Source organism: Hypanus sabinus, chromosome 16 (genome assembly GCF_030144855.1).
Source record: "Hypanus sabinus isolate sHypSab1 chromosome 16, sHypSab1.hap1, whole genome shotgun sequence".
Classification (NCBI taxonomy): domain Eukaryota; kingdom Metazoa; phylum Chordata; class Chondrichthyes; order Myliobatiformes; family Dasyatidae; genus Hypanus; species Hypanus sabinus.
In genome coordinates this window covers 38,054,046-38,117,131 of record NC_082721.1, presented here as the reverse complement: position 1 = coordinate 38,117,131, position 63,086 = coordinate 38,054,046, and the positions used below count along the sequence as shown (strand labels likewise).

The 63,086-nt window shown below is 41.2% G+C and overlaps 1 protein-coding gene across 2 annotated transcripts; it reads right to left on the bottom strand.

Moving 5' to 3' along the window:
* Positions 1 to 3,415: 3,415 nt before the first annotated feature.
* LOC132406238 (signal-transducing adaptor protein 1-like) lies at positions 3,416 to 45,170 on the bottom strand. Of its 2 annotated transcripts, XM_059991604.1 has the most exons (12): positions 41,995 to 45,170; positions 32,088 to 32,159; positions 26,192 to 26,308; positions 25,075 to 25,131; positions 20,653 to 20,840; positions 19,853 to 19,984; positions 18,293 to 18,362; positions 15,997 to 16,099; positions 14,361 to 14,453; positions 13,922 to 13,996; positions 8,495 to 8,584; positions 3,416 to 5,393 (listed from the first exon to the last, which is right to left on the bottom strand). In XM_059991604.1, the coding sequence occupies exons 1-12, from the start codon at positions 42,082 to 42,084 to the stop codon at positions 5,335 to 5,337; spliced, it is 1,146 nt and encodes a 381-aa protein (XP_059847587.1). In that variant the 5' UTR covers positions 42,085 to 45,170; the 3' UTR covers positions 3,416 to 5,334. The 2 variants fall into 2 exon arrangements, with proteins under 2 accessions (XP_059847587.1, XP_059847588.1); XM_059991605.1 differs by lacking the exon at positions 13,922 to 13,996 and having other exon boundaries at positions 41,995 to 45,160.
* Between the last annotated feature and the right edge of the window lie 17,916 nt (positions 45,171 to 63,086).

Below are 63,086 nucleotides of genomic sequence, written 5' to 3'. Positions count from 1 at the left end.
TCCATAGATGTTGCCTGGCCTGCTGAGTCCCTCTAGCATTTTGTGTGTGTGTTGCTTGGATTTCCTGCATCTGCTTAAGGAGAGAGAATGTCTGGGATGGTTAGGGCCTTTGATTATGTTGTTGCAATGTTATGATATAAAAATCACACAAGGTGAATTGGGAGAAGGCAGGTTACAGAACAGACTGAGAAGGGATTAGTGAGACAATAATTACACCAAATGATGTTTGAGTAAAGCGTAACACATGCGGTGTACTTCTCTCCAGTGATATACTGTTGAGGTACTGCCTCAGGCATGCATCCTGGCAAGAGTTGCCCTTTTGTTTCCCCAACTTTTACTCTCCCAAAGGTTTGACTATGAGTAAGGACAGGCTGAAAGCATTTCTAATTACCTGTTTGACCATGAACCTATGCTGAGCTAACAGAACATAGAACAGTACAGCACAGGAAAAGGTTTTTCGGCCCAGAGTGTTGTGCCAAACCAATTAAATTAGCAATCAAATGGCTAACTTATCTCTTCCACTGACATAATGCCAATATCCTTCCATTTTCCTCACGTTCATGTTCCTATCTAAACATCTCTTAGAAGTCCCTAATTATTTATCTACTACAAACCCAGGCACCCAAAAACTTGCCCCTCATCTCTTTTGCAATTATGTTCTCTCACCTTAAATGTAGTACTAGACATTTCAACTCCTGGAAAAAGTCTGTCTACTCCAGGAGTTCCTAACCTGGGGTCCACAGACCCCACAACTAAAAGTAGGGGTCCATGGGATAAAAAAGGCTGGGAACCCCAGTCTGCTCTATCTATGCCTATTATAATTTTATCTATCTCAATCGGATCTCCCTCAGCCTCCACCACTCTGGATGCAAAAAGACAACCTCTTGTTATAGCACATATCCTCTAATCCTGGCTAAACCTCTTTTTCACCCTCTCCAAAGCCTCAATATTATTCCCATAATGGGGCAGCCAGAAGTGGCGTAACTGAAGTTTTATAAAGCTGCAACATCCTGACTTGAATTCAATGCCTCAACTAATAAAGGCAAGCATGCCATATACCTTTTTGACCACCCTATCAACCTGTGTTCCCACTTTCAGAGACCCCAGTATCCCTTCGCTCATCACTGTTAAGAATCTTGCCTTTAGCATTTTTGCATTTGACCTTCCAAGGTCCAACACCACACTCGCCCAGGTTAAACTCCATTTGCTATTTCCCCATCCAGACCTGCAACTGATCTATATCCATTGTGTCCTTTGCCAGTCTTCTGTGCCATCCACAGCACCACCAATCTTGGTATCATCCGCAAACTTTCTAACCCACTCATCTAAATTTTCATCCAGGTCACTTATATGGATCACAAACAGCAGAGTTCTCAGCACAGATCCCTGTGGAACACCACTAACTACAGACCTCCAGCTTGAATAAGTTCCCTCAGCCACTACTGTCATTATGTGCAAGCCAGTACTGAATCCAAACGGACAATTCATCATGATCTCATAAATCTTAATCTTCTAGATGAGCCTCTCTTATGGACCTTGTCAAATGCATTACTAAAATCCATGTAGACAACATCCACAGCTTTAACTTCATCAATCACCCTTGTCAAAAAACTCAATCATGGCATGATTTGTCCCACACAAAGCTATGCTGGCTTTCCCTAATTAGACAATGGTTTTCCAAATGTTCATAAATCTTATCTCTAAGAATTCTCTTAAGTAACTTCCCTACCACTGATATGAAACTCACCAGAATATAGTTTCCAGGATTATTCCTGTTTCTCTTCTTGAATAATGGAACAACATCAGCCATTCTCCAGACCTCCAAGAACTCACCTGTGGCTAGAGAGGACATGATGATATTGATCAAGGCCCCAGCAATCTCTTCTTTTGATTCTCTCAATAACCTGGGGTATATCCAGTTCAATGCTCTTTAAGAGAGCCAACACTACTTCCTCCTTTACCTCAGTGCCCAGGGTATCAACACTGATCTCCCTGTCCTCCAGGTCCTTCTCCTTGGTAAATAGCAATGCAAAGTATTCATTAAGGATCTCACCCCGATCTTCCACATCCAAGTAAGTGTTCCGTCCTTTATCCAGGAGTGGTCCTACCCTCTCCCTAGTTATCCCCCTTCTCTTGAATGCCTTGGGATTTTTCTTTAATCCTCCTTGTCAAAGACTTCAGGTTCCAGAAATTGGAACTAGATGGGAGAATAGTTTAGCTCATGGTAGAGTCATGGCAGACTCGATGGGCCGAATGGCCTACTTCTGCTCCTTTGTCTTGTGATCTTGTGACTTTTCATGGCATTACTAAATACCTTGAGTTCTTTTCTGGCTTTTTAAAAAAATATAATCCTCAAGGTCTCTAATGAGTCTAAGTTCCTAAACTTCATATATTTTTTTCTTCTTGAATAAATTTGCCTCTTTTGACATCCAAGGTCCTTTTACCTCACCATTCTTGTCCTTTCTTCTGACTGAAACATACCTGTTTTATACTCTGTGCGTCCTACACATGTCGGATGTTGACTTGTCCAAAAACAACTGTTCCCAATTAACTCTCCCTACTTCCTGCCTAATGCTCTTGTAATTTGCCCTGCTCCAATGCAGTACTCTCCCAAAGTTCAGATTTATCCTTATCAATAACTATTTTAAAGCTTCAAGTTGTGGTTACTGTTCCCCATCTGTTCACCCACTGAAAGGTTGGTCACCTGGCCAGGTTCATTACCCAACAACAGATCCAGTACAGTCCCTCCTCTTGTTGGACTATCAATGTATTGATTTAAAGAAACCCTCTTGGGTGTACTTAACAGATTCTGCCCCATCTAAACCACTTGAACTAAGGTCCCAGTTTATATTAGGGAAGCTGAAGTCCTCAATGACAACAACCCGATTCCTTTTAAACCTTTCCTTAATCTGCCTGCATACCTGTTCCTCGATGTCCTGGTATATGTGTCTGAAGTACACACTATCACAGAGTGATTCCAGCCTTGCTGCTTTTGAGTTCTACCCAGAGACCCAATGGATGAGCCCTCTATTACGTTTGCTTTGAATGCATTACTTAATTAATGGGACACCTGCCTCACTTTTACCTCCCACTCTATCTTTTCTAAAATATTGAAATCCTGGGATACTAATCACCTATTCCTGTCACTCTCTCAAGCAAGTCTCTGTGATGGCCACAACATCATAGTTGCATGGACTGATCTGTGCTCTAAGTTCATCACCTTTATCTATAATACTCCAAGCAATAAAATACACACACTTCAAACTATCCGCCCCACCATAGCTATTACTTTGTTCCTGGCTGTTTTTCCTGACCCCGACATCTGTCTTCCTCTCTTCCCCTCCACTTTCTGACTTGGTGCTCTGGTTCCTATCCCCCCGTTAACCAATAAAGATACATATACATCAAATTATAATATATTTTTTAAAATTCTGTATTATTTCAGAAGACTTTATTTTCTTACAAAACAAATAATATGCTTGCAATTAAATAATTACATTAATTGGTATAACCAATACATTTCCAGTAATTGCTTTAATAGCATTACTATTGTTGTTTTTAAAAGAACATCTGAAGTAGAATCATGCCACAGCAGCCGGAAGTTCTGTCTTTTGGCCAGTATTACTTAGCCGTATGACTCAATCCCTCTCCCCCCCTCCCCCCATATTTGACAGGAATGCAAGGGAACTTCTCTCCCTTTGATTAAACTCTGACCATGTGGAGACTATTCATAGAAATAATTCAGTTACAAACAGATTATTTCAAAGTATATTAATAGGTGAATAAATCACTAATATTCTAATATCAAAGTTATACAAGAGCATAATGTTTACCCAGTCCCTTCAGATCTATTACACAGCATTGCTGATTACTCTGCACAGCTTTCTTGTAAAGCTCACGTTACCTGAAATATGTTTAGACGACTGATTCAAACAGGGTACCACAGTATTTAAAAAGAGAAGGCTGCACTCTAGTGGTGGAGCTCAATCTTTTAAGACTTGCCCATTTTTAAATCTGATCTTTTCTCCTCTATACAACTTGTATTTTGAGTTGCCAATACATTATACAAAAGGAATTCAAAAAAAATTTGATCTATGAAGAATACTGAAAGCAGCTTACAAAGAACATTTGATTCTCATGTATTCTTAATTCACTTTACTCTCCTAAGGGAATGGTCTTCAAATTTCCTTCCAGTTGCACTAACCTTTCACATTCTCCTCAGCCATGCAAAAAACCTATTGAGCAAGACTTCAGAATACCAATTTTGACATTTTTTGTGCCAAAGCTAGATTTCCTTCCTCCACATTCCAGGACCCACATATTTCTTGAATAGATGTGATCCATGCAAGGATTATTTACCTATTTTAATGGCAATTCAATTCCATTCATGAGGGAATAGATCTATATTAAACTAATAGGAAGTAAAAAAAAAAATAATTTAGAGATCTGGTCATGTGTGGAGTAATATTTTTTTTGAAGAAAATAAACTTGATTTCTTAATTTAAGATCTTCCTCTCCTCCTTTTTACAGTCCAGGTTGAATAGTTCAATATTGAGTCCTGCTGTTTCAAGAAAAGCAGTCAAATGCCTATGTCTTCATCCCCAGTTCTAACTATGCTCCCAATATTCAATTACATTGGAAATTGCTTTTCACTTTTAAAAACTCAACGTTTGTAGCATATTTTTGTTCCTTTGTTCAAAATACCAAAGGCTAGTCAACATCACTTGTAACACTATGGTATATTAAAGTACATTAAATTGATAGGCACTTTTCAAACAAAAGATTCCGTCAGGTTATTGTAGACCATTAATTGATTAATAGAAAAGTTAGTAGATTTTTACCAATTTCCTTGATTGTTTCCAATATTTTGTATCAGTGCAGTCCCAACCACCAACTAATACAATCTGGATGTTTTAGATATTGGAGTAAGGCTGGGATTTCAACGATGGAGTTGACAGCTCATGGGATCACAAGTCCCATTCTTCATTTGGCAAGTCTTAGAATTTCTCTATTTAACTGAGCACCCCCCCTAGAGTAATTTCACTGCACTTCACAATTTTTGCTTTAATATGTAATGGTTCTCATCTAAATTAATATTCATAGCCATCTTTGAACTAGAAGTGCAATGAAAATAACAATCAAACCATGTACATAATCAGGATCAAGATTTAAAATGTAGCTTTTGTGAAGAGGCTTAGCGTTGTTGAGTGAGAAGGACAGTTTTTGAAAGTCAAATGCAACATGCTCAGGCATGTCACAAGTATCACTCCAATTCCAGTCTTCACTGATGTTCCACAGGTTGACAAATGAACATGGATCTCAGCAGGAAGTCTTTCAGTCGTACATTGCTGCCCTTCTCTGCATCAACTTTAAATTCAGCTCTGCATTAACAGCTAATGGGGAAAATGGTTAAAAATAGTTAGTCCTGTAATTTTCTCTCTTAAAAGATCATGCACAACAATGAAACATATTGATATAGTATTAAGGAATGGACACTGTTTAAGACTACTTAGTAAATATGCTCTTTGAAATATGAATGCATTACATTTTAAAAATCTTTTTTTAAATTCTTTTTGGCATCCAGGCATTGTAGGCAAGGCCAGTGTTTATTGAAAAATCTAATTGTCCTCAGAAAGATGCTGGTGAGTGAGCAGTGTGAACTGCAACACTCTTCCCACAATGCTGTTGGGTAGAGAGTGCTGACATTTTAGCTCTTCACTGAATAAGGGCCAACAAGCACCTCCAAGCCAGAATGGCATGCAAATTGAAGGGAACCCTGTAGGTGGCAGTTCATTTCCCTTGTTCATTTTGGTTTGAGAGTTTTGAATTAATCTGGGCAAATAATAGCACTGTATTTTATGGAAGGCACATCTGATGTATCAAGCGGTGCAGGAAAAGCAGGCTGTATTATCTGGATGGTGACAAACTTCTTGAGAGTTGTTGGCATTGTCAAGTAGAGAATATTTCAATACACCTAAATTGAGCCTTGTGGATGATGGAAGGAGTGTGTGAAGGCAAGTTTCTTATAGTCTCTAAGCTGCTCATAGCTTCAATATTTACATGGCTAGTCCAGTTGAATTTCTAGTCCATGGTTACCCTCAGGATATTGATTGTATTGGTTACAGGCAATTATGCCATGTTATGTCAAGGTCATGATTATCTCAGTTGCTGGAGAAGGTAATTTTCTAGCAGTTTTGTGATGTGAATGGGACTTGCCATTTGTCAGCCCATGCCTAAGTATTGTCTAGGTCTCACAGCTTACAAGCACGGACTGCTTCCATTGTTGATGATTTAAAATTTCTCAATTGTCAGCATTTGTCCCCACTTCTGACTGTGTGTGAGGAAGGTAATTGTTGAAGCAGCTGAAGATGGCTGGGCCAGGAAAGTGCTGCAGTGATATCCTGGGGTAGGGGTAATTGGCCTCCAACAGCACAACCCGCACCTTTTGGGGAAGGGATGACTCCAACCTTTGAGGGAGTTTTCCATGTGGCTTCAGTTACAGTATACTAAGGTGCCTTGATGCCACACTTGGTCAAATGCTGCCTCGATGTCAAGGGCAGTCACTTTCACCTCATCTCTAACTAGTCAGTTATTCAATTAAGGTCCAACAAAACACACTTCAGTTGTCAGGAGTGGAAGCCTTGGATATTCTGTTTATTTGCTGTAGCCTATTGACATACATAGTACACAAGAGGCCATTTAATTCATTACATCTTTGCCAAATACAGCCACTTAATTTATTTCTACCACTCAGCTCCAAGTCCACAGCCTTGTAATGTAACAGCTTTAAGTGCTAATCCAGGTGTTATTTAAATAGGATGGTATGGAATTCTGGCTCAGTCACCCTTTCAGGCATTAAATTCCAGAACGCACTCCAATATTATTTCCTCAACTTTCCTCTAAAATTTTTGTCAGTTCGTTTGCACTCACTTGTGGCACGCCGGTGTTTTTACCTTCTCAGAAGGTTGGGGAGGAACAGCCCATCACCAAACATAATAACAAACTTCTATGGATCTACTATTGGGAGCATCCTGACTGGTTACATCGTGGTCTGCAGTGGCAACCCAAACATGCAAGAATGCAACACGCTGCAGAGAGTAGTGGACTCGGCCCAATACGTCACGGCACATCCCTCCTCAACGTCAGAAATACCTTCACAAGGCTCTGCCTCAAGAAGGCAACACTTATCAAAGATCACTGTCTTGCAGCTATCATTCAAGCAGGATAGAGCTCACACCACCAGATTGAATTCTTGAACCAATCTGAACAACTTGAATCGCTGCTTTAGTATAGCAACACTGAATACTCTGCACTGCTATGAACTTTTTTTTGCTGTTCTATTTCCATTCTTTCCTGTATGGTTTAATTTATGTTTCTTGTGAATGTTGCATCTCTAATGGACTGCGATGCTACTGCAAGTAAACTTTTCATTGTACCTGAGCACCTGTGTACTTAGAGCACTGCACAGCATAGAAACAGGCCCTTTGGCCCATCTATCTCATACTGAATGTTTTTCTACCTAGTCCCATCTATCCACACCTGGACCATACCCCTCTATTCCATGTACCTACCCAACCATCTCTTGAATGATCTCATTGTACCTGCATCCACCAATGGCAATAAACTTGACTTTCAAATGTATGCAAATTACAACCTGTTCAGAGAAAATCAGATTGCTACCAAGGGCCTCTGATATATATTAAAAAAATAGTAAAAATAATTTCAGTCTTCTAGTCTCAACATCACAAGAGACAATGCACAAACTGCTGGATGGCAGGATGTCATGTGGTACAAGTGGTAAAAATGATGACTTCCAAGGATGTTGGAGGTGTGCACTGCAATATCTGCAAACTCGCTGGATCTTACTGCACCAAAGCTGATCCTTTGACCCACCAAGTCTATGGTAGCAAGCCCACATTTACAACAATTACATGAGTTCTTCACATTCTACCACTGCACTTATTTGGCCATCTACAGTGGTCACTATGCCAGCTAACACATCTTGTGGTGTTGTATTAAACCAGTGCACCTGGAAGAACCCCACGTAGTCTCAGGGAGAACTTTTCACACTCCATATAGACAGCACTCTGCCTTGGGACTGAACCTGGCTCGCTGGAGATGCAAGGCAACCACTCTACCACCTGTGCAATTGTGCCATCTATAACGATAGCACAATTGATTTGTGTTTCTATAACTACCATCCAAACAAAGTCTACAATGCCTGTGCAGCAGGAAAATTGACTTTTGTAAATTTAATCATCTTTGTCAGGTGAAATGGGAGGTCAATAGTCTTCCAGACACTGTCATCAATTTAACTTATTGGACAGAATGTCTTGAGGGATCTATTAACTTCATGCTCAGATTCAGCAGCATATATCCCCAGCAGGAAAAAACCTGCACACTTGCCACATTAGTAGATCTTGGTCAGATGTCAGCAGTCTGATAATAAATATTGTTTTCCAGTATCTTCAAGTTACCCAGCCTTTCTACTTACCCCGTGATAGTGCTGGAAGAGTGCTAGACTGAGAGGGGGTTGCTAGTTGTTGAGTTTTTGATTGTGCTGGCGGTGATTCTTTGGGTATTCCTTCAAAGAAACAAAATGAAAGTTTTAGGAAAATGGCACCTCAAAGCAGTCAGTGACTCTTTTCATTTCATGTAGTATCTACAAGTGACTCTGAATATTTTTTTTAATTTTTCCTTTGTTGTTACTTGCTCCACTGCTCCTGAAATTTTAATAAGATTTTAGGATAAGAACGGAGTTGCACTATTTGACCTATCAAGTCTATTCTGCCAACCCATCATGGCTGTTATTTTCCCTTGTTACCTCATTCTCCTGCTTTCTCTCTGTAAACTCTGATGCCCTTATTAAGCAAGAGCCTACCAATCTCTACTTTAAATGGACCCACTGACTTGACCTCCACAGCCGAAAGTGACAATGAATTTCACAAGATTCACCATCCTCTAATTAAAGAAATTAATCCTCTCTGTTCAAAAGTGATGTCCTTCTATTCTAAGGCTGTGCACTCTGGCCCTAGACTCCCAGTACAGGAAACATCCTCTCCACGTCCTAGGCCTTTCAGTAGTCAATAGATTTCAATAAGATCCCCTCTCATTTTTTTAAAACTCCAGCAAGTACAAGCCCAAAGCCATCAACATGCTCCTAAATGGCATAGATCACAACTAATCCCATTTAGGTACAGGATGAAAAGATGAAAGTCAAGTTCAGTGTTTCCAGTTTGCCCAAACACACAATGAAACTCCAATAATCCATTATACCTATTGTTCAGAAATGCCGGTGGTTTGCCACTTGGCTCATCTTGAAATCCAATAGTCTGAAAAATTACTTCAGGTTTAGCACAACAGAAATGCTGAGTACCAGAGTTTTATTTTATTCCCAGTTTTAGCTATCATGGACTAACCCATCCTCAGAGTAGTGTGACACAGTGGAAAGGCTGTCAGAACTGCTGCGTTGCGGTGTCAGAGACCTAGGTTTCACTCACGACACCAGTTCTGTATGGCGTTTGTATGACTGCTTTCCCTCCGCATCTCAAAGACAAGTGGGTTGCTACATTAATTGGCTGTTATAAATTGTCCCCATGTGTAGTGGCAAAAGTCTCTCAAAACCTTTCCTATCCACGTACCTGTCCAAGTGACTTAATTTTTTTTTATATATTACCTGCTTCAACAACTTCTTCTAGAAGCTCATTCTATATACACAGTGTCCTCTGCATGAAATTGTTGCCATTCACAAAGATCAGGAGTCCCATGAAGGTCATGAGCCTGCCAGCCTTGCCCCACAACTCAGACTGGAATTCTTTTATACTTCTAGAAACATAGAAAACCTACAGCATAATACAGGTCCTTTGGCCCACAAAGCCGTGCTGAACATGTCCTTACCTACTTTCCCACTCATTCCAGTTTAATGACATCAGCCCTAATAAGTGTAACCAGACAATATTCCAGGTGCAACTTCACTAACATCCTCCATCCTCTCAAAACAATCTAGTTCATAAGTAAAATGTCTCCCGAAAGCACTTTCGTTTAAGCCTTAAATCTCCCCTCTAATTATCAACTTTTTTTGCAGTCCAAAGTTTCATGCATCTCATTTCTGTTTACAGAGATAAGAATTCTATCTGCACTTTTACCAGCCTTGTCAGACCACATTAAAGGAACCCTTAGTCTCCATATACCAGCATCGAAAACTGAATTATTTAAGTTAATGGGCAGATCCCAAAATTCAGGCCCATCTAAATCCCATTGCAAACGAAAAGCAAATCAAAAAGGTAATATTGTTAGTCCTCTGCTAATTGAATAGCTAAATCCAGCTCATCATCTAATATAGGAGGATCAAAAACTAAAGTACATCTCACAGAAAATCAGTTGAAGAGGAGTCATTTTCAATAAGTTTACCATCATGTTGCCTAGACATAAATGTTTTCAGCTTTAGGGAGAGGTTAGACAAACTTGGGCTGTAGTTTCCTCCAGAGCATCTGAGCTGAGGGTGACCCAATAGAAGTTTGTGCAATTATGAGGGATAGATAGGTTTTAAATGTCAAAAACTAGAGGCCATAGGTTTAAGGCAAGAGGATGCAAGTTTAAAGAAGTGTGAGGAAAGTTTGTTGCTTCTCGTTTACAGAGTATGTGCCTAGAATACAGTGCCAGAGGATGCAGTAGAAACAGATCCAAAAGCAACATTTTAAAAGGCATTTAGACACAACCAGGCAGGGAATGGAGGAATCAGACTGTGTGCATTCAATGTGATTAATCAGTTTGGCAATATAGTTGCAGAGATATGGTGGGTTGAAGGCTGTGTTCCTGTGTTGTGTGTTTTACGTGCTAGAGCTTGACCCTAGTCTCTTTGGTCTACGTGGGATAAATCAATGCTTAATCCATTCTCAAGTTATTTTCCACAGAGTTCAAAGAGCAATAATCAAAAGGAGAAATCCTGGCTGAAGCCAAATAATGCAAACCTTAAGTGCTCCTACAGTCCCTGGGCATTTATTTCACTGTATGGTTGCCACCCACACTGTTTTTTTGCACTTTATGCAGTCCAGTGTAGGTCTGTAGCCTAGTATAGCTTTCTCTGTTTTTTTTTTATTATGTAGTTCAGTCTAGTATTTGTACTGTGTCATGTAAACCATGGTCCTGAAAAATGTTGTTTCATTTTTACTATGCCCTGTACCAGCAGTTATGGTTGAAATGACAATAAAATTTGTCTTGACTTGGCTTGACCCACTCCCAAGCTGTTATCCCTAGGCCAAAATTAATAAAAAGTCTCCAAGAAGATTCCTGACTAGCAGAAAAACAACCATTTTCCCACCTCCAATGTGTTATATAATTTACATATTAATTGATTCATCTCTAATGTTATTTTCAGCAGCATCGCCGGCACACAAATTTTGATTGCACCTGTGCACATGACAAACTTGACTGTTTTTATCTAAAGCATTGATTATATGTATTTGTTAATATTTCTATGATTCTCCACCCCCCCCCCCCCCCCGCCAGTTACAGCATGCTCCTGAAAGTTAAATTTCAATTGCTGAAGACACTTGGACAAATCTCGTGGCTTTGCAATGATAATTATAGTGTTAATAAGAATTCAAGACCACCTTTGACTACACTAAAGATCCTCTTTGTGTTGCATTTTCCAGAGCAAACATATTAGCCGCTATAATAACCAGTCCTTTGCAAAGAAATCTATGAACCAAGCTCCAAATTCGAAGACCATTGTCATTAAACAGAAGAAAGAGATGTCCCCAATCACAGCAGAACTGCATGGGATGCAAAATCTCAGAATCTCTTTTAGTTAGAAGATGGAACAAGAAAGCACAGGATCAGGCTCTTCGACCCATGATGCCAAAAGAAACTAATCTGATCCATTTCTCTCCATTCCCTTTGTGTTCACATGTCTGTCTAAATGCCATATACTGCTATCATAGTACGCAACTACAAGAACTTTGGACATTGTCATAAACCATTGCAAGCAAAATGGTTCGAAGTATGTATCTTAATGATTAGTGAAGCCATTAATCAGGGACTAATTGCAGGAACAAGGAGCCAAGAATTTCCCTTGGCAATCCTGCATTGTAGTGCAGTACATCATAAAAATGTGATTGCATTGTTTATAACCATAGACTTTAAACTATGCACCTATATTTAGAATTAACAGGGGAATTCTACTATATTCATCAATCCTCTCTAATTTACTTAGGAGCATTGATGCCTGTCCCACCAGCTGGCCAACAGGAAAATATCTGTTCCTATCTGGTTCTAGCCCAATGAGTTGTAGAACATATTCATCTGCAGGTGATATTGTTCCTGATTCTATAAGCATTATAGAAGCATTTAACCAGGTATAAAGTGCTATTTTGTTACTCTGGGTATGCCAATGTACAATTGCAGCACTAGTATGAAAGTTTTGTTTGAACAAACAGAACAAATGGACTAGAGCTATGGACAGATCACCCCATGCAAAGAACGTTCTATGTGGCATTCAAGAGAGTAATTTAATTAGAAATGTACCCCATCCCACCTCCCCCTGTAGGTTAGAACTTGTTATGTGCATTCCCAAATAGGGTTTGTCCCCATCAAGCAATGTGTTCTTGCCAAATTGCTGTGGTTAAAATGTAACCAATTACAGTTGCTGATAATCTGATAACCGCATGTTAATTAGTTTTAAAGTTCCAAGCAATTCTACACAATATCCGGTTTCTCCTGTAATATAATTCTAAACCACCCACAAAGTTCCTTCTGTCCACCTTAAGGATAGCGTTATTATTATGCCATATAGTACTCCCTTCACTATTTAACTGTTAAGAAAGGTGAATTGCAGTTTCAGGTACACTAAACTTACTCCTTGGGTTGTACTGAAAGAACTGGATCACATAAAATCAACATCCTGGCACTCAAGAACATCCTATTTTTGATCCTTGCCAGGTTAACTCTACCAAGCCAAGGCTGAGTGAGATTCAGAAGCAACAAACAATCCACTGAGAGAATTCAATGGGTCGAGAAGCAAAGAGAGGAAAAGTATTGTCAATTTTTTAGCTCAAAACAGAGTCCTGCTGAGGGGTCTCAGCTCTTTTCCATAGATGCTGCCTGGCCTGCTGAGTTCCTCCACCATTTTGTGTGTGTTGCTCAGATTTCCAGCGTCTGCAGATTTTCTCTTGTTTGTCAAAAAGTTGCATCCTTCTTTCAGAAGAACTTTCATTGTTCCAGACTCCACTAATCACACAGTCTCATGTCTCTCAAGTGAGAAAAGTAGTAATTACTACAGCATACAAAGAAGCCTATCGGTCCATCAAGCCAATGCCAGCTCTTAGGAGACAATCTCCAAATCTTGCCCAGCCTTCCACTTCCCTGCAGTCCCACAATACACTCTCAGGTGCTTCCCATCAACTCCCCCTTGATTCTTTTACCACTTACAGGACCTTCATTGGAGGGAATTTATATTAGCCAGTCAACCTATTAACACATATTTGTGATGCAAAGGGAAACTGAAAAGTTTGGAGGAAGTTGAAGTGGAATGGTCATGGGTTCAACATGATGTAAACTTCACACTGTCAGCACCTGAACTCAGGATCAAACCCAGGTCCCTAGAACTACAAGCAGGCAGCACTGGCTGCTTCACCATTGCACTGCCTATGCCATGTGGTTGCAGCTTCTAAACTGTATCGCCAGATAATAAGTACAATACATCAAATGCCATGTAGTCCAAGCTATGGCACCCATGGCTAGATCTAGATGGGAATGAGTCTTGAGGACGAGGAACGAGATTAATGCTTTGTCCCAGTGAGAGGCAAAAGATGGGAGAAGACTGGAAAATTAAAATACAAATAGTGCCGGAAAAATCCCTTAATGTGGTAAATAATAATTAACATGTGATAGTGCACTTTTGAAACTAGGAGAAAAATCCTACCATCATCATCATCAAGGTGCCCTACTTCTAGTTCGATAATTTTTGGAATCTTTGGCCTCTGTTTCATTTGCTTAACTGGAAAAAAAATGTGAAATGCAATCACTGAAAGAGCCACATCTTTCCTTGATAAGGATAGAGAAGAGTTCATGAGGGGACATTAAAATAAAAAGGGAGAAAGTTACCTGGAGTCTGTCAGCCTGAGAAAAAGCAGATGGGAAAACCACTTCAAGTGACATCTTTTCTCCATGCCTTCCCCACACACACTGCATCATTACCTCTTCTACTCTGGAATCACTCAGCTCAAATTTAGTATCCTTGCCAATTATCTGAGTTCCTTTACAATTAGAATTACATTTCTTGTTTCTCTTCTACTTTCTCAAATGCAAAGATGACCCTAGTCCTATTAACAAAATACAGATTACAAACCCATAATGCTAACCTGGTTCAATTGTTGTCTTGGCTGGTGATAGATTCAATGTATGCAAATTCCTATGAATCAGTTCTCCACTTTCAGCATCTTCTTGCACATAACCTAAATATAGGAGTGACAGACAAACAAAAAGAACTTTTAGATGTTGTTGTAAGGTGAGTACAGTGACGTTGACGAGCAGATCCCAAACTCGGATGCCCCCTTTACAGCAAGTTCAGAAAAGATCAGGGAAGTAGGTAATTAAAATCTAAATCAACACACACAAAATGCTGGGTTAATTATTAAAATCTAACCCTTTTAATGGAAAACTTATGGGACTGTGTACAGTCAACTGAAAGTAATGCCGCTTGTATCGATGAATGGTTCATTTGATCACCTTTCTGTCAGGCAGGCTGGGTTTAAAATTTACTTCTCTTTGATATTAAAATACAAAACTGCAAAAAAATACAGTAAAAATATAACAGTGTAAGCAGAACACATCTGTGAAACTCCATGGTTTGTAACAGCAATGTGAATGCCCCTAAACATTGCCCAATTGAAAGTAAAATTATGCTGTTTGTAAAATCAATGGTCAATCTGATCATCGTTCTAGCAGTCCAAGTCAACTGATGTGGTTAGCATGTTGTTTCATATTATTATGCTGATTGGGCCAAATAACTCCACATATTATTGCTGTGTGTATTTACATGTAGTGGAATAAAGATGATTCATTTCAACCAAGTGTTTATAAAGGTACAGTAGATCCCATTGTTAACACTATCCTGCTAACAATTAGCTAAAAATTGGATTATACAGGCATCCTTGTTCAACGACTCAAAGGAATGCCTGGAAATCAGATGTCCCAAGAGATATCTATGACAGGACTCAAAACTCTGTGGCAACAATTTCTGGTTATATGAACAAGGAGCAGGACTGAAGCAAACTCAATGGCCTGAGTAATCCACACAGACCCTCAAATCCAGTCACCATTTAAGAGCATAGATGATATGATTCCAGCCTTAAGTCTGTATTACCACCTATCCTCAATCACCTTTCATGATCCCTTGCTTACCAGAGGTTAATCCACTTTTACTCAATGATTCATGAATAGCTTTTCCCCTCTGCCCTCAGATTTCTCAAGGAACATTGAACCCATGAACGCTACCTCACTACTTTTTCTTTTTTGCACTACTTATTTAACTTAACTTTTTATATATATACACTTCTTACTGTAATTTATAGTTTCTATATTATGTATTGCAATGTACAGCTGCCACATAACAAATTTCATGACATATGCCAGTCATATTAAACTGAAGTCTAATTTTTTAAGAAATACTCATAGACTCTGCCTCCACAGACCTTTGAGGAGGAGACTCGCAAGACTCTTAGCCCTCTGATAGAGGAAAAATAATAGATAACCTCCATCTTAAATGGGCAAAACTTTTATTATTAAAAAAAAGGGAGGTTTTGACCCCTCATTCTAGATTCTCATAAAAGATTTCTTCCTTACATCCTTCTGAGGCGTCCAAGGATTGAATAGTGAGAAAATAGTTCAAACAGAAAAACAAGACTCCCCTTCATGGATGTGAGTGTTGAACCCAGATCAATCAAATATATTGTTTTAAACATAACACATCTGCCAAGAATAAAAGGACAAACATACTCAGATTCATTTCATAATCTTTTGGTATTTCTAAAGGCTTCAGCACTCCTTTGGTTTGTTGAACAAAAAGGTTGATGACATCTTGTTTACTGTTGCACAAGATCTGGAAAACAAAAATAATTTGCATGATTGTACTGTAAATAGCAATTGTACATCAGAACGGTCATAGGCAGATTTTAATTGAAGAGTCTTTAACCCCATTGAGTAATTTTATTTTTCCCTCAAGTTGGGATTGGGGTCAATACCAGAGGCTCCTTGTTCAGTAAACCCCCAGGTTTTAAAAGTTTTCTGTGTTTTCAAATCCTCCACAGGATACTATAATCTAACCTGGCCCTACAAACCTTCCAGATGGCCCGAGTTTTCACAATGCTGGTATCTTGATCATTTTCAAATGTTCCCTACATTTAAGGTCTATGCCTTCAGCCAGGCAATCCACGAGCTCCATAATTCTTTCCCAAGTCAGTCAGTCAGTCAGTCTCTCTCTCTCTCTCGCTCGCTCTCTCTCTCGCTTTCTCGCTCTCTCTCTCGCTCTCTCGCTCTCTCTCTCTCTCTCTCTCTCCTCTTCAGCCTACACCTGCAACTAAGATTTTGGCCATCTGCCCAAATACAGTGGGCAGATTAATTGTCCCATTTAATTAATTGTCCCACATAATTAATGTGTCCCATTTAATTGGGACACATCGGGTCCATTGCATTTTGGTCCAATTAAGTGGTTACCCCAATTAGCCAAAATTTCATGGAAATAGTTAAAAGAGTAATTAAGAGAAGCTACTGTTTAACTGAGTAGCAAATTATGCACTTAGAGTTACAGAACAAATTAGAACACTACTAGAATACTATAAGACTGTATTAGTTCCTAATAGTTATCGACTGAAGAATTTATCCAGTGTACACTGCTGTGTGCTTTTGATTGGCTGTGAAATGAAAAGAATCAGTGCAGACACCTAATGCACAAATTGAATTCCCTTTATTGCCTTCTTGCATATAGTCAAAATTAAAAAACAACAATATTGTATTTTTTAAAAACACTGCTTTTTGAATTGGTGTCCTTTGGGCCTAATTAACAACATAACAAGCACACACAACTAACACTACTTAAAAAAAAGCTGCTCGCTCTAAGCACGTAGTGTCTAATGGCCACACAAGGGCACTCAATTGATGCTAGTTAGAAACTGTTCAACAGCGGTCTCCAGTCCCAACTAAGCAAAGGAAATCCTGGCTCCCCCCCACCCCCCCATTAGTTTTTGTTAAGAGCTGTCGTGAATAACCAACATCCCAATTAACCAGAATTCATTGTATATCCTCATGTGGCTCAGAACCAAAAGTTTGACGTGATACTCAAAATTACCTTGGAATGCTTGCAGCGAAGTAGATTATAGAGAAGTTGCCGTGCACCGACTTAAAATTAAAGCAATGACCAAATCACTTTACAAAATACATACTCATACTCTATTGTGTTAAATTCAATAATCAGAACTGGGAAAAGATGAGGCTCTCTGTTGGCCAGCCATGGATATTGCGTTTGAGCTGTCTATGTAATATGCTAGCTAGGCCAGTACAATAAGAAGAGCAAGCCATTGCCCAGGAAGCAGGCTTCCCTTCTCCACATAGCTGATGATTCCAAAAGAACAGCAGCATCACAGGAGTTGCCAATCTGCATTTAACTCAATGTAGGATTGCCTTAGGGACTCCAGCTCCGGATTTTTTCTTCTGGGTTTACTCCCAAAGTTTTCCCTGTGAGTGGGTACAGCCGCTAGGCAGAGCTGGAGATTTCTGTCTCCTAGATAAGCTGCCAACCATGACTGACGAGCCTCATCTGCACAAAATGACTGGTTTTAAGGCTGCAATAACCCGCCTTTGGGCAAAGACAATGTTGTAAAAATTGTAGTGATTAAGAAAACTAAGTTAATTTAGCCAAGGTGTCTGCTTTATGGATGGGGATCCTTCCTGAGTATTGTTCCATAAATCATTCTTTCCCAATACCTCATTGCTTATTCTTAGAGCAAGATCTGATGTGCCATATTGGAAGTTAGTTCAGCCAAAGGCTGTATTATCCTCAAACCTAAAATTTCAGATTTGAAAATCACTTATCAAGATGCTCACTCCTTGTCATTGTGCTGCCAAGTGATAACTTCTTCCTTTATACCTCAAATATTTCAAGACCAATTGAGATATTGCTACTGCTGCCCCATCTGTAGACTCAGACTTATTTCTACTCATTGATTCAAAGACACATTGGAAGTTACACCACCAATTGAATGAATTTAAGAAGACAATTATTTGGAAGCTTACTTACCCCATCGTCAATTTCAATGACGTAGCCATTGTCCACACAGCTTATCCGGTAGTGCTTTATGACTGACTTGCTGAAATGTAACACATATTTATTGTTGTAATATTTCTAACATTCTTTGACCATTTTCCTGTGCTCTTATCACATCAATGCAATTCTGAATTTATATTGACTCATCTCCTCAACTCCCTCTGGTTTTCCTTCCCACTGCAATGATCATAGTCAGGCCCTCCAGCCAACTCATCTATGCCAATTCTGTTCCCTATTGCCATCTACCATAGCCCTTTAAATCTCTTGCCTCTGATCTAAATCTCTCCCCTCTTGTTTCCACAAGCCAGAAAGCCCAGGTTTGACATTATGCAATCATGTGCTTCTGCCTTTGACGGATGCACTATCACAATGACAATGTTCCTGGCTATGGTGAGTTTCACATTGAAAAGTTAGGGAAAGGGTTCAGTTACAGTCTTTCAGATGCTTTACGTATTTATTCACATTGGGGTTAAACTTGCAACATTTTATAGACTTGTACACAGCTCCACAAGTTTCAGTTCTTCTGTCAACTTCAACTGGGTCTTACTTTCCATTTTGCAAGACACAGGTCCTCTATCGGTTTGTCTCAGATGCACACCACCACCATTCAACAATAAGGTTTTCGTTAGACCATGGTAAAATATGGAACATTTCCCATTTCTCAGGAGCCACCATATGAAGACAGATACTGATGCTGAAACTCAGCTTCTTCTTCAATGCAACAGCACAGCCTCTGGCTGTTTGAAGGTCAAGACTGAATCCAACTCAAAACGCAGTTTATACACTTCAAGACCTGCACCAACATCAGCAGCCACATGAGAACACCAGAGGGATATCACTAAAAATCTTTCAGATCCACTGGCAGTACAAGTGAACCAATAATGGTGTCACCTTCTGGGCTAGTACACCAAAGGCAAGGACTTAATGTACTCACTCAGCTCTCTTAGTAAGCCACATTGCTTAAATGCTGATACCGATTCCTGGCATGTTATTCTGAGCTCCATCATGGAAGGAGATTATCAGTTGGTCAGAAGAAAGAGTCAAGAGATATTCTCAAAGTCTCTTTGGTACCAAAAAAAATTACAACATTCCACTGACTTCCTAGCTCATGGCCATTCAAACGTGGAGAGCTAGCATTCAAACTAACGTCAAGAATCTCATGCATCATCAGCAGAAGGGACACAGAACTTCAAACTACACACCAATGCATCCATCAGGCAATTCCTATCCCATGTATGGTAAACTCTGAGGGGCCACACATTGCACATGTCCTGTGGTAACCGAGACCAATCAAACTGTAAGCAAGGAAACTGCCTTGAAAGCAAGATGATAAAATAATGGAAGTAAGATGGCTAGAACCTTAGTTCGGTGCAGTTTCTGGGCTATTACTATTCACAAAAAATAGCAGTTGATTTTCTCACACAATCTAAAAAGTGTTTAGATGATTGCTAACATTAACTCGTTGCAATTTGCTTTGGATATTCAGAGGACAAATGAAGCACTAATCATAAACACAAGTAATTTGTTCCTTACTTATTGAATTCTTGTCGTGTTGTAATCGAGAAGTTCTTGTTATCAGTGTTGGGCCTCATTAACATGTTTCCAAATTCTACATTTTTCTCCAACATGGCCTCAGCCTCAACTCGTGAGACATTATAGAAGCAGCTGGAAGAGAAGGAGATACAGGTTTAAAAACAACTAAAATTGGATCTGTTGACATATTTGAGATATGTGATAAAGGGTTAATGCCTACACAACTAACACAACTAATTCAGTTGTCAGAGTTCACACTTTCATAATACGTAGGCCAATAAAGTAGTACCCAGAGATCTGCATACAAATATTCCTGGAAGCATAATGGAATCTTGGGCTCCTAGTTCAGATAACTAGATTTTCTCCAATCCCCAAATTCTCCAAATTAACATCCATTCCTGCATCACACAATCACAGAACACCACAGAGTCAATTACCAGCTTTCGATAATCAAGCTAACAAAGCAGTTGGGCACAATCATTAGGCTGACAAGGACTAAATGTTACCAATTCACATAATTTTCCTTCGACATTTTGAAAGTCAGTTCTTCAGCAAGTATAATATTGGATTGGAATTCAATATTCTTCTTACAGGATAATAAGCAACTTCAAAACTGAGGCGTTGAGTGAAGTATCAAAGATTAATCATCATGAATGGAATAATGGGGTAGAAAGAAGTCAACACTGATGAAGAGGGCATAAAGAAAGGGAAGATGGACATATAATACAGAGGAAATTCATCCTTCGGTTTCCTTCCTGAACCCCAACTAACCCCACTTTCACCCAACACCAGAAAGGCACCTGAGCTGTTGATTTTCTACATCATCATAGACAGATTGTTCCAGCTCTGGAGTTGGTGGCCGCGAGCGTGTTGGTGGCAGTGGTGGTGGAGAAGACGTTGGCTTTGGCAGTCGCTTCATCTCCTCGTCAAGTACCTCCTGAAGGCTGCAAATCTGTCCAGGGAGGAAATCCAGTTTTGGAATTTCCAACTACAAGAAGAAAATGTACAACACAATATTCAGAACAAAACATATTCAACTACAAAAAGGTAAATATACTGCATGTCCTTGCCTATCTACTTATAGAACATAGACAACCTACAGCATAGTACAGGCCCTTTGGCTTACAATGCTGTGCCGAACATGTACTTACTTTAGAAATTACCTAGGGTTACCCATAGACCTCTATTTTTCTAAGCTCCAAGTACCTATCCAGGAGTCTCTTAAAAGACCCTATTATATCTGCTTCCACCAACTTCGCTGGCAGCCCATTCCACACACTCATCATTCTCTGCATAAAGAACTTACCCATGACATCTCCTCTGTACCTACTTCCAAGCACCTCAAATCTGTGCCCTCTCATGTTAGCCATTTCAGCCCTGGGAAAAAGCCTCTGACTATCTACACGATCAATGTCTCTCATCATCTCATATACCTCTATCAGGTCACCTCTCATCATCCGCCACTCCAAGGAAAAAAGGCCGAGTTCACTTAATCTCTTCTCATAAGGCATGCTCCCCAATCCAGGCAACATCCTTGTAAATCTCCTCTGCACCATTTCTGCCATTTTCACTTCCTTCCTGTAGTGAGGTGACCAGAACTGAGCACAGTACTCCAAGTGGGGTCTGTCCAGGGTCCTATATAGCTGTAACATTACCTCTTGGCTCCTTAAATCAATGTCACAGTTGATGAAGGCCAATGCACCATACACCTTCTTAACCAGAGTCAACCTGAGCAGCAGTTTTGAGTGTCCTATGGACTCATCCCCAAGATCCCTCTAATTCTCCACACTGCCAAGAGTCCTAACATTACTGCTCTATTCTGCCATCATATTTGACCTACCAAAATGAGCCACTTCACACTTATCTGGGTTGAGCTCCATCTGCCACTTCTCAGCTCAGTTTTGTATCCTATCAGTATCTTGCTGTAACCTCTGACAGCCCTCCACACTATCCACAACACCCACAACCTTTGTGTCATCAGCAAATTTACTAACCCACCCCTCCACTTCCTCATCCAGGTCATTTATAAAAATCACAAAGAGTGGGGGTCCCAGAACAGATCCCTGAGGCACACCACTGGTCACCGAACTCCATGCCAAATATGACCCATCTACAACCACTCTTTGCCTATTGTGGGCTCCCCAATTCTTGATCCACAAAGCAAGGTCCCCTTGGATTCCATGCCTCCTTATTTTCTCAATAAGCCTTGCATGGGGTACCTTATCAAATGCCTTGCTGAAATCTATATATACTGACTACATCTTCTGCTCTACTTTCATCAATGTGTTTAGTCACATCCTGAACAAATTCAATCAGGCATCTAAGGCACGACCTGCCTTTGACAAAGCCATGCTGACTATTCCTAGTCATGTTATACCTCTCCAAATGTTCATAAATCCTGCCTCTCAGTATCTTCTCCATCAACTTACCAACCATTGAAGTAAGACTCACTGGTCTATAATTTCCTAGGCTATCTCTACTCCCTTTCTTGAATAAGGGAACAATATCTGCAACCCTCCAATCCTCCAATCCTCTGGAACCTCTCCCGTACTATTGATGATGCAAAGATCATTGCCAGAGGCTCAGCAATCTCTGCCCTCACCTCCCACAGTAGCCTGGGGTACATCTGATCCGGTCCTGGAGACTTATCCAATTTGATGCTTTTCAAAAGCTCCAGCACATCCTCCTTCTTAATGTCTATATGCACAAGCTTTTCAGTCTGCTATAAATCATCCCTACAATCTCCAGGATCCTTTTCCATAGTGAATACTGAAATAAAGCATTCATTATGTACATCTGCTATCTCCTCCAGTTACATACACACTTGATTGGTCCTATTCTCTCATGTCTTATCCTCTTGCTCTTTCATACTTGTAGAATGTCTTGGGGTTTTCCCTAATCCTGCTCGCCAAGGCCTTCTCATGGCCCCTTCTGGCTCTCCTAATTTCATTCTTAAACTCCTTCTTGCTAGCCTTATAATTTTCTAGATCTCTATCATTACCTAGTTTTTTGAAACTTTCGTAAGCTTTTCTTTTCTTCTTCAATAGTTTTTCAACAGCCTTGGTACAGCCATGGTTCCTGTACCCTACTATCCTTTCCCTGCCTCATTGGAATGTACCTATGTAGAACGCCACGCAAATATTCCCTGAACATTTGCCACATTTCTGCCATACACTTCCCTGAGAACATCTGTTCCAAATTTATTCTTCCAAGTTCCTGCCTGATAACTTCATATTTTCCCTTACTCCAATTAACTGCTTTCCTAACTTGTCTGTTCCTATCCCTCTCCAATGCTATGGTAAAGGAGATAGAATTGTGATCACTATCTCCAAAATGCTCTCCACTGAGACCTGACACCTGACCAGGTTCATTTCCCAATACCAGATCAAGTACAGCCTCTCCTCTTGTAGGTTTATCTACATATTGTGTCAGAAAACCTTCCTGAACACACCTAACAAGCTCCACCCCATCTAAACCCCTTGCTCTAGGGAGATGCCAATCAATATTTGGGAAATTAAAATCTCCCGCTACAACAACACTGTTATTATTACACCTTTCCAAAATATGCCTCCCTATCTGCTCTTCGATACTCCTGTTACTATTGAGTGGTCTATAAGAAACACCCAGTAGGGTTATTGACCCCTTCCTGTTTCTAACTTCAACCCACAGAGATTCAGTAGACAATCCCTCCATGTCTTCCTCCTTCTGTGCAGCCGGGTCACTATCTCTGATCAGCAGTGCCACATCCCCACCTCTTTTGCCTCCCTCCCTGTCCTTTCTGAAACATCTAAAGCCTGGCACTTGAAGTAACCATTCCTGCCCCTGAGCCATCCAAGTCTCTGTAATGGCCACAACATCATAGTTCCAAGTACTGATCCACACTCTAAGCTTATCTGCTTTGTTCATGATGCTTCTTGCGTTAAAATAGTCACAACTCAAACCATCAGTCTGAGCGTATCCCTTCTCTATCACCTGCCCATCTTCCCTCTCACACTGCCTACAAGCTTTCTCAATTTGTGAGCCAACTGCCCCTTCCTCTGACTTTTCAGTTGGTTTCCCACCCCCGAATAATTCTAGTTTAAATTCTCCCCAGTAGCCTTAGCATACCTCCCTGCCAAGAAATTGATCCCCTTCAGATTCAAGTGCAACCTATTCTTTTTATGCAAGTCACATCTGCCCCAAAAAAGGTCCCAATGATCCTGAAATCTGAATACCTTCCCCCGATCCAATCTCTCAGCCATGCATTTATCCTCCACTTCACTCTATTCCTATACTCACTGTCACGTGGCACAGGCAGTAATCTTGAGATTACTATCTTTGAGGTCCTGCTGCTCAACTTCCTTCCTAACTCCCTGTAATCTGTTTTCAGGACCTCCTCCCTTTTCCCACCTATGGCATTGGTATCAATATGTAACATGACCTCTGGCTGTTCATCTTCCCACTTCAAGATATCGTGGACACGATCAGAAACATCCTGGACCCTGGCATCTGGGAGGCAAGCTACCATCCGAGTTTCTTTCTTGTGTTTACAGGATTGCCTGTCTGACCCCCCCCCCCCCAGCTATAGAGTCCCCTATCATTTCTTCCCTTCCCCACCCTTCTGAGCCACAGGGCCAGACTCTGTGCTGAAAGTGCCGCCACTGTTGCTTCCCCCAGGCTGGCCATTCCACCCCCCCCCCCCACCCAACAGTACTTATTGTTAATGTACTTGCTATAACTTATTCAAATTTAGGGTGAAGGTTGCTTTATTCCTGTGGCATTGCTTACAGATTGACTAATAGTACCATTTCCCTTCCAACTGTCTCAGGAAGAAAAGTCACAATCTCTTAAAATCTATGTAACTGTTCCTACTTGCAAGCTGCTGGCTCAGGTCAAGATCAATAATTTGTCCCTTTATTTAATAAAAACTGATTAGCATCCTTCCATTACACTGCAGTGTGACAGCCATCTTCTTAGTTCAAGAAAAGGTTACTTTTCCTCTGGATCAAACTTTGCTTGCTCCAATTCCACCTACCTGCCTAATCTTCAATCAATGTATTACACCAAACTAAGTGTTCACTTAGAGTAGAGAAAAATATAAAGGCTTTTCTGAATGCAACCCATGATATACAAAATGTTTACTAGGCAATCATGCAGCTGATTAGGTAGAGCAAAGGTTTTTTTCTACCATTCTTTTAAGATAACTAAAGCAGAGAGTGAAGTGACAACAGAACTGATAATACCTTCGCAACTGTGTGAATATAGCCTTTCCATTGCTCTCGAGCCTCTGAACTATATGCCTGTGGAGAAAGCAAAACAAACTTAAGTAACTTTTTACATTGCTGACTAATTTTGTGAGTCATCTTTCCACACTTCCCCTCCAGATAGGAAAGGGTCATAGAACATCTCAATATTTACACAGTTAAGCCTTGCCTCAATAACCAGAAGCATTGTGTTTTCAGAAAATCTGGAAACTATGAGGAAGTTTTCTTTTTACATTACCCTAGTTTTCCTTTTATCAAAGCAGAAATAACTTCTCTAGCACTGCTGTCTCAAAGCTCCAGCAACCCAGGTCAATACCCATTTCTGATGCTGTCTGCGGTTTGCATGTTTTCCTGGTGACCACGTGGGTTTTCCCCAAGGAGGTCCTCTATCCCACTCCCAGCCTAATCCTTCACTTTTTGCCCCCTTATGTTTCCAATAGAGTCCAGTGCAATCTCAAGTAATATCATCAATCTGGATTCAATACAGTACTGGCGTTCAATATCAAATTCACTAATTTCAGATAACCAGCCTATCCTGTTTGTGTCAGAACTGGCCTGTTCGGATCAAAGGTCATGCACCCCCTATAAACAGATCGGTTATGACTACCAGGCTTATCTACTTCTCTTAGACAGCACCATTGATATTTGTGTCACCTAGACAATCTTAGTCTTCATTTCTTCTCTTTCAGGATTAGTTAAGTGAGAAAATCTGTCTTTTAGACTACTTCATTTGAAAGGACTCATGGGTCCACGGATGATGAAAAGAGGACAGGCATTTCAAATCCAGGTGAGTACGGTAAGATAGGGAACAGTTGGCTGAAATGGAAAAATGAACACGGAGACTATCTTTGTTCTCTTCACTCCCCCCATATTTTAAAATAGTTCTTTTATAATTACTTTCCTCATTTCCAATTTAACAAGAAAACAAGAAAATTTATTTTCCCTTCTCTCCGCAAAACCTACCTGCTGTACTTTGTATTACCTCTAATTTTTTTTAATGGCAAGACCACTGATTACGATAAACAATAAACATTTACTTGGGGTTGAAACCAATAGGGCAAAAGTCATGAAACATAGCACAGGGCCATTCTGTTACCTCAAACTTGGTTTCTCCAGTTTTCAGCTTCAGTATAAAGAAATATTGTTGGGTATTATTGTGGCTGTTATCGTTTTCCACTGACACAAAGTTCTCAAGGCTGAGTTTCTCAATGTACTGTAAAAAATACAGAAATTAGAAATTATAAATGAGTTCCCCCCACATTTCTGGGAATAAAAGCACAAAATATGCTATTGTTTTCAGGAGCATGGGCAGCATCACTTCACTGCGTCAGAGATCATTGATCATAGAACATAGAAAACTTACAGCACATGACAGGTCTTTCAACCCACAACATTGTGCTGACCATGTAACCTACTCTAGAAGCTGCTGCAAATTACCCTACCACATAGCTCTGTAAGTTCCATGTACCGATCTAATGTATGTATCTGCCTCTACCACCTTCACTGGCAGTGCATTCACACTCTCTGTGTGAAAAACTTACCCCTGACATCCCCCTTGTACCTACTTCCAAGCACCTTAAAACTATGCCCCCTTGTGTTAGCCATTTCAGCCCTGGGAAAAGCCTCTGGCTATCTGCATGATACATGCCTCTCATCATCTTATGCACCTCTATCAAGTCTCGTGCACCTCTCATTCTCTGTAACTTCAAGGAGAAACGGTCAAGTTCACTCAACCTATTCTCAGAAGGCATGCTCTCCAATTCAGGCAACATTCTTGTAAATCTCCTCTGCACTCTCTCTACAGCATCCACATCCTCCCTGTAGAGAGGTGACCAGAACTGAACACAGTACTCCAAGTGGGTTCTATTCTTGCCGCTGTCTGTAAGGAGTTTGTATATTCCCCCCATGATCATGTGGGTCTCTTCCCAAATGTCATAGGCGTACGGCTAGGATTAGTGGACATGTTATGTTGGTGCCAGGATCAGGCTATCCCCATCACATCCTCCAAGAGGACCACAACCTTGTGGTTTGGAGGCTTGCATGCCTCAAATGACCCAGGGAGCTATGCTGGTTGGAGTTGAGGCTTTATGCTTTGCTCTTGGCAAACAGGTCAAAGGGCAGAGGCTAGACCGGTGGTCCACCGGTCCTCCTGGTTTGGGATTTCAGCTCAGGGCTAACAACACTGACTAGTAAAACAAAATTGTTACAGAAACAACAATAAAGGATCCTTCTGCATTTGGGTGCAACAGTATTCCTGAGTCTCCACTCGGAAGGTGCATGACTTGCAGTAGTGAAAACTGAGAGAAAGCTACTGACATGATGAAGAAGCCCTGAACACTGCCAGAGGTGAAGGACTTACATTGCTGCCCTAAATGCAGGGAGCATAATGGGCAGTAGGTTATTGGCATATCAAAACAGAGTAATGTACCTTTAACCTTTAATCCTTAGGGAAAACCATGAGGGACTTCAAGTTATGGTGCTCTTGGGCTCCACTAAGGGAAGTCAAATTAGAGGACCAACACAAACATGAGATGTTGAACATGTTTAGCTGAGTGGAGGTGAACTCAGCTCAGAACTTTGTACAATACCTTCATGAGCTAGCACAATCACCAGCTCATATAGTACTTTTCCAGTCTTGATAAGATTTCCTACCGTGATCTCATCTTCTGAGAGTGACTCAAGTCGAGAAAGATAGAACTGGGTGGAGTTCACTCACTCACCAAATTCTGGAGGACTGGCCACTTGGCGATGTGTCAGAAGAAATGATAGAGACAGAACTGACTGAACAGAAGCAAGCTAGGAAATCTTAGGTTCCAAGTGCATTTAAACATTCCAACACATTCAAAATCTTACAATGCAATCCATTAATCCCAGAAACATGTCTATACTTCTATATTTCCTTTTTAGGCCCCTAATTCTGGTCACCACATTACAGAAAGGATGTGGAAGCATGACAGAGGGTGCAGCCTGGACCAGCGGGCATGTATTATGAAGATAGGTGGAGCGAGTTAGGACTTTTCACTTCCGAGTAGAGTAGATGAGTGCAGATGAGAAGAGGCACAGAAAGAGTGGATAGCCAGAGACTTCTCACCACACCGCCCCCCCCCAGGACAGAAATAGCTACTACAAGGGAGCAAAATTTTAAGGAAACTATGAGGGTACATGAGAGGCATGTTGTTTTTTTTAAATACAGAGAGTGGTGGGTGCGTGGAAAGCTCTGCCAGGGGTGGTGATAGAGGCAGATACAACCGGTGCATTTAATAAACTCTTAGACAGGCACATGGATGATAGGAAAATGGAGGGCTATGTAGAAGGGAAGGGTTTGTTATAAATGTACCACAGCTCTGAGGGGCCGAAGGAGCAGGAGCAGTCCCCTCCTTCCGGAGAATCGCAAGATCGCTATTAATTCGGGTCTCGGAAGTGAGAGACAATGCAACGGTTTTGGCCATTGTTCTTAGAGGCACCTGTGTGACGTGCATGTCCCTGCTACGTGACAGCTACCATGGATATGGACACCCTCGGGCAATGTGGGGGTGGAGATTGCATCACCCTACTTTGATGGACATCTACAACTCTGCAAGTAAAGATAAAAGCGGACTGCAGGAGGCGGTACCCCAGCGACACACCAGAAGGACACCCTCGCTCAGTGCTCCCGTGGCTGGAAGCCACTCAATGCCACGTGCGCTCCTAACTCCTTTGCCTGGGGAGCGGGTGGCTGATGATACCGAGAAGGACTTCGAACTAACAACGGGGAAACAACGCTCTCCTGATTTAATGGAGTGGCTTCATAAAGACCCGGGCAAGTTTTTTTTCGTTTTTCACCGATCCCTCTAAAACACGTGAAACCCAGCGATTCCCCGAAAGGCTAAAGTCTGCAGACTTCTAAATGACTTTTATATTTCCAATGGACAAAAATATTATCCCCTAGACAACAGCCGAGATTAATGATGATTATTACTATACCCGCGCTTTAGATTGAGTATTGGTGATGTGCATTATCTGAATGTTTGTATTAACCTTACTTTTGTGCCCCTTTATAAATAAAAACGTTTGAAAATAGTGACATCAGACTTCAACGGACCTCTCTATCTTTGCTGGTAAGTTATCCAGTTACGGGATACGTAACAGGTTAAAAACAGAAAATAGGTGCAGGAGTAGGCCATTCAGCCCTTCGAGCCAGCACCGCCATTCAGTATGATCCCGACTGATCATCCAACTCAGAACCCTGTACCTGCTTTCTCTCCATACCCCCTGATCCCTTTAGCCACAAGGGCCATATCTAACTCCCTCTTAAATATAGCCAATGAACCGGCCTCAACTGTTTCCTGTGGCAGAGAATTCCACAGATTCACCACTCTCTGTGTGAAGAAGTTTTTCCTCAAAGGCTTCCCCTTTATCCGTAGACTGTGACACCTCGTTCTGGACTTCCCCAACATCGGGAACAATCTTCCTGCACCTAGCACATAGTGCAAACAGGATCGATTCCATAACTCTTGGAAACAGGACTTTCCAGTTAATGCTGCTGTGTCACAGCTTCAGAACCCCATTTTCAGCTGCGACCTTGGATGCTGCTTGTACGGAGCTCGTACTCAAGTAGCATGTTGTATCCTTTAGATGGTCTGGTTTCCTCCCACATCCCAAAGATCATGCTGATCGGCATGTTACCTGAGCACTGCAATTTACCCCAATTGCAGGTGGATAGAAATAGCAGCGCTGGGGAGAAGATGGGGAGGCACGTGCAAGAGTGCAGATTACAGAAGGAATGGGATTGCTGGGACTGAATGAGAAACAGTATAGATTCAATAGACTGAAGTTTCCCTTCTATACTTTGAAAGGTGAAATACGGTGAACAATCCAACTTGGAGGTTCAAATCAGATGAAATCTCTGAATGCTTGCATCTATTCAAGCCCATTTTCTACAGCACTACCCGTTAGAGTCATTGCCGTAATATAAATTATATTCCACGTCATACCTTTTAAAACACTGCTGCCTCACAGGCCCTGAACAAAAGTTGCTGTAAACGGATAGGAACAACGGCTCTATTCAAAGAGAAGAGCTTCATTTATGAAACAGACATCACTGCCAAAGGTTTTCTTTCACCCCAAGATAAGAACTGTTTGAAGTCAGGTGGCAGGTGGGTGGGATACCGTCACACCTTGACTTGCAGGGTTTGCAGGCCATTACTTCCTACAAAGCAAAACCTAACATGAATGGCTGTGATGCAAAAGTCCTAGATGAGCTCTTACCCTTTGAAAGTATGCACGCTTTGAAAGGGAGAATAAAACTACATCTGTGCAAATCTCTGCAGCATCTGATGACCCTGTGATCTCTGTATTGGAGGCTGACGTCAGGACACCTTTCAAGAGGGCGAGCTCTCACAAAGCATCAGGCCCTGAAGGTTTACCTGGTGAGGCTCTGAGAACCTGTGCCAACCAACCAAATATCTTCAGTCTTCCACTGCTGAAGTTGAAGGTTCCTGCCTGCCTCAAAAGAGCAACAATCATACCAGTGCCCAAAAGCAGGGTGAGCTGCCTCAACAATTATCACCCAGTGGCACTCACATCTACTGTGTTGACGTACTTTGAGAGGTTGGCCAGAATCAACTCCTGCTTAAGGACATGGACCTGTTGTAACTGGTCTACCACCACATTAGGTCGATAGTGCACACAATCTCACTGGTTCTCCATTCAGCTTTGGATTACCTGGCCAGTAGTAATACCTATATCAGGCTGCTGTTTAGTGACTACAGCTCAGCATTCAACACAATCATACCCTCAGTTCTAATCAATGAGTTCCAAAACCTGGGCCTCTGTGTCTCCCTCTGTAACAGATTCCTTGACTTCCTCACCAGGAGAGCACAGTCTGTGTGGATCGGAAAAACCATTTCTTCTTCATTGACAGTCAACACTGGCAGAGTTCAAGGATGCATGCTTAGCTCACTGCTCTACTCTCTACACCCTCGATTCTGTGGCTAGGCACAGCTCAAATGCCATCTATAAACTTGCTCACGACTCAACTATTGGCAGAATTTCATATGATAAGGAGGCATACAGGAGCAAGGTAGATCTGCTGGTTGAGTGATGTCACAGCCACAACGTTGCACTCAACATCAGTAAGACCAAGGAAATGATTGTGAACTTTCAGAAGGGGAACCTACACCAGCCCTCATCAAGGGATCAGAAATGGAAAGCATCCAGAATGCTTCCAAAAGGCAGTGCCTCAAAAAGGTGGCATCCATCATTAAGGACCCACATCACCCAGGACATGCTGTCTTCTTGTGCTACCATTAAGGTGGAGATACAAGAGCCTGAAGAGACACTCAACTTTTCAGCTTCTTCCCCTCTGCCATCAGATTTGTGAATGCACAACAAACCCATTTACCTTAGTCCTTTCCCCTCTCTTTTGAACTACTTTAATTCAATTTTCTTTTTTATAAATATTTAGCATTTATTACTATGTATTGCAATGTACTGCTGTTGCAAAACAAATTTCACTACATAAATTTCGTTACCATTGATACTAAACCTGATTCTGGACTCTTCTCCAATTTAGCCTGATTAAATTGTACTAATCTTCCTGAGTGTTGTTCTTAACAAAACCAGCTTGTAGACTTGGTATATTAGGAATTTAACAAGAAAACACAAAAGTATCAACATGTTTCTGGGATTAATAGATGGGCTCAAATGTGTTGGAACAGTTGAATTGTAGTTACCTGAAAACTTCTTTTCTAAGACCAACACAGTGTCTTGAGCAATCATAATCAAATGGCGAATAAAATGATAACCAGTCCAGGAGGAAGGTACGATAGATACTGGTTAGCCTCCAACTTGGCAAGTCTGTAAAGATTCCTTACTTCCACACCCCCTCCCAGCCATCTCTCACCTTCTCACTGCAACCACAGAAGGGGAAACCAAACAATGCCGGGGTTCACTGAGACTTCTACAAAATGAGCACTGCAGGCAGTAGCTTGCCGAAACACACAGTGACTTACCGTTGGATCGCGGCTGGTCATCTGGAAGAACAGCTCGTTCCCTCTCAGCACAGTCCAGTACTTCTTGTATTTCTGCCAAAAGAAATTGCACATTAAAGAGAGGCACCATTTATTCTCCTTTAAGTTCGTCCCCCGCCCCCACATTTCTCTCCTCAGCGTTTCTTGGTCATTTGATCCTCCTGACCAAAAACAAGTGGCTTAGGCCACTAGAATCACCATGGAAACTGAAATTATTTTTCGTCAAACGTGTTGCTGAAACACAAGAGCCATCTTCTATCCATCTTAATCTGTTTCAAATGGGTCAATACTTGGACTTATTATCCAGTTTTCTATCCGCTTCCACTGAAAGGGTCGGTTCTTCTGAAGTGTGGGTCATAGTTGCTAATCAACCTTTAATACTTTCACCCAAAGAGGGCATGAGTGAACCAGAGATACTTATGGGACAGAAAATACTTCACAGTATTCACTTTGGCAGAATACGTCAAATAATAATAAGAGTGGAATGCCCATATGAATTTATTTAATTCTTGGGTGCCACAGTCAGTTATGGCACCCCAACCACACCACCTCAATTGATGTCAGCCATCTCAGATAATGTTCAATCACTGGGTGTTAGTTGGCCTGTATGGTGCACTACCCCACTACACATTGCTGTTTCATCCAAATCAGCAAGTATTAGAAAGAGAAATCTAGCTCCCAACCTGATCTCAGATCTCTATTTTACCAAAAGGTGGACAAATAAACTCATTTGGTAAAAAAATGATAGAGCTGCTCGCTCAGATTATATTTTTTAAAAAACAATAATCTTAGACCTCTTTGTGGTGTGCTTGTCCGCTGTTCATGAGGAACCATAGTCTACCTCTCTTAAAAGAGACATTTAGACAAGCTCTAAAATAGGCAAGGTATAGGAAAATCAGATCCAGGGTGTGGTGTCAAATGGGATCAGTGGTGATTGCAAGGTCAGCATGGATGTGGTGATCTGTAGTGACTGTTTCTGTGCTGTACTTTAGGATGCTCATACATTTAAGGGGAGAAAGTTCCTCTTAGGAAGTTATCCAGAAAATTAAAATAGGGATTAATATATTGGCTTTAAACATATGCTTTGTGATCAAGAGAAGGCCATTTGGATCCTTATCCCTGACTGATGAGAATGCAAACTCAACACCACATTCCACAGTAACCTCTCACCCCTTTGTTTATCAAGAATCCATCTAACTCAACCTAAAATACATGCACAGTCTACACCCCCATCAGTGAGGAAGATGCTTAATCCCAGGAAAAACATCTCTTCTCAGTCTTAAGAGAATGACTCCTTCGTTTTAAGCGGTGATCCCTACTTCTAGATTCTCCCACTATAGGAAACATACTCTCCTTACCCATTTTCTCATATCCCCCTCACTTTTCTCAACTCCAGTGTATCTCCTGTCTTAAGATAACCCAAGCATTGCAGATATATCCAGTAAACCTTTTAAAAACAGCTTCTAATACATTAGTTTTCTTTAGATACAATCAACACAATGCAAAAAACCAAAGTCACACAAGTGCCTTTAAAACTTGGAAGTGTGCTACAGTTAAAGAATCTGAGTTACACCTTACAGAAACAGGCCCTTCAGCCCAATTGATCCATGTTGACCAAGGTGTCTTCCTGTGTTAGTTCCATTTGCCTGCATTTGGTCCACATCACTCTAAACCAGGGGTCCCCAACCATGGAGCAATACCATTAAGCAAGGGGTCTGTGGACCCCACGCTGGGAAATCCTGCTCTAAACCTACCCTGGGGAAAAGATGGATTTTCTACTCTGTCCATGTATGGCTTTGTAAACTTCTGCTATGTCCCCTACATATTTCCTTCCATCCAAGAAAACGGGTCCCAGACCATCCAGACAATCCTTGTGGCTCAAGCCCTCCAATCTCAGTAACACAACTGTGAATTTTTTTCTGCACCCTCTTTAGCTTAATTCAGTATTCAATTCCCCTTGCAATAAACAGCGACGTTCTGTTTTGCTTTCTCAAATACTTGTGGTACCTGCATACTAAACTTTTTAGGATTCTCTGTCAAAGATCTGTTCTCCCTCATGCTTCAAACAATAAATAAATATATAACCTCAGACTTGTCAGCAACATTCATGAATAAATGAGAAAGATATCCCTTCCAGTAAAAATACACCCAGGATTCTGATAATATGTGATCACTCATGAACAACACTTAAACCATTTCCATTGTGTTTCAGTCAAGGAGGGAATGGTTATATTTACCACTCAATTTCTAGTTCTAATTGTGGTGATTATTTGGTTACTGCATACTATTGAATTTGTTTTTGGTTAGAAATAGTTAACTTGTTTTTAAAATTTAAAAGGAGTTTGAACCCAATGCAAATTCTGTGGTTATGCTAGTAGTCCACTGAATGGCAGAAATCAATCATATTTGTCTGCAGTTTTTTCCTGCTTGCCTTGGCAGTAGCTATTTAAGATATTAAAGTGGAGAGTTACCAGGTTGTTGCTGGGACTGAGTTACGGGGAGAGGTTGAGCAGGTTGGAACTGTCTTCAGGAGTAAGTAAGGAAATGCATTTATTTGTGTAACTCTTTTCAATCGCAAGGCAGTTCAAAGTGCTTTACATAGAACAAGATATAAAAATCAAACATCAAAGTTCAGCCGTTATAAAAGAGAATAAAATCACACAAAAATAGATATGATAAATAAGTTATAAAAAAGGAATAAAAGTTACAGTGCAGGAGATTCTAACTAAAAGCTACAGTGAAAAAAGTTCTAAGCCTCGATTTAAAAGTACTTCAAGTTGGGGCAGAGTTCAGAGAATACAGGAGAATGAGGGGGAAACTTAAAGGTGTACAGAACCATGAAGGGCATGCAAAGAGTCAATGCACAGTGTTTTCCCCCAGGAATAGGGAATCAAAACCCTAGAGGGTAAGGGTTTATAGTAAGAGATGAAAGATTTAACAGCAACCCAAGTGGCAACCTTTTCCCACGTAGGATTGAATTGCCAGAGCAAGTGGTTGAGGCAAGTACATTAACAACATTTAAAAGGCACCTGGACAGATAACATGGACAGGAAAGGTTTACAGGGCTATGGGAATCTTAGTTGGTATGGACAAAAGGGGCCAAAGGACCCATTTCTGATCTCTGTAACTCTATAGAGATGGGAAGGGGTGGGTATAGCTGGAGAATGGAAGTGGTGACTTCCACTAGTAAGAAGTAAAAAGGCCAGCAGACACAGAAAGACCAACAACTGCGGGTCCCTTTCCAAAGTCATACAACATGCCATCTGTATTGCTGCTCATTCATTATTGCTGGGTGAAATGCTGCAATTCCTTCCTGAATAGCTAGAATTCCTTCCTGAATAGCACTACTGAATTACTTACAGCGGTAGGACTCCAGTGGTTCAAGACGACAATGTACTACCACCAAAAACAACAATTCCACTTAGGCAATAAAATGTAGTCTGACTGGCAACGCCTAGATCCCGAAAATGAACAATTGGTTTTTCCAGTCCGTCCATCAACATGAACCCATGCAGGTAGCAAGGTATTTGGCAAGCTAAATGTTTCACACCCAAAGGTGTCCGTGTCTCATAATGATAGACGAATAATTTGCAGAAGCTAAAGTCGTCTTTTCCAACTGAAGTCAATAATCAAAAATGCTGCAACGTGCTCAGCATTTCTCTCAGGAGAGAGTGAAAGTAAGGAATACATCGAGAAGATTTTTGATTTAGGGAATTGAAAAGTCAGCTTTACTTTCAGTACATATACTGTGTAACCTGATGAATGATTCCAACATTTGATTTTATTTCTGATTTTCACCATCAGTGTATTGTATTTTTGCCTTCATCACAAGACACTGGTGGTGAACTACTTACTGTAAACATGCAATAATTTCTTAACTTTCCAAATCTGCCAATCTTGCTGTCTGATATCAGCATTGGGTGCTGATGGAGCAAATTTACCAAGGCTGGATACAGATAAGTCCCTGTACATTAGCCATCAATATGTTCCCAGTCTCACCATTGTTCTAATGTGACATTCCTCTCAGACCAGTTATCCTGTTCCATGTTTTTTTATTGCACTCAGATTTTTTTTAATGATATTCAAGTGTTACTTCAGAACTAAATAGAGGCTACTTGAAGATTCCAGTCACATACTTCCTTCCTGACCAGCACACCGCAAAGATTACCATCCTATCAGTTTTGGCTAATTTGAATTCAGATTCCAAACATAAAGCTTTTACTGAGGACCAGAGAGAGAACAAAAAGATATTGAAATACATGCTACATAAAGGCAGGTTATTGCTTTGTACGCATGTGTAGACAGATATATTCAAGTACGTTTAGTTGTATCTATGCCAATGTATCATACGTATTGACATCAGGAAGTAAAATGTACTTACAGTAACTGAGCTGTTCCAACACAAATATCCTCACTTCTGGCCAAATGTCAACTTATGTCAAAAATGATGTCTATCCAGACAGTTCTATGACACATCTTATAAAAGATAAACAAGGAATCTTTGATCAAACTGATTTCTGGTATCTGAAGATTAAGTTACAAGGAAGGAGACTTTTTAAAAAATGAAGAGACTGAGTGGAATTTTTTATATAAGCACAAGACTTTTTTTTATAATATTGATAAAATATTTGGTAAGATTGCTTCACTTACTATACACCACTAAGACTGTATACTACTGTACTCTGAATTCTGCTTCTCAACCAGGTCTGGATTTCAATCACAGGTTTTGTCAATATAATCCAGACCAACATCCAATTGGTGTACTAAAGAAGTTCTGCTGTTATAGAAAAAGACAGAAACACCCAAATCTTTGGAGAACTAAACTTTTTTTAGAATCAAAACCTGATTATTTATCATTTTTTTGTGAACTTCTTATTCAAATCCTACAACTAACTGTACAAAAACATTTATAACAGCATTAACAGGTCAATATCTTGACAGTATTGGTCGAACCTCTACTATATCAGTCACTTAGTGTCCAAAAGTGCAGTTCTGACAGTCTTGGATCTGAAACGTTAACTTTTTTTTCCCTCTTTTCACTGATGTTGCCTGAGCTACTGTGTTAAGCTTTTTCAGATTTTAATTACAGTTTTCTTTGGTCTTTAATGCATGTGAATTGTCATTGAAGGGAAAGTAATTGAAGACGATTTAATTTTGGATGGTGCGAGTATAATTCTGGAAGTTTTGGAATGAAAAGGGAAATGCAAGTGGGAGTTAGGGTTTTCTTCAGTCAATTAAAATCAGCAAAATCCATATCCAATATAATCTCAAGAGCAATTACCACCCTAACCCACTTCTATATTAAAAGGATTAAATTCTTAAAAATTCTTCCCAATCCCATCTACCGTCAACCATAAGACACAGGAGCAGAATTAGGCCATTTGGCCCATCAAGTCCGCGCTGTCATTTCATCATGGTTGACCCAATTTTCCTCTCAGACCCAATTTCCTGCCCTCTCGCCATATCCCTTCATACCCTGACCAATCAAGAACCTATCAACCTCTGCCTTAAATATAAATAAAGACTTACCTTCCAAAGTTGTCTGTAACAAAGAATTCCATAGATTCACCACTCACTGGCTAAAGAAATTCCCCTTCACCTCTGTTCTAAAAGGACACCCCTCTATTCTGAGGCTGTGTCCTCTGGTCTTAGACACTCCCACCATAGGAAGCATCCACTCTATCAAGGCCTTCCATCATTCATAAAGTTTCAATTAGGTCAGTGAATTCCAGTGAATACAGCCCCAGAGCCATCAAACGCTCTTCATATGAAAAGCCATTCGAGCTTGGAATAATTTTTGTGAACCTCTTTTGAACCCTCTCCAGTTTCAGCACATCTTTCAAAGATAAGGGGTGCAAAACTGCTCATAATACTCCAATCGAGGCCTCGCCAGTGCTTGATAAAGTCTCACCATTACATCCTTGCTTTTATATTCTAGTCCTTCTGAAATGAATATTAACATTGCATTCAGCTTCCTTACCGCAGACACAACCTGCAAATGAACGCTTAGGGAATCCTGCACAGGACCCCCAAGTGCCTTTGCACCTCAGTTTACTGCATTTTCTGTCCACTTAGAAAATAGTCAAGCCTTTCACTTCTTCTACCGAAGTGCATGACCAGACACTTCCCAACACTGCATTCCACCTGCCCATTCTCTTAATCTGTCCAAGTAGCCTCTCTACTTCTTCAAAACTACCTACCCCTCCACCTACCTTAATAGGAAAGGTGAAAAAAAAATAGGGAAAGGGGAATTGGTGTTAAATTCATCCAAGATATGGTGGTATTATTAACATTTAATTCAGCCCATGCCCGGGGCATTCCAAGAATTTGGGGGAAAATACTGAGACAGTCATAACAAATAAAAAGATGGATTGCTCAAAGATGTTGAATATGCACAACCAGCCAAATTGCAGTCATTAGGTCAGTGTGACACAGACGAATGAATCACACCTGCAATCTTTGCTGAATCAGTTGATACTAATCATTACACTCATACTTGTTTTCAGGACTTTGAAATTTCAGTCCACTCTTCTGATCACTTTCCATGTTTGGATTTATGCAGAAGTCAGAATTGGCCGTGGTCATAGTCTGAACATACTTTCAAGACATACCTGGACACACCCCTCTCATGTTGACTTAGCAGGCAACAGCGCACCACTTAAAAATGATCGTAGCAAGATCACCACTTCCTGGTTTCCCACCAAGATGGACGTTACTCTGAGTTAGAGATTGCCAGTGGATCAGTCTATGGATCAAAGTCCTGGAATTCCTTTCACTAACTCCTGTCCAAGATGTTGGTTTAAAAAAAAGGGACCAAGTAAAGACAACACACACAAAATGCTGGTGGAACATAACAGGCCAGGCAGCATCTATGAGGAGAAGCACTTTCGACATTTCGGGCCGAGACCCTTCGTCAGGACCAAGTAAAGATGATGTCTTTGAAGATCAGCAAAACTAGGAGAAGGAAAGTCTGTTTCTTATTATGGACAGGACCACCTGACAGCAATGTGGTATGAATGTTGATTTCATATTGTCAGCTCCAGACTGAAAGATTCACATCCTTCTTGAGAATGACCATGGATAAATGATTGTGAGAGCTACCAGGAAACACTCACATTTAGACGATAGAGGAAACCATTTCAGATTCAGTTTATTGTCATTTAGAAACCACAAATGCAATGCAGTTCAAAAATGAGACAACGTTCCTCCAGAATGATATCACAAAAGCATATGACAAAACAGACTACACCAGAAAATCCACATAACGTTGGGCAATCCCCAATCCAGAGTCCGGAGAGGCTGCTGCGTATTAATATCACGCTACCGTCTTAGCGTCCGTTTTCAATTGATTATGATTACACACAGCACCCCACTTCACAAGTAACAGATAATCAGCTCCTGAGTGGCCGCTGCAAGCTGCGTCGCGCCGCCATCTTGGAAATTTTTCCTGATTTGCTGAAACTAGTAAAAGTAATTAATCCCAAGCCGTTTCCAAGAGTTTCTGCAATGATGCCTCAGTCCGTGCAGTAACCTGTGCATTGGAGCTAACTGCTCTCAGACAAGTGACTGTGGCAATCAGCACTGCTCACAACATAAAGCATTGCCAGGTCATACATGTAGATAAAATAGGCTAAATTTAACTCATGTAGTTACTACCTCATTGACCTTCCTCATCAGCAAACTGATGGAAGACAGTAGGGATAATGTTTCAATTCAATAATCTGAAAAATAACCTGTATTCTTCTGTGTAACCCAGTTAACCTCTATCATATGGGTCATTGCCTAGTTACCATTTGATAATAGAGTGGGATGAATCATCCTGATGGACACCAGTTCTATTTGTTCCAGTTTCCCATGCTTGCAGGAACACTTGCACTACACCATGGAACATGAGTTGCACAGAATGCCTTAAGACACGTTAATGTTAATTAATGTTACACAAGTTGAATATAATTTTAAATGAATTATGTAATAACACAAAACAAAAAAGATCAATAAATCATTAGCAATATTTCTCTGCTATTGTGGTAAGTTACTAAACAGAGACATTTAGAATTAGTGGGAAAAAAACTAAGGTTTCACGCACTATGATCTGGTTGAAACATTTAGAATCAGTGGGAAAAACATAAGGTTTGATGAGCTATGATCTGGTTCTTGCCTGCATCACGTGGCATGGACACCAGGACACTGCAAGCTGTGCAGTGCAGAAAGTTAATGTGACAACAGCCGAATCGATCCCAACCGGCCTTAGTGATTTGGCAGCTTCAAAGATTTCCCTGATTTCTGTCCTTCGAGCAATCAGTGAGTCAGTTTGAACAATAGTATCACTGTAATAAGTAAATGGGAATCCTTCCAAAATAAGAACAGGATTGGCACAGAAAACTAAAATCTTGAGCGGATCATTGAGCAAGGAAAGAGAAAGCAGCAATTCAGCAAGTTGGGAAGGAAAGGACAAACATAACAGCAGGTGGAACAAACAGTACCGAGATCAGGGGGGAGATGAGCAAGAGGAGAGAGAAGGAATGCTTATAGAATTTGAAATAAAATGTTGTCACTGGAGATCATTGGGGCCACTAACAACAATACACGGCCAAATCAGAAGCAAAGGATGAATATAAACGCAACATTTAGGGATTTAGTGTGTTGACAACAGAAGTCTGATACAGCAAAAGGGGCCTATGCTTAATTTTCTTTTTGAAATGCTGTTATGATAACATTTTTTAAATGGTTCATTAGCCTGGTCGCCTACTCTTCTCCATCCAACTCATTCTATATTTGGCCTTACTCCTAATTATACACTTATTCCAGATCAATTTACATCGCCAGTAACCACTACACACTGAGTCAAATTTTTTTGCCTTTTCTTACACTAAGGGGTAATTCACAGTGGCCAATTACTCTACAAGAACATCCTTGGGATGTGGTTGGAAATCAAAGTACCTAGGGGAAACTATGCAGTCACAAGGAGAATGTGCAAACTCCACACAGACAGCACCAGAAGTCAAGATCAGATCCGTGTCACAGGAGCAAGACCACTGTTCTATAATGCCACTGTTATCTTTTCTCATAATTGAGGGAAAGTGGTGTTACAACTTTTACATCAATGGGTCAATAATGGAGAGTTCCAATTTCAAATCCCGCTATACCAGCTATGGCAAACATTGGGGCACTGGCCCACCAATAAATGTCTTTGACTTTCAAATGGTCCAACAAGCCAATGGTATCCAGATTCCAAGAACATCCCCCACCCCCAAAGTTAAGAAAGACTTACTCATTACATTTAAAATAAGCACCTGGAGACTGAAGGAATCAGAGAAACCTGAACTTTTTTTTAACCAGAAAAGGAGTCGTCTGAGATATGGCTAAGATTGTAAGTAGAATACTTTTAATTTTTTTTTCTATTTGAAATAAGTTGTTTAAGGAGTTGAATGTCATTTTATGAGCGAAACAAAAACAACGGCGTTTGAATTGTCGAATAGTTTACTGAATAGAGGCAAAAAGCCCAGAGAACACCATGTACTTTGATCTCGTTAGCTGCAGTGTATTACCAAGCTTAAATGTTTGCGTTCTTTCAGCTGACTTGCCAGGCAACAAACCAAGCACGGAGCCAAGCATCAGGGCAGATCTCACCCTCAACAATCGAGTTTCCAGCGGAGGATTTAACCTTTCCAGTCTTAAAGCTTCCTAAACCTCCCACAAATAAAAATCCTGGCAAAAACTTGGCATCAGAAAGCTAAATGGACGAGAGAACACCGAAGTTGCAATCTACTTTCAAAAGCGCCAGATCTTTTAGAAGATTGTCTTATGTGTATTAATACAGACATAAAAATCATCGTGGGATAAAAACGCGATACAGGCATTATAATGGATGGAAAAGATGTGCATTTACCTTGCTTTTTGTCTCTAGTTTGTCTAAATAACTGCTGAAGTAACCTGGGTCATGAAAAACTCTGTGCCTCACTGGTCTCGGCGATGACATGCTGGATGAGTTAGTGGAATCTTCTCGAAGCCGAAGGGACTGTTGAGTGAATGCCTGCTGCAGGAAGAGTGAACTTTATTAAATGTTAATCGTTGCCGCATAAATTAGGTGAATCAAGGTGAGCCCCGCCCCTTCTTAACATTGATTGGATCAGGGGAATTTGCGAGGCTGCTGCCAAAATAATTCTGTCATCATACCGATTATTGATCCTTCTCTGTAAACGAATACTAAATTCACGTGAATAGATTACGGAATTGCAAGATCGCGGAAATGTTACAGCACGTAAGGCCAATACTGACTCCAGATAAGGAAAATTCCTGTCCTGTCCTTCCTCAATAGCCCTGCCAAAAAAGTAACAATACATATTCAGCTCCATTTTCAACGCCATGAATGTATTGGTCTCTATTATAACCATACGTTATGGGAAAAAAGATCTTCCTGCCACTTCCGATAATTCTGCTAATCAGCCTCACTCTCTGCCGCTTCGATCTTTGCTCTTCCGGCAATATGGATATTTTGAAAGTCAAAGTCGAGTTTATTGTTATATGCACAAGTGCATTTGTATACACAGGTGCAATTAAAAACCTATTTGCAGCAACATCATAGCCCCTTATCATCAGCTAATCGGCTTTCACAGCCTTCACAAGAAAAACACATAATTTCACCACACCATTCCACATCACGTTCCTTCTGCTATGTTCCCACTCACTCGCTCACTCAATTTGTCTTTTTCTCCTTAAAGACTCTTTGTATCTTGTCCATACTGTCAATTCCAGCTAGGTTAGTATCTTAGCTCTCCTCAGCTAAGTTATTGACATAGACTGTGAAAACTTTAGTCCCATCAGTCATTGCCTGCCAAGGTGACAACAAACCATCATTCCCTTTCTTTACTTTCTATCCAGTTATTTACAATCCCCAGTTCCATGTGCTCTAATGTTAATCATCCTCTGGTGTGGGGCTTTATGAAACACCTTCCAAATCCAAAAGCATCCCGTTCACTGGTTCCCCTCACTATTCTTCTGGTCACATCCTCAAAAAACTACAGCAGATTAGTTTCCCCTTCATAAACCAAATCAGCTCTGCTCAGTCTTGTTACTTCTCAAGGGGTTCTATTAGTTATTTCATACTTTATTATTAGTTTCAGCAAATTCCCTACAATGGATATCAGGTTTCCTGCTCCATTCTTAAATAGTGGTGTCATATTTGCTACTTTCCTATCCACGTGAACAATTCCAGAATGTGTAAAACTTTTAAAGGCGATCACCATTATCTCTAAAGCCACCACTTTCGAAATATTGGTGTGTGAACTACTAGGTTCTTGGAGATTACCACCATTTAACCTAGCAATGTCTGAAGCACTATTTTATTTTTTGACCTATATTTAGTGCTTTCAGTTCTTCAATTTGAATAGAACATTGATTTTCTGAGGTATCCTGTCATCTGACTGTCACCTTTAATGAAGACACATGAAAATTAATTGTTTGATTTCTGTTCTGTTGCCTACACACCATTGTAAGTTCTTCTGTCTCTGTGTGGAAGGAGGCACAACTGCTTCACAAGTAACTATTAATTTTTTACAATCTGTTTTTATATTTCTTCCCATTTTACCTTCATACGCTACCTTACCTTTCTTCGTCAATATCTGTCTTCCTTTTGTAAGTTCCAAAATGTTCCTGATTCTCAGCCCTAATGCTATTCCAGTAATATTTTTGGCTTTCTTGAATTTAATTATCTTTAATTTTTCTGTTCAGCCACAGATGAGGCACCTTAGTTCCCTAATGCCCCTCCCCCACCCTTCACCATTCCCCATTCCCGTTTTCCTCTCTCAACCTATCTCCTTGCCCACCCATCAAACCCCTCCAGTTCTCCTCCCCTTTTCTTTCTCCCATCACCTTCTGTCTTCTTCTGTCAGTACCCCCTTCTCCAAACCTGTACCTCTTTCAGCAATCAACTTCCATGCTCTTTACTTCACCCCTCCCCCTCCCAGTTTCTCCTTTCTCCTTGTGTCTCTTCCTCCCCTCCCCCCACCTCCTTACTCTGACTCCTCATCTTCTTTTCCAGTCCTGATGAAGGGTCTCAGCCAGAAATGTCAACAGTACTCCTTTCCATAGATGCTGCCTGACCTGTTGAATTCCTTTGGCATTTGTGTGTGATTTTGTGCTTTACAGAAAATTATTTTTCTGCAAGGTTTGCATTACAAGTCCAGCACCTTTAGGCCTTGAATAGTCCTGCACCACAAAAAATGTAGAATATGGAAAACAACTTTGATCAACTTCCTCTGAGCAGTAGAATGCTTCTAAGTATGGGCACTCCCTAGAATGAGTAAGGGTTTCAAAGAACTGTTTGTAATCTGAAGATTGAAATGTTGACTGAGAGAGTAAAAACTGAACTAGTTCATTAAGTAGCCACAAATTTTAGCTAGAATTAGTTAATACAGATTGGTACTACAGATTCAAAACAAGACAGACTACAGAATTTGCCCAATAACAGAATGTAGGACCAGAGACTTGTATTTATTTCAGTGCTAATCATGGTCTCTCAACTATCATAGTTTCCAGTTACATTTTCCCAGTCAATTACAGCCAACACCCCTCACATCCTTTCTAATGTCATTAGAAGGCCAGAGCTACACTACTTTCAAACAAAAGCTGAAAATGTGAAAAATTCTCAACAGACCAGGCAGTATCTGTGGAAAGAGAAACAGATTTAATTTTTCTAATCGTCATAACACTTTCAACTTCAATGTCACATTCTATCATCAATTAACCCTTTCTTGTACAAAACAAGATCCAAAATAGCATCTTCTCGAGTGGGTTCTCCAACATACTGATCTAGAGAAGTGTCTTGTATACAGTCCCTGAATTCATCTTCCACTTTATGACAGTAAATTTTATTTGTCCAGTCAACACTGGTTAAGGTTATTCATGACTATTGTATGGCACTATTACTGGCCATATCTATTTTTCTAATTTGTGCTATGTCCAACATCACAGCTACTACTTAATACACTTTAAACAACTCCAACCAATGTTTGCTGCACGTTATTATTTCTCAACTTAATCCAAGTTATACAACATGATCAATCAACACAAGATCATTTCTCATCACTTTTCCTGCTTACTTAATATTGAGTTCAATGGAATGTCTATTTCCCAGCTTTGGTTACCCTGCAGCTACACTTACTAATGGAAATGAGATCATACATGTTTACTGAAATACGTATTTCCACATACTTGGTGTAATAAAGCAAGCTAAGTACCAATTACACAAGAAGACAATGTTGACCTGATTCCAAACCAGTTTGATCAGAAGTTTAAAGGTAAGAATAACAGACCTTCACTTCATACTATGAAGAGAGGAAGATATCTTTCCAGCTAAATGCTATTATTCAAGACCAATGCTCAGAATTAAATCAAATATGCAAGGAAGAAAGCAATCCTAATAGAAGAAGTTGAGCCAAACGCCTACCCAACATTATCAAACTTACTGGAGTAATAAACAATCTTCTGGAGCAGTTCAACAGGTTGAATAGCATCTGTGGGACAAAGGAAATGGTAATGGTTTTGGGTTGAATCTTTGTGTCAGGACCAGATTCCAACAGCATCTACAATCTCATTATCAAACTTACTAGCTGCTGGATGATTGAAGTTCCACTGAATGAAGTAACAGAAAACAGCAAAATGATTTCAACCTACAAACACTGGAAAATGTTAAGATTATAAATTTGGACTGTAGCAAGAGGTCAGGGGAGGTAATTAGTGATCATATTGTTTGAAATCATTTCATTTCAGTTTGGTGCATTCTTGGATTGTTTGAAATGAAGCACTGTATGTTAGCATTTAACATACTAATGAGCATATTCAGTCCTAGTTACATGCTAGACCTAACGTTAAAAGAAAAAAGTTATGCATCTATGGAAATGGTCTCTAGGAATAGAAGAATATTAGTGTATACTCACAGAACATGGACCAAAAGCTGGAAGTATAATGGCTGTGGTTGTTGAGCTTACTAGGAAAAAGGCAATGAAGCAGTTTTGATTAGCAACTTTAAGGAAAAGGAAACCTTAGGAGGCAGTGATTGTAATATGATCGACTTCTCCCTACAGTTTATGAGGAAGAAGCTGAAGTCAGATGTATCAGTATTACAGCAGAGTGAACAGAATTACTGAGACATGAGAGAGGAGCTAGCCAAAGTTGATTGGAAACCGACACTAGAGGAATGATGATAGAACAGCAATAGCTGGAGTTTCTGGGAGCAATTCGGAAGGCACAGGATAGATACATTCCAAAGAAGAAGAAATATTCTAAAGGGAGGAGGAGGCAACCTAGCTGACAAGGAAACTCAAAGACAGTATAAAAGCATAAAAGGGGTCATACAATGTAGCAAAAAATAGTGGGAAGTTAGAGGACCAGGAAGCTTTGAAAAGCCAGCAGAAGGTAACTAAAAAATTAAGAAGAGAGAAGATTTAATATGAATGTAAGAGTAAAAAAGAGCTGAGAGTGGATATCAGACTGCTAGAAAATGACTCTAGAGAAGTGGTAATATCAGACAAAGAAATGGCGGACAAACTTAACAAGTATTTTGCATCAGGCTTCACTGCGGAAGACATCTGCAGAATTCCAGAAATTCGAGAGTGTCAGGGGACAGAAGTGAGATTAGTTGCTATTACTAAGGAGAAGGTGCTTCAGAAACTGAAATGTCTGAAGATAGGTAAGTCACCTTGTCCAGTTGGACCATGTCCTAAGGTTCTGAAAGAGGTAACTGAAGAGATTGTAGAGGCATTAGTAGTGATATTTCAAGAATCACTAGATTCTGGTATAGTTCCAAAGGACTAGAAATTAAACATTACTTTAAGAAAGAAGGGAGGCAAAAGACAGAACTCTTTAGGCCAATTAGCCTAGCTTCAGTGATCGGGAAAGGTGTTGGAGTTCATTATTAAGGATGGGGTTTTAGGATTCTTGGAGGCACATGATAAAATATGCCAAAGTAAGCATGGTTTCCTTAAGTGGAAGTATTGCCTGACAAATCTGTTGGAATTCTTTGAAGAAATAATAGTTAGGATAGGCAAAGGAAAGTAGATGGATGTGGTGTACTTGGATTTTCAGAAAGCTTTTGACAAGGTGCCACACATAGGGCTACTAAACAAGATGAGAGCCCATGGCATTACAGGGAAGTTACTAGCACGGATAGAAAATTGGTTAACTGGTAGGGGACAAAGAGTAAGAATAAAGAGGGCCTTTTCTGGTTGGCTGCCAGTGAGGAGTGGTGTCCCACAAGAGTCAGTTTTGGGAATGCTTCTTGTCCCATTATATGTCATTGATTTCGATAACGGAATTGATGGCTTTGTGACCAGTTTGTGGACGATACAAAGATAGCTGGAGGGCCAGGTAGTGATGAGGAAACAGAGGGCATACAGAAGGATTTAAATAGATTAGGAGAAAGAGAAAAGAGGTAGCAGTTGGACTATAGTGTAGAGAAGTATACGGTCATGCATTTTGGAAGAAGGAATAAAGGTGTAGGCTATTATCTAAAAGGGGAGAAACTTCAGAATCATTTGTCCTTGTGCAGGATTCCCTAAAGACAAATGTTATGTTAACATTCATTTCAAGAGGACTGGAATATAAAAGCAAGGATGTAATGCTAAGCCTTTATAAGGCACTGGCCAGGCATCACGGAGTACTGTGAGCAGCTTTTGGCCCTTTACCCAAAAAAAGACGTGCTGGCATTGGAGAGCATCCAGAGAAGGTTCATGAGAATAATTCCCAGACTGAAAGGGTTAGTGGATGAGGAGTGTTTAATGGTTTTGGGCATGTACTCACCGGAATTTTGAAGAATGAGAGGGGATTTCATTGAAACCTATCAAACATTGAAAGACCTAGATACTATGGATGTGGAGAAGATGTTTCCAATAGTGGGGGGCGGGGGGGGGGTGTCTAGGACCAGAGGCACAACTTCAGTATAGAAGTATGTCCCTTTAGAACAGAGATGAGGAGGAAGTTATTTAGCCAGAAGGTGGCGAATCTGTGAAATTCATTGCCACAGATGGCTGTGGAGGCCAAGTTATTGAATATATTTAAAGTGGAAGTTGACAGGTTCTTAATTAGTAAGGGTGTCAGAGATTATGGGGAGAAAGCAAGAGAATGGGGTCAGGAGGGGTAATAGGTTAGCCATGATGGAATGGTGGAGCAGGGTTTGATGGGCTAAGTGACCAATTTCTGCTCCTAGCAACACATGCAAAATGTTGGAGGAACTCAGCAGGCCGGCCAGCATCCATGGGAAAAGGTACAGTTAACGTTTCAGGCCAAGACCCTTTGGCAGGACTGGAGAAAAACGAGCTGAGGAGTAGATTTAAAAGTTGTGGGAGGGGATAGAGAAACACCAGGTGATGGGAGAAATCTGAAGGGGGAGGGATGAAACAAAGAGCTGGGAAGTTGATTGGTGAAAGAGACAGAAGGCCATGGGAGAAAGAAGTGGGGGGAGGAGCAAAAGAGGGAGGCAATGGGCGGGCAAGGAGATAAGGTGAGAGAGGGAAAGGGAGATGTGAAATGGTGAAGGTGGGGAATTACCGGAAGTTTGAGAAATTGATGTTCAAGCCATTAGGTTAGGGGCTACCCAAACAGAATTTAAAGTGTTGTTCCTCTAACCTAAGTGTGGCCTCATCATGACAGTGGAGGAGGCCATGGATGGACATATTGGAATGGGAATGGGAATGGGAAGTGAAATTAAATGGGTGATCACTGGGAGATCCCACTTGTTCTGGCAGACAGAACATAGATGCTTGGTGAAGCAGTCTCCCAATCTATGTTGGGTCTCGCCGATATATAGGAGACCACACCAGACTCACATGTGAAGGGTCACCTCAGTTGGGAGGTCTGTTTAGAGCCCTGGAGGAGGTGTAGGAGCATGTGTATCTCTTGTTCTGCTTGCAGGGGTAAGTGCCAGGAAGAGGATCAGTGGGGAGGGGCGAATAGGCAAGGGAGTCACATAGGAAGCGATCCCTGTGGGAAACAGGAAGTTAGGGGAAGGGAAAGATGTGCTTAGTGGTGGGATCCCATTGGAGGTGGCAGAAGTTTTGGAGAATTATGTGCTGCACATGGAGACTAATGGGGTGGTAGGTGAGGACAAGAGGAACCCTATCCCTGGTAGCATGGTGAAAGGATGGGGTAAGAACAGAAGTGCATGAAATGGAAGAGATGCAGTTGAGGGCAACGTTGGTGGTGGAGGAAGGGAAGCCCCTTGCTTTGAAAAAGGACATCTGCTTCATTTTAGAATGAAAGGCCTCATCCTGCAAGCAGATGTAGCAGAGATGAAGGAATTGAGAGAAGGGGATAACATCTCCTTCTTCAATTGAAAACTCCATCGCTGCTTCACCGAGCATCTATGCTTCGTCCACCAGAACCAGCAGGATCTCCCAGTGGCCACCCATTTTAATTCCACTTTCCATTCCCGTTCTGATATGTCCATCCATAGACATGTCGTGCTCCACTGTTGTGATGAGGCCACACTTAGGTTGGCGGAACAACATCTCATATTCTATTTGGGTAGCCTTCAACCTGATAGCATGAATATTGATTTCTCAATCTTCTGGTTTTGCCCCTCACCCCCCTTCATCATTTCCCATCCACTTTTCCCTCTCTCACCTTATCTCCTTGCCCACCCATTGCCTCCCTCTGGTGCTTCCTCCTTTTTCTTTCTTCCACGGGCCTTCTGTCTCTTTCACCAATCAACTTCTCAGCTCTTTGCATCATCCCTCCTCCTCCAAGTTTCACCTATCACGTGGCGTTTCACTCTCCGCTCCCCCTACCTTTTAAATCTATTCCTCAGCTTTTTTTTTCTCCAGTGCTGCTGAGGGGTTTCAGCCCAAAATGTCAACTGTACGTTTTTTTTTCATAGGTACTGCCCGGCCTGCTGCCTTCATCCAGCATTGTGTGTGTGTTGCTCAGATTGCCAGCATCTGCAGATTTTCTCTTGTTTGTAATTCTGCACCTATGTTTTATGCTTTTATAAAAAGGGCCTCAGTACTGAGGGTATATATTGTGGCAAACCCATCTGGTAAGAATGCCACTACTGTATTACATACTATGAAGAGTGAAAGAAGATGGCTGAGAGAGTTGAGGGGGCATTTGAACTATGTATTAGTGTGAACATATCACCACCATGTTTACAGAAGCTTCTGGAATAGTATGAAAATACATTTAAGGATTCACATATTAACATTTAAGAGCACCAAGTTGAAATATACAGTATATCAGAATCAGGTTTATTATCACTGGCATGTGTCGTGAGATTTGTTAACTTAGCAGCAGCAGTTCAATGCAATACATAATATCGAAGAAGTAAAAATTAATAAAACAATAATAACTAAATAAACCAATTACAGTATACTGTACATATATTGAATAGATTAAAAATCGTGAAAAAAACAGAAATAATATATAACAAAAATGTCAGGTAGTGTGCACGGGTTCAATGGCCATTTAGGAATCGGATGGCAGAGGAGAAGAAGCCGCTCCTGAATCGCTGACTGTGTGCCTTCAGGTTTCTGTAACTCGTGAGAAACAGTGGGTAACAGTGAGAGAAGGGCATGCCGTGGGTGCTGGAGGTCCTTAATAATGGACGCTGCCTTTCTGAGACACCGCTCCTTGAAGCTGTCCTGGGTACTTTGTAGGCTGGTACCCAAGATGGAGCCGCCAATATTTACAACCTGTCACAACCACGGATTCGGAGCGCAGCAGATTCGGCAATTGCGCTCATAAATAGGCACATGTCGGCTAATTATTTCATTATCATAGTATTTAACTCCATTCATGCTGTCATAGTATTCCTTGGACACAGCAGTACTTTGCCTGCTGCATTCCACCTTGCCAGAGTAATTGGACTGTCGAGTCAACTGACTCTGAAGACTAGTGGTATTCATTTTATTAGTTGTTCTTTTCAGCTGCAGTGTAGGCTTCGTTTTCCATTTGAGAGTTTTAGTTAATGGCCCTGTTTGTCCTAGCGCTTATTATTTTCTTTTCCCTCTAACACTGTTCACATTAAAGTCTGTGAACTATTGACCTGTTTCAGTGTCTTTCACTCTGCACTTGGGCCATATCCAAACCTGATGACACAACCCTCTGCATCTTCTTTCAGTCCCATGCAGTATCTCCCCCACCCCCCCATACCAGACAGTGATGCAACCTGTGAGAATGCTCGCCATGGTACATCTATAGAAGTTTTTGAGTGTATTTTTGGCATACTAAATCTCTTCAAGCTCCTAATGAAGTTTAGTCACTGTCTTGCCTTCTTTATAACTGCATCGATATGTTGGGACTAGGTTAGATCCTCAGAGATCTTGACACCCAAGAACCTGAAACTGCTCACTCTCTCCACTTCTGATCCCTCTATGAGGAATGGTATGTGTTCCTTTGTCTTACCCTTCCAATCAGCTCTTTCATCTTAGTGATGTTGAGTGCCAGGTTGTTGCTGTGACACCACCGCACTAGCTGGCATACCTTGCTCCTGTATGCCCTCTTGTCTCCATCTGAGATTCTACCAACAATGGTTGCATCACCAGCAAATATATAGATGGCATTTGTAGCCACAGAGTCATAGGTACAGAGATAGTAGAGCAATGGGCTAAGCACACATCCCGGAGGTGCACCAGTGTTGATCATCAGCGAGGAAGATATGTTATCATCATTCCACACAGATTGTGGTTTTCCAGTTAGGAAGTCAAGGATCCAATTACAAAGGGAGGTACAGAGGCACAGGTTCTGTAACTTCTTAATCAGGATTGTGGGAATGATGCAATAAATACTGAGCTATAGTCAATGAACAGCATCCTGACGTAGGAGTTTGTGTTGTCCAGGTGGTCTAAGGCCATGTGAAGAGCCATTGAGATTGCATCTACCGTTGACCTGTTGTAGTGATGTGCAAATTGCAATGGGTCCATGTCTTTGCTGAGGCAGGGGTTCAGTTTAGTCATGACCAACCTCTCAACGCATTTTATCACTGTCTATGTGAGTCGTTAAGGCATCCCTCATTATTCTTCTTAAGCACTGGTATAATTGTTGCCTTTTTGAAGCAAGTGGGAACTTTTACCCACAGCAGTGGGAGGTTGAAAATGTGCTTGAATACTCCAGCCAGTTGGTTGGCACAGGTTTTCAGAGCCTTACCAGGTATTCCATCGGGACTTTCCGCCTTGCGAGGGTTCACGCTCTTAACATCGGTCTCTGAGGCAGAGATCTCAGGTGCAGCAGGAATCTTCACAGCTGTAGTTACATTCTCCCTTTCAAAGCAGGCATAGGAGGCATTGAATTCATCTGGTAATGAAGCATTGCTTCCATTCATGCTATGTAGGAGTTTTGCTTTGTAGGAAGTAATGTCTTGCAAACCCTACCAGAGCAGTTGTACATCCGATGTCACCTCCAACCTCGTTCAAAATTGTCTCTTCATCCTTGAAATAGCCCTCCTCAAATCATACCCAGTTTTCTGGTATAGATCTGGCTTGCCAGACTTGAATGCCATAGATCTAGCTTTCAGCAGGTGACGTACCTCTTGGTTCTTCATGGCTTTTGGTCTGGGAATGCACAGTAAGTCTTTGTGGTCTTTGTGGGCACACACTCATCCACACAGGTTTTAATGAAGTCGGTAACAAATGCACCAGGTTCAGAGATGAATCCCTGAATACAGTCCTGTCTACCAATTCAAAGCAATCCTGTAAGGGTTCTTGGGCTTCCCTTGTCCATATCTTCTTGGTCCTCACTGCTGGTGCTGCAGTCTCCAATCTCTGACTATACTCAGGGAGTAGAAGTACAGTCAGGTGATCAGACTTCCTGGAGTGAGGGTGTGGAATAGCACAGCAGGCATTCTTGATATCGAAGTAGGTAATAACCAATCTGTCAGAACCTGAAATAAAAACAAAAAATAACATGTTGGAAACACTGAGCAGGTCAGACTGATTCTGTGGGACAAGAAAGAATCGATATTTCAGGATGGTGACCCTTTGTCAGAACTTCTTTGTTTTAGGTTTCCATTATCTGCAGTTTTTTTTTGTTTCCTCTTCCTTAATGCAAGAACGTAGCTGGAAGAAGAGCTAAACAAACTGAAACAGCATTAGGTACCAGTGAAGGGGTCTCATCGCTGTAGGACCCAAGGCAGATAAGACCCTTAACAGAGCAGCAGCTGATAAGCAACACCAACCGTCTACATTCTCAGGACTTATAAGTTTTATTGGCAGGAATGAAGTTATGTTAAATCAGACCTGTGACATACATAGCACATACACCCAGTTTAATGTAAACTAAGAAACTCAACTCTGCGTGACAGATTACACTTACATGAAGTTGTACTCATTGACCAAGCTATCACATACCAATTACTTAACAATAGATAGTGCAACAGGATATAGTAGATAAGGTAATACAGGGTTCCACTGTTGTTTGCAAAAGTCATATACTGATTGGCATTGCTACAGTGACGAAACGGTATACTTGAGGAATGTATCATCAGCATAAGTCAAATTATGAAAGAGAAAATGTGACTCTAAGATTTCGGGCTAAGAGTAGATGAAAATTTCACACGGAAAGTGAGGTCATCACTAAAGTGGAACTGAGTTTCAGTTATTTTTAGGTATAATGCTATACACTATTCAAGTTCACTGCATTATTCACCCTGTTTTGCCAACTAATAATGACAGACATACTCAGAAGGTGGTGAAACAATAAAGGGATCTATGCAAGTAAAACCTCAATAGCAAGTTCTTTTTGGTTTTATATGGCACCAACTATGTATTAAAACTATGTATTCCCCTTCTTATTATGGGGAATTAACCATGTTACGCTATGGCCGTGAGGAGCTCAGATATAAAAGGAGGGGTGATAATAACATTTGGAGCTACAGGATTCATCAGTTCTTGCCCTTTACTGATCACTTGAGACTGAAGTCTGCTGCTTCCTAAATGACAAAGTCAAAGATGAAGGAATGGGCCATTCTCCTACTTTCAACATGACTATCCCATTGAGCACAAAACAATTAGAATACTGCGATATGTCATGTCTAAACTAATATACGAGGAGTCCATTCTGGGTATTGAAAATGTGTTTTATATCCTCTGGGTGACTGAAGGTGATTTCCACATCACTGCAGTAGAGTTAAACTGTGCTTCTCAAAAGGACCTGATTTTGAGGCAAAGTATGAATACAGTTTAGATGGATGGATGGACTCAGACACAGGTATGAATAAAGCTATTCTTTATTTCTTCACACTATTCACTCTTTCTTCACACACAAGTGAATTGTTTACCAGCCAAGGACACATTAAATGAGAACATGAGTTGGTGATACCAAAGGGAAATTATTGAATGTGCAGAACACATGAAGGTAGCGGCTGAAGGATTTATTTACTGGCCTGCTTTATACAAAGGTATAGACAAACTTGTTGGTAGATGTTCAGTGTGCGAGAATTGTAGAGGGCAACTTTCTGAAGTATCACTTTGTGGTAGATGTGGAAATGAGCTACAAAGCTATTTTCCATCAATCATTACAAAAAAAAGAGATCAACAATGTTTTAGTATTAATTGATAGCCATAGTGGTTAGAAGTGAGGGATATGTGGTTGTTCAACTTCATAGAATGCACGGCAGAGGAATTAGCTTTGTCCTCATGGTCTCATGGAAGAAGTATCAGCTAATGGTGTAAAGTTTTTACTTTGAACAAGTTATGAAGGACAATGGAATAATGCATTATTTCACTATAAATACACTGACAATACTGTGTAATGCCTTGGACATAAATATTGTTTATAGCTAGCATGCCGATGACTTTTGCACCGAACTGTAGTAATTTTATGTATCGCATTGTACTGCTCCCTTAAGAAAAACAAATTTCATGACATATGTGAATGATGATAAACCTGATTCTGATATGGGTCTCTATTATGGACTGAGAGGGATAAGGAGACAGGGATAGGGGAATCGTGGCTAAGAAAAGGGAAAAGGAGGGGAGAGGGAGCAGGAAGCACCAGAGAGACATTCTGTAATGATCAATAAATAAATTGTTTGGAATCAAATGACATTGCCTGGTGTCTCAGGGATGGGTGTGTCTGCACCTGCACTACCCCTGGCATTCCTTCTCTGCCATCTGTCCCACACCCCTCTCCCGATGCTCCCTCCTCACCATTCCTAACAGCATTTGCTCCCACAAACTCGCTCTCTGCTCCACATCGACAAATATGGTACTGTGCAGAAGTCTTAGGCACCCTAGCTATACAGATATATATATATGTATCTGCCGAAGACTTTAGCACAGTACTACAGATGGAGAGTGGAAAGGATCAGTCTGAATGGTGAAGTTGGTATTGAGGAAGCTGGTTATGTAACCTGATCAGAAATCACATTTCTTCCAAGTTCAGAAGATAGTCACACTCCATAACAGGATGCATTCCAGTGCAGACATTAACCCACAGGAGACTCAGAATGAGTTTCCCTCTGTGCAATTTAGAAACAAAAGTGGAAAAAAGGCAATAGAGAAGTGGAGAGGATCAAACTGCATAGTAGGTCAGGGCCGCTAACTGACACTTCTGAATCTGAAATCTAACATTGTCACCATGGCTCAGAAGAAGTGCAGTAACTTAGTACTAAGCTAATACTGGAAGACCTCAGCAGGCCAGGCAGCATCTATGGAAAAGAACTACAGTCGATGTTTCAGGCCCAAACCTTGTATTTTGTGTGCGTTGCTTGGATTTCCAGCATCTGCAAATCTTCTCTTGTTTATGACTAAGCTATTACTGCGTCTTTGTAGCATCAGTCTTTCCTGGACTGAAGTAAGCTGGGACTGTTGCCTTCAGTGAGTTTCAGTCAAGACTTGACAAGAGTGAAACAAAAGGACGGGTGTTAAACACATCCACGAATAAATCCTAATTTGCTGGAACATATAGTCACGAGCACGTTTCAGCTGCCGGCCTGCAGAGGTGCCCAGGCTCTGCAGCAGTGACTGTGGATGTGATAAGTAATATTGCCAGTCTTCATGCTTCCTATCAAAAGGGATCAGTTCACCTTGTACCTGCCCATTTGACCAATCTGCCTGTGGCTTTCTGAAGGGTGCAGCCACATGACTTCCTATCAAAAGGGATCAGTTCACCTTGTACCTGCCCATTTGACCAATCTGCCTGTGGCTTTCTGAAGGGTGCAGCCACATGACTTTGCCACATTTTCGAGTTTCTTGCCATCAGCAAACTGAAATATTTTCCTGCAGATTCATGTCTAGGTCACCAATGCATCTCAACAAGAGCAGTGATTCCCAGTGGGATATTGAATGGTGAAGAGTGTGTGTGATGCACCATCAATAACTCTCTCTGAGACATGAAGGCGAGATATCGGCTTTTATTGACTGGAAGAAAGAACAAGCAGTAGTTGACCACCAGGCCGGGCGCAGGCCTCAGTCGCCTTTATATCGGGGTCTGTGGGAGGAGCCACGGTCAGTGGGAGGGGCCACAGGAGCAGTCAGCGGGGGGGGGGGGGGGGGGGGGTGTCCAGACAGGTATATGTAGTTCACCACAGTGTGTGAGAGAGAGATTAGACAGGAGGGGTTATTGAAAGGTGTAGGACATGAGGTGATTCAGGTATTGAAGGGTGCAGAGAGTGAGGAGAAAATGGGATTGTGTGGGAAACTGAAGATGCAGGCTGTGAGCAAGATGGTGGGATGCCAAAAGGTGCTGGATCCAAGGAAGAGTGAGATTAGATTGGTGTGGGGAATGAGGGAAGAAAGGGATTAGATTAAGCTGGATATTAAACAATACCGAAAATGACATGGCAACAGAATTTGACTGAGTCTAATTTTAAAAGTTCCTGATTGAACGTGGCATCAATGATTATGGGGAGAAGGATGGGAACTGAGGGTGAGGAGTAGATAGAATATAGGATCAGCCATGATTGAATGGCAGAGCAGAATCAATAGGCCAAATGTCCTAATTCTGTTCCATTTTCTTATGGTCTTATGGTCTTAATTAAATTCTAGAAACCTCCATTGAAGGAAATGTGTAAGATGCACAGGAAACACAGAATATCTCTGACGTCATTCTCATTACCATTTCTTAAACTAGTTAGTGTAAGGTATGAACCATAATGATAGGCGTGACCATCAATTCCAACATAACAAACGTAAACCCTGACATTCAAAAATAATTTCCAGTCACAAGACGTGTGATTGCAGCACAGAATTTTGCTAATAGGTGCCGGCATTTAGAAGTGATGAGAATGGATGCAGCAGCAGAGGGAATGGAGGCCACAAGAGATGTTGGAAGTCCAGAGCAACACACTCAAAATGCTGGATGAACTCAGCAGGTCGGGCAGCATCTATGGAAGTGAATAAACAGTTGACATTTCAGGCCAAGACCTCTCTTCAGGACTGGACAGGAAGGGGGAAGGTGCCATGGGGAGAGGAGAGGAAGGAGGACTAGCTAGAAAGTGATAGGTGATGATAGGTGGGTGGGAAAGGAAAAGGGCCGGAGAAAAAGGAATTTGATAGGAGAAGAGAGTGGACTATGGGAGAGAGGGAAGACAGAAGGACACCAGGGGGAGGTGTTAAGCATGTGAGGAGAAGAGATAAGAAGCCGAAGAGGGGAATAGAAGAAGAGTGAAGGGAGAGGGGGAAAAAATTACCAGAAAGAAAAATCGATGTTCATGCCATCGGGTTGGACACTACTTAGATGGAAGATGAGGGGTTGCTCCTCCATCCTGAGAGTGGCCTCATCATGGCAAAAGAGAAGACCATAGACTGACGTGTTGGGATGGGAATGAGGATAGGAATTAAAATGGCTGACCATCAGGAAATTCTGTTTTTGACAGATGGATCAGATGTGCTCAACAAAGCCGGGTCTCACCAATGTGGGGGAGGGCACACCAGGAGCACTGCATGCAACGGGTTCGCAGGTGAAATGTTGTCACACCTGGAAGGGCTGTTAGGGGCCCCGAGCAGAGGTGAAGGTGGAGGTGAATGGGCAAGTGTAGCATTTCTTCACTTGCCAAGGCTCATAGGGTGGTGGGTGAGGACAAGAGGAACTCTATCCCTGTATGTTGCCCACTTGCCTCAGACCAAGCTTGATTCTTTCCTGTAGTTGGTTCTGGCAGACTCCCTCTGTTTTCCAGGAACCCTCAGAGTCAGCACCAACTGGCAATCATGCAGTGTGAGTACCTATTCTAAGTTTTAACTATCACTGCCAATAAAAGTTATACATACTTTGATAATAAATGTACTTTGAACCTTGAAGTTGATAAAACATTTTTTTTTACTGTTGTCTAGAGTCTCCAGCACTCACACTCCCCATGCACGTCCCTAATTGCAAGCTTCCTTCTTAGAGTCATAAAGAGTCCCCACTCAATAGGCTCTCTTGCACATTCCATGGTGAACATTGACACTCATCCTCCATTGATCCCAGTTTTATTCTCTCCATGTTCCCATCAGGAGTGTATGAAGTGTCCAGGGAGAGGTAGCACCTCTGGTGAAGGGGCCTGTCATGTCTGTTCTGGGGTAGCTCTCTCACCTTCAGTCCCCTCCGTACACTCAGCTCTCACCTGTGGTTCCAAGTAGCTGTTTGCTTGCGACAGTCACGCCCCAGTGCACCACTTGACAGGCAGGCTAAACCAGGTGAGGGGAGCCAACAAGCCACATATGCCAATGAAATAGGAACACGTCGGTCCTAGTATACGGGTCTGTGAGGAAATGGCTATGTAAGATGCACTAATAGGCCTCTTAAGCCTTCGCTTGAGTAGGGCCACAGCAAGCACCTCTGATAAATTGGCACAGCCATTCCCTTCTTTGATTGAGTTCAACAATATCATATTGAAAATGTATCCAATCTGGGCATCACATCCTTTCCTATTAAAATCAAACTCATAACCTTATTGCTGCCCTATTCCTAGAATTATCAAGAGGCAAAACTTGCCCCGAGGGAACAATATAGCTCAGTATACCCCAAGAGGAAAAATCCAAGTGCAATACTCAATGCAAGACATCCACAAGTGCACAAAATTGCCTTGGGCATACTGAGTCAAAGTATTACAGGAAATGACTGACTGGCTCACCCACTTTTCTGAAGGCCCAGATAATTATTTACTTTCCTCTTTCTATTTATAACCAAAAGCTCCTCTGTCACAAAAAGAGTTCAACTCTTTTCTTTTGCATTCATCATTCCTGATCCACAGAATGTCAGTCACATAGACTGTGTATCACTTGTTCTAATTCTGACCTTTTATTTTGGCCTTTAACAAGGGTAAAAGATTGCAGATCTTAATCGGGATCCAAACTTCCCGAATAAGGTCTAAGTGCAATTCCCCCAAATGTCAGAAATGATCAGAGATTGTTTCATTTCTTTGCAGCCCAAGTTATTAAAGCTCCAGAGAGGGTAATTTTCCAACGACAAAGGAAAATCCAAGATTCAAGCCTTGATCAATATTTTTCCCGATTGTATCCTCCCAAGCTTGATTTAACTATACTTTTGCAAGTAACTATATGTGAAAGGCAGAAATTGACTTGAGAATATGGCTGACTGTATGGAGTTTAAAAGTGTTGACATTAAACTTTGACCACATATTGGAAGTAATTATACCCAAAAATGATGTTGAATTTACACAAATCCTCCAGAATTGCTTTGGAGCTTTCAGAAAGTAAAGACTGGCCTCCTGAACACAGGAGAAACAGAGAGGAGGAGTTTAAGCAAACATCTACATTCTTTACGTTTTTCTTCTTAGCCATGTACATAAATAAATGAAAATAAGAATGATTAAAGAAAAGCTAATTAATCTGGTGGGTAATTGGTGATTAGGGAGAACATAAAATAAAATTACGAGAAACTTTACAGTCATCTTACACGCTCACACCTGACTCATGCCTTCAGATAATGTGAAGCACCTCCTCTCCTGCTCTTCTACAGGAAATCCTGCTTAAGGGAAGGCTGATATGAGTCACTAGAGTCTAAAGAATTTGAAACAAGTAATGTTACTCTATCAACCTCTGTTAACAAGTAAAAAATCTCCCAAACAAATCCCTGGCTGCTTTGGTTGTAAAGTCTACAAGGTGTATGGATAACTTCACTTTGGTGTCAGTTCATAGAACGTAGAACAGTACAAAAGAGGGACGGGCCCTTAGGTCCATCACAGCTACACCAACAGTGATGCCAGTTAACAAAGCACATCTGCCCTCTTGTGTTCTACAATCCCTTAATTCCTGCTTCTTCATGTACCTGTCTAAATGCCTATTAGATGTTGCTATCATATCTACTCCACCACCTCCCCTAACAGCGTGTTCCAGGCAAGCATTACATTGTGTAAGAAAAATTTAGCATATAAAGCCTTTAATCCAATGCTACTCTCTCTCGTTCTTGACACATCCATTCCGGGGAAAAAGACTCTGACTACCAAACTTGTCTAAGCCTCTCAGAATTATATAAACTTCTAATAGTCTCCTCTCAGCCTCTGACAATCTGTTACAAGGAGCATGGACAGGAGCGGACCCAAGCACAGGACAGACACAGAAGTAGTATAAACAGAAGTGTTTATTGATAGCTACTAGGAAGACCAGGGAGAGAGGACTAAATGTCAACAGGAAAATAAACATTGGATAACAAACCGGTAAAACCTGGACTAGGACTTGGACTTGGAACCTGGGCCTGAACTTGGCTTGGACTCAACTTGGACTCGGACCCTGGACCTTGACTCGACTTGGACTCGGACCTCGACTCGACTTGGACTCGGAACTCGGACCATGAGCTTGGACTTGGACTAGACTTGGGCCATGGAAAGACAGAACACCCAACTTGGAGTAGCAGCAAATGGCTGAACCTACTCAGCTGGAAGGACTTAGACAATGAGGAGGCAAAACCACACAACGACAGTCCATATGTATCTTTGCTCAGAGTGGCAGCAAATGGCCAGCAGTCTCAGCTGGCCACAAAAACAGCAGAATTCGTACCTTACTTGGAGCAGCGGAAAATGGCTGGCAGCCCAGCTGGACACAAAAACGACTGAATTCGTTAAGCAGGCACAGGCACCAAGGCAACTAGAGTCCACCATTCACAGCAGTGCCGGGATGAGCATAACCGCAGTGGCTACAGTGAGATGACTGGCTTCCAGTGTCTGGTTTCTGGTGACAAATTTCTGATGACAATCCAGCAGCCCTCAGCCTTTTATGTTGCTAGTATGAAATGAAGATCAGGGGCCTTAATCAAGGTGCCCAACGGAACACGTGGAAAAGGAAATAACTGGAATGAGGAATCCACCGAACGGACCGTGACAGAGCAAAGTTTGTCCAACTTTCCTTTATCTAAATATTCTCTAGTCCAGGCAACATCTTGGATTTGAGAGTATTTAGCTGTAAGGAAGAATTGAACAAACCTGAACAACTTCTTCTGTACCCTCACCTAAGCCTCCACATTCTTCCTGTAATATAACCACCAGAATTGAATGCAATACCTCAAATGTAGCCTGACCAGTAATTTATACCACTGCAACATGACTCAACACCCCAGCCAATGAGGAAAAAAAATACCAATTGGTTTCTTCACACCCCTCCCCCCCCCCATCTAACTGCACTGTCACTTTCAGGAGCAATGGACTTGGATCTTAAATCCTTCTACACATCAATGTTCCTAAAGGTTCTGCCATTTATTGTATACGTTCTTAAATTTCTCATGCCAAAGTGCAACACAGAGTAATTTTTATTTATTCATTTTCCAGAATCTTAGCATCACTTGAAAGGCCAGCATTTATTGCACATCCCTGGCTGTCCCTGAGGAGGTAGCAGCAAAGCACCTTATCAAACCTCTCCAATTTTCCTGGCGGAAGTCCTCCCCATATTCAGTTGGGTAAGGAGCTACATGAGTTAGAGTCAACAGCAATAAAGGGCAAGCAAGTCTCCAGATCAGGACAGTGTGCAACCTACAGGATGTCATGTTTTTGCATATCCTCTTGTACCATTATCCTTCTTGAAGGTAGAAGTTACAGGTTGAGGAGATACTGTCAAAGAACATTAATGTTGTACTCAGAAGTGCATTTTGTAGATTGAAAAGATTGCATAACTGAACAGCGGAGGTGGAAGAATTGAGAGCCTTTCGTGGTAGATGGGATGCCAACCAAGTGGCTGTTTTGCACTAGATACTATTGACATTCATGAGAATTATTGTCTTTGCAGTCATCAGGGTAAGGTGGGAGCATTCTATCTTTTTGACATTTTATTCTATTTGCCATGCCTTGAAAATGACAAAAAGGCTTTGAAGCATTGGGGTATCAGGAGATGAGTCATTCACCACAGCGGAGCCAGCATTTGACCTACTTTTGTATCAAGGATATTTATTTGGATTCCTAGTCAATGGTGACCTCAGGACATTGATGGTGCAGGACTTGCTGGTGGTAATGGTGATGAAAATCAAGGGTACATGATAAGACTTTTTCTGGTTATAGATAATCATTGTCTCACTTCAGGTCTTATGATGGAACATACATTACTGAGGAAGCCTATTTTGCCCTCCATGACAGCAGATTATCATTCCACAGGCAGGGTGACCCTGCCTCTCTAGGAGATGCCTGGTACAGTCTCACCATATAGGCGTCTTTGCTCTTGTACTCAGATGCTCTTGCAATGCAGCCCAACAACCCACCTGACTTTTTGTTGTACCTACATTTTAGTCTTCAGAAATTCATCTAAAAATATAACTTTGTCCTCTGAATACCATACCTTCCAAAATCTCACCAATTAAAGTGGAACTTCTTTTCAGTTTTTTTTCCTGTGATTTTATATATTTACACGTTACATTATACCTGTCATGTCTGTATCCACGCCACCCTGAAGTCTTTCTGCTTCCTCCTGACAACTCAGATTGCCACCCAGCTTTGTAACATGAGTAGCTTTGGATATGCTACATTCAGCTCCTTCATCTGAATCACTGATAAACTGAAAGCAGTTGGGACCCTGGTACTGATCCCTGTGGAATACCACGAGTCACAGACTCTCAATCAAACATGGCCTATCT

What these genes read in the sequence shown, in the direction of transcription:
- LOC132406238 (XM_059991604.1), bottom strand. Translation starts at nt 42,084, where the DNA reads ATGTCATCGCCGAGACCAGTGAGGCACAGAGTTTTTCATGACCCAGGT. An exon ending in TGACCAGCCGCGATCCAACG is followed by an intron (nt 26,309 to 32,087) that starts GTAAGTCACTGT and finishes TATTTTTTACAG; the next exon opens with TACATTGAGAAACTCAGCCT. An exon ending in TCATTGAAATTGACGATGGG is followed by an intron (nt 16,100 to 18,292) that starts GTAAGTAAGCTT and finishes TTTGTTTTCCAG; the next exon opens with ATCTTGTGCAACAGTAAACA.